Genomic DNA, 72,089 nt, shown 5'->3' with positions numbered 1-72,089 from the left:
AGGCAGTAGAGTGTGAGGAATGATAAAGGAGTTGGGTATGAGGAAACCCTAAAGACTCGTAGCAATAGAAATAGAAAAGTATGTAATCGTCAGGATGAGGGTGGTTCACCATGAGTTAAAATTGATGGTGAAAGGCATAAGAGATACATATATTTTATCCCCTGTAAGTTGGGAGGATTCGAGGAAACCTTGAGATAGTTCGAAGGATAAATAATGAGACGCGGATAGACTGAGGAAACAAGGAAGTAACAAATTAGGAAAATTGGATGAAGGAAGTGACCTTCAAGAAGGTGAAGTGTAAGACCGGTGGCTTGATACCCAGAAAGAAAGACGCCAGGTATGAAAGATATCCCAACATTGAGATGACTGTTGAGATAAACAACAAAAGTAAATAAGGAATTATTAAGAACAAGTTCACGTTGAACACGACCAATATCTTCCAGAACATCCTTGTTATCGTTACCAAATTAGGCAAGAAAAGCGGATAACCGTTGTTATCTTTTGGAGGCCATATTGATTGACCCCATTTTGAATACAGATGTTATTATGAAATTAGGCATATACTATCGAGGTGGGAATGATTGAATAAGACACCCTTATCAGGGATATATGACTTGATTATCCATGGAAGGATGCATGTACCTTTTTAAAGGTGGAATTAAGGATAGAACATCGGTAACTTAAAATGAATCCTAGGGGAATGCATAAAGGTTGGAATTTCACCCTTAATAGGGACAGTATGAGTTTTGACAGTATGATTTGGAAAGGGTTAAGGTAACAACAACCTTTAAGGATCAGTGGAGAAATTTTTCAGAAGTATATAGACAATGATTCTGGTATTAGTAAATGGTGTTTTGATATGCCCTGTATCTAGGGAATACAGGAGGAACGATTCAAGGATAACCTTAGAGGTTTTACAAGGAAAAAGGTAATATTCAAAATTCTCAAGAATAAAAATGTTGATAAAGGAAATGTGACGTAATTATAATGATGCCAAGTGGGGCACCTGTTAAACCACGAGAAAGTATGGATCGAACCAGTAAAGATCGAAATTGTTCAGGGCAATTAGTACCTAAGATAAAAGATGTCCTAAGTATGATCGAGAGTCAGTCGTGACAATGATTAACCTCTAAAGACTGAGGCAATAACTTATGGAAAAATGGTGATATTTTTTTTTTACTCATCAGATTTTAAGGAAAACATCTTCACATAAGCAGTGATTGAAATGAGGTAGAAAATTTATTTGGAGGTGGTTAAAATGACATTGACTATAAGGAAAATTTAACTATCAGGAAAGGCCAAAGAGGTGGCCGACACTTTAAAGGTAAGAGGATAATTATAGGCGCTCGTGCAAGAGGAATACAGTGATAATGGTTGAAGCCGTCAAGGTTGTATTATGGTTTGGAAGATTGACATTCCTTCTGATGACTGTGCAATACCCAACCGTAATAGTAGTTGGTAAAGGTTTAATTCGTGTGATCGCCATGAGCGGGCTATTTATCTCAGAAGGAACTACCCGGAGGATAATCCCGGACCATGTTTTAAAAAGGACTAAACGAACATTGGAGTTAAGTCTTCTATTGAAGGCATATGGTTAATAATGGTATTAACCTGCTAACGTTGTTTTCATTGAAACTCTTCTGCAATTTTATCTGCTTCATATCATGAATGTACGTCAGGATCAGGAGTGCTCTTCATGAATCATGAATGGTGATTATGTTACCTCCTTAGAAGAATTAGATACGAGATGTATGGACTCCGTATGGTTAGCTATTAAGACTTCATGGAAAATGAATGACTACAGTAGGTCAGTGGTGGACCATAGTAATTCAGCAATGATTCTGCGAGTAATGAGCTGATTACAACCGTGAGAGTTGTATTGGAATGGATGTTGAGATTGAGTACCACTAATCGGGTCGTGGTAGTGTATAAGTTATCATTGATAGACTAATTAAGTAGAGTATCTACCTATTGAATATTTATTCCCTCTAATGAAAAGAGAGTCGTATTACTATACGAGGAAGGTTGCGGTGCAAGTATAGAATTCTAGTAATGACGATGTCTAGAATGAGATCCCAGATTCGATTTTTGATATCGAGGGAGTTTCAAAGGTGATTGTGTATAAGCTCGAGGAAAAGCATGGGTCCATAGAATGATGGACGGAATAGCAAAAATATTTAGGCATGTGAAATACGATGCTATAATACTTGATGTTGATATAAACACATATATGTTTTGTTCTCCTATGACAAACCTCTATAGTTCAGAGGTAGATTCCAAGCCAGATATTTTATGGCAATAAATTTTTTTTATGTATATACAATTCTCTTCAGTTCATTCTTTTCTCTTCTTTTCATTTCATGTAAACTGAGAAGAACAACCCTTCCAGAAGGGGAGGTATTGCCGAATGACTATCTATCTGTGTGATAGAAGCCTAGTAGGATACCATCTATTGTTTAATTGCTTGTCAAGTACTAAAGGCTGGCCACCTTCTGTACTAACTATGCGATATAACAAGTGTTCATGATCATAGTGATCTCTCAATAAATTCTTTTACTTCTATATGAAGGATTAAGCTTTCGAAAATGGAAACACATTCGTGATACTAAGGTTGACGTGGTTATTAAAAGGTTAAAGAACGCTAACGAGCAAAAGTATAACCAGTATAATATTAGGAGCGGAAGGTAGTAGCGATTACGAACTGAAAAAGAATGGGTATTGAGATGCCAAAGCTATAGTGCTAGAAGCTATGATAAAATTCCATGCAATAGACTTGAAAGAATTTGGAATGATCACTTAACACAGATTGTGTTTTCTTACGACAATAGATCATATGTCAGTATTGAGATATCGCCTTATGAGATCCTTGAGGGAAGACAATGTCGATCTCCCTTATGTTAGGATGAAGTTGCAGAGCGCAAGATGCTCAGACCAGTAGTGGTCCAAAGGACCAAGGATATAATAGATCTAATCAGAGGACGGCTGGTAGTAGCCCAAGGTGCACATAAAGAGTATGTTGATTTGACACGAAAGGACAAGGAATAGGAAATAGGGGACCTAGTAATGTTAAACGTATCCCTTGAAAAGGATGGATGAGGTTCGGAAAGAAAGGAAAGCTAAGCCCACGAATTGTTGGACCCTTTGAGGTATTAAGACATATTGGGAAGTTAGCATATGAGCTAGCCCTACCCCCGAACATGTAGCAAGTCATAACGTGTTCCACGTATCAATGTTAAGGAAGTATAATTCGGATGCCAGACAAATAGGGGCATATGAGCATAGACACGCAACCCGACGTAACCTATATGGAGCAACCAGGAAGGGTTATAGAGTGAAAAGGAACAGGTGCTTAGGAGAAGGGTTATTAAACTAGGCAGAGTTGGTGGTAGGACCACAATATGGGAAAATTTACTCGAGAGTTAGAAAGTGCAATGCTAAGAGAGTATCCCTATTCATTTTCTATCTGATTCCGGGACGGAATCCTTTTAAGGAGGGGAGACTATAATAACCCCAATTTTTGGAAATTTTTGAAACCCTTATGAATAGTGTTTTTGCTGAATGAGAAAACTTTTCATGCCACACTATGTAGGGGTTCTGTTATGGATATTCTGAGATTTTATTACTACTCTATATGGTATATAAGTGTATGTAAAGATCGTCAGAATCCAATTCCGAACACTTTGATTTTTCCCGGAAATCCACTAGATACGGAAAGAATTGAGTATAAGGTAACAGGATAAAAAGGATTTAAATTAAAGGAGTATAAGAGAGGATCATAAAATGAATTTAATATATTGAGAAAGGTTAAGGAAACCTAGGTAATAAGATCCCGGGTATGATCCCTCAAACGATAAACGAAAACGAAAGTTAAGCGAACCGTATAACAGATCAGCGGTCATTAGGCAAGCAATTAGGAAGTTAATCAAAGAGATTAGAGGAGAGGATGTCATCCAACCAATGAGAAGAGGACAAAGAGGGAAAGATGACATCATAGCATGACATAAGCAATACATGGGAAGGAAGGAGATGTGGTTGAAGTAGAACCACACAAAATTCAAGGTTAATGAGGTAATTAACCAAAACAAATCAAAATTCAACCAACCAAGCAAAACATTTCATTTTTTTCATCAAACAAAACACAAAACCCTCCATTTCTTCATGAAGCTCTCGGCTTCTTTCTTAGCAAAATGAAGATCCAAGCTCCACCACTTACTATTTAGCAAGGTATTTATCTAAGCTTCCCCATGGATAGTTACATACTTCCTATAAGTTTAAGCTTCTAATTCCAAGCCAATCTTTTTTTATAAATCAAGGAAGAACATGGTGAATAGTAACCTTCAAGAAATAACTTTGGTTTTCTTGATTTTTATGAAAGTTCAAGGTAGCTTAAGCATAGATCAAGGCTTCCATAGGCATTCCAAGGATCTTTCATTGATTAAGAAGCTTCAAGGAAGGTATAACATCTCCAAACCCTAGCTTTACTTTGTATATTAGGGTGATTTTGGTTGTTTTGGTATTATAGTAGCTTAATGATGGATGGTTTAGAGTTGGGTTGAAATGGTAGAGATTGGAATGTTGAAATCTTATGATTTGATTAAAGAATGTAGTATAGTTTAAATTCAAGTTTTAGGATTAAGTAAATTGATTATAATGAGTTGATTTGGGGCTGTTGTAAAGTAATATGGATGGAGTTTTGATTGGGTTGTGAATTGGGGTTGATTGGTGGTTGTTTTGGAATGGTTTAAATTTGGGAAATCGCGTAAACATAGCCGTCGTAATGCCCGATTTATCGTAGACTGTTTTTGTTCTTAACATCAGAACCCTTGAACTCACTGCTAGGTTTTGACCATTGCCATGTTTAGATAGTTCATGTTACGAGCTTCGTTTTGATATGTGGTTCGTTGGATTCCGATGAACGGTTTAGGAGAAACGGCCGTTTTAAGTAACGACGTTTCGCGAACGAACCCTTACCCCTCGCCTTACCTTGAAACATAGGTTAAAGACCTTAAAGGACTAATTGAAGTATGAAACATTTATGTAAGGTGTAATAGGCAGTTGGTAAGACACTCGCGAAGGAATCGCCTTAAAACTCATAATGGTTAAATTATTAAAAATGGTGGAGCCGAGGGTACTTTGTATATTAGGGTGATTTTGGTTGTTTTGGTATTAGAGTAGCTTAATGATGGATGGTTTAGAGTTGGGTTGAAATGGTGGAGATTGGTTATTTTATATTCATTTCAAGTATAAGTTTTAAAACTTAAAGATAGTACTTAAATTATTATTTTATATTCATTTCAAGTATAAGTTTTAAAACTTCTACTTCAATTATTTTTATATAGATTATTCTTTATGGAAATATTATTTAAATAATATTCAGATATTTTCTAATATATTGGGACTGATTTATTTTGTTAAATCAGCATCACTCCAAACATTCTTAAAAATGTTTTGCGAGTCTTCAAAATGATTTTTAAAAGTTAAAGCGGATCCCAAAACTCATTTTTATATTTAAGATCCTCCTTTCGAAGGGGATTTAAATACTCGCTCAAAACCTGAGGGATCCGGCTCTGTGGTGTGTTTTATATTCGCAACAAGGTTGCTGTTTTGTTAAATGAATTGATTACCTACCCAACACTCGGGAAGTAAAATTCTTGGAACAAGTTAATCCATTAACAGGCATCGCCTGGGAAATATCGGTGAGTTCTCCTTTCCAACTAGATACGACTTCTTGGTGGAGCCGTATCAACAAGTTTCTACTTGGGGAAAGGGGGAACGAGCTTTACGTTTCAGAGTCATGGATTTCATCTGAACTAGGAGTGGCGTAAGTGGTCGAGTGGCGCCGGCCCAGCCTTATTATATTGGCCCAAATGGCCTGGAAGTTCTGCTAAGGCGGTCCATTCCTTAGGAGTTCATTGTTCGGTTGACAAGTAAATCCGACAGGTTCTCCTCTACATGTAGAAAATGGTGGGGTTGCACTACTACGACTGATCATCGTAAGTGGTCTTCCTGGCGCGGCAAACTCCCGTAATGAGTTCATCATCCAATTGGATATTTCTGCAACACTACCCAGAGCACTTCGATAGAAAGGCTACGGTTGGGCGATTGTTGAGTGTTGGCAGGGTCAAGTTTTCAAAATGATGTTTGCATCAAATGAAGTATCTCATAACTTCATTTTATTTTGATGATATTTTAAAGGTTGAATCTATTCAAGTATTATCTTGTAGTCTCATCTATGTGATGAACTTTTGAACTAATTATAACTTGAACGGTGGTAGTTCAAGTAGTATTTGGAAAAGATATAAGTATATTGGAGTATCTTGTAACTTCATCTTTTAAACTTATATCTAGTAAATGATTATCTTATGCATGACAAAGATTTTCAGAAAAACGTTGAGACAAGGTTAGATATATGAGATCACCTTGCAACGGTATTTTTATACAGTTATACACTGGAACTCTGTGTGTATTATGCATGGAAGAGGACTTCCAATATTTTGAAAAGTATATATATATACTGAATATTTTGCGACTTCATCGCATTAAGATATCAACTTGGTTCATTTCTTCTTAACCAAGACTTTCTTGAGTACTATGAGAATGCTCATATATTGTAAGTTATTATAAATATTATTTTGGTGGGCTTGCTGCTCACCCTTGCTTTCTTCTTTCATCACACAACATCAGATAGGCAAGATGAACAGGACCAAGCTCCCAATTCGCGAGCGGATAGGAAACGTTCCGCAGTTTCCTATAGGCGTTGATGTCGCTGTAGCTGAGGTAGGAACTACCAATAGGCTAGGCTTTCAACTTTTGATGTATCAGATTATGTATATTTATGAATTGTAATAATGGCAAAGAAATATAAATTTATTCAGAAAACCTTTTAAGGTGTATTGGCAGATAATTGTGGAATAAAATGACTTGTGATTATTTTTGGATGTTCATCTCTGAGACTATAATGTGTGGTGTGTGTGTGTGTTTATTGTGGGGTCACAGTACAGAGTAGTTGATTAATTATTAAGATTGGGTGTTATTAAGGGAAATGGAACTCGTGACAACCCGGATCCCCGACCCCGAATTTGGGGGTGTTACATGAACTATCCAAAATCATCATTAAAGAACCCTTTGGATACAGTGTATGAGACACCTAAGCCTGATGAGAAGAAACTTTTGTCAAGGTCAATTGCCCTCTACAAGGATCCAGCTGATTCAGCCTTAAAAAGGAGAATTGCTAAAGTTTTCAGGAATGGGAAAGAAATTTGTGTGGTGGCTGGACACCCTCAATTTGCTCAAGTAAAGAGAGAAGAAAAGGCAAGATTGAAGCAAGAAAAGAAGCAAGCTATTCTAGATGCTAAAAAGGCTAAAGAAAAGAAAGAGCAAGCTGTTATCTTGGCCAAGCTACAAGCTGTAAAACCAACACAACAAATTCCTGCTCAGCCATCTGAAATCACTGAATCTCAAGATCCAAAGAAGCAAGTTAAACCACAATAGAAGAAGAAATCTCAAAGATACAAGGAATTGGCCAAAAGAACCAAAAGGAAATTGGACTTTGTTGATAAGGAATTAGAGGATCAGTTTTCCAAGGAATCCACTCCAATTACAACTCAAGCATCAAAACCCTCTGTGGTATTTGAAGAAATTAAAGTGGTGGATCCACAGAACATTTATGGTGAAACTATTGTGCCTAATGATGAACCAATAGACTGGGAGAGTCTACCAATTCCTGACTTCAATCTGCCAATCCTTAGCAAGCCAAAAAGAACAGTCAAGAGCAGTCAAGAAAGTGAAGTTGTCACCTCTCAAATCCAAATCTCTAACTAAAGCTCAATCCAAAGTCAACAAGGGAGATTACATGTACTTATGTGACATCAAGGAATTCTCTGATCTAAATCTCTATCTAGATGAACTAGAAGAAGTGAGAGGAATTGATGCCTACAGTAATCTACCTGAAAGGTTGGTTTTCAGGTACAAGGGAGGAAAGGAGATTCAATGGCCACTTCACAGGATCCTTCAAGAAAGCCAAGCTGTGCTAATAAAGGTTTATTCATCCTTCAAGAAGAACTTTGGATTCAATGTAACTGCAAGAAGACTGGTTCTAAAGAAGATTGAAGAACTGAGGAATATTAGAGCTAAAGATGCACTCCCAAAGACTCTAACCATTCCCTACACAGGGAAGAGAGTGCATCTAAGGCCCTACTGGCTGATGGAGTTCATGGATGACAAATGAGTGAGAAGATTTTTCAGATTAGAAGACCAATTGAGCATCTCTAGCAATGAGACTCTTTTGGAGATGCAAGAAAAGCTAAATCTCTTAGAATCCGATGAATTGGAATTCCACAGACAGCTCCAAAATCAGATAGAAGAAAACAACAACAAGCTTGGAAAGAGATCCAGACCTTCAAGGAATTAGATAAATCTGCTCAGGCTAGAGGAGCATCTTGAAAATTATTGTGAGCTAATCTTTGTACATTTTGTTATTTGAAGCACTTTACAGTTCTATCTACTTACAAAGTTGTATTTTTAAGGTGTTTTGTTATTATCAAGTTTCTCTCAATTTATGGCTACAATTCCAGTAGACATAAATTGGGGGAGATTGTTGTGGATATGTTGTGAACTTGATGATTTCATAACAAAACACCTTGGTAGATTTTACTTAGTGATAAATGTAGCACTCGACGGATAAGGATTATAATCCCGACGGATGACTCAATATAGTCCCGACGGATGATGATTTATTATCCATCGAGTGAGTAGCTTGTGTAACAATAAGTCTGTAGCACATTTCTGCATACACATTGTTTAGATTCTGTAAGTAGTACTCAAGTCATGTTGACTTTAACTAGATATGCAGAATAGGTTGATTAATTGTACATAAATGATGTCTTGTAATTCTGCATAAATGAAATGAAGTCAAGTGCCAGATTACTGCCCGGCGGATAAATAACAATGCCATTCGACGGATGATCAACAAGACAACCCGACGGATGATCATGAACTCGACGGATGATCATGAACCCGACAGATAAAGAATTCAAACATCAGTTGATAGTGACAACACAGTCACATGTATCGAGTGTATGCAAATGGAATGTGAAAGCCTATTCAACTAGGTTTTAGAGAACAAAGAAGCATTTCCATTTCCATGCTATTATGAAGATATTAAAAGATGCTGGAATAGAGTAATGAAGCAACATAGTATTAGACTTGATAGGTTTTGTTTTATTATCTTGTCCTATTACTTTGTAATCTTGGTGATATATAAACCAAGAAGTAGCAAATAAAACAACAAGAACACTAAGCAAGAATTTCTCAGAGAAATATTTGTAAGCTGTATTCTTAGCATTTCTCTGCAAACTTAGTTGTTCATATTTGTAAGCAGCTGTGAGCTAATTGCTACGCAGAGTTCTCTTGATATAATATATATCTATGGTGGATACTTTCAAATCCACCAGAAAGTTTTTAAAGACTTATGTTTTTAATTACTTGTGTTTTGATTTATTCCAAGTTATTATTCCGCACTCTGTTAATCAATTCACACAGTTATATATTATTAAGATAGAACATTTTATATCTTTGTGAAAAAGTTTCAAAAATTCCATTCAATCCCCCTTTTGTAATTCTTGTTGCATTGTTAGGGACTAACAGTAATGAACATTGTATTAAGTGTGACAAAATTCAAGCATGCTTACACTTACCTAGAAAACAACACACTTGTTCCATACACAGACACAGATTTGAGCACCATGCTTATGTTTATGGGCTATTCTCTAAATCCTGCCAAATTAGGTGAGGTTAGGAGAATGGGCCTTAGAAAAGAGTGGAGCTTTCTCTGTGATTCTTTTGTTAAAGCATTTTCAAGATAGATTAGCAATTTTGATGCAGTTAGTTACTCTATTATCAACATGCTTTACATGCTTTTCTGTAATAAATACTTCAATTTTAGCAGTTCCGTCGTGTATAAATTAGGGTATAAGTTAGGAGACATTAAGAAGAGGTCTAAGAACATATATAATGATAGGTTTATAATAATGCTAGCTAATCATGTGTATAAGGACCTCTTTATTGAGAACCCAACAAATAAGCTTGATTGTTGGGTCCAAGAAAAGAGGGTACTTGCTGATCTTAACAGGAACAATCTCCATAGTGAGGTACCTCTCAAATACTTGCCAATCATGGAGGCATCTCAGGTAAGTGAGGTAAATGTTTCTGACTCTGCTATTTCCCAACCTCAAGTTTCTTTGCCAACTACTATGGCTATGGCATCTGTGATAGTGACCAAACAGATGCCTACCCAAGCCACAAAATCCAAAATTTCTAAACCCAATTCAAAGAAACCCCACTCTAGTTCCTCTCAAAAGAAACTAGTTTTAAAATCTACCAAAACACAAGAAGGGAATGTGCAGGATGGTGATCCAGGAGAGGAACAGTGTGAACATCAAAGAAACCCTAAGGATAAGGAGAGTGAGGTTTGTATGACCCAAACCAGCCACACTATAGTTTTCAAACAAACTGTAGTGCTTAATAAGGAAAGAAGCTCTTTACTAGTTGCATCATCCCAAAAGGATGTGACTATTGAAACAAGCTCTCAACCAAAAGCACAGGCCAACAGGGGAAGGGACACATACCAACCTCAAACTTATATTAGAAAGAAGAAGTCTAAACCTATGGGGGAGTCATAGGGTGAACAAACAGTGTCAACTGCAGTCAAAGACTCAGTTACTGCACCATCATAAGTCAGATTGATGTGGCTCCAATAAATGTGAAGTCACAGCCAAAATCTCTCACAATTGAATCACCTCACACACAAAATTCTCCCACAAACTTAGTGGATGTGGACATGATAAACACATCAATTTCCGATTCTCCGTCTCTAACTCTCACGGAGGAGCCAAAATCTCAAGCAAGTCCTCCTAAATTTATGCCTACAATTCTAGTAGACAAAAATTGGGGGAGATTGTTAGGAATGTGTTGTAGGCTTGATGATAATTTTCCAAAACACCTTATTAGATTTGATTAAGTGAATTTTGTAGCTCTCAACGGATAATCTCACTTGTCATCCGTTGAGAGAGTAGCTTATGTTTAAAATAAGTATTTGTAGCACATTCCTGTGTATGTAATTTCTTGAAGGATTAGAAGTTGTAGGACATTCTAAGTCAAGTTGAATACAAGAATGATATGTAAAATAAGTTGGCTAATTATATATATTAGATGCCTTGTAATTTTACATAAATGAAATTGAGTCAACTGCTATGGAAATACTTTAAATGGATGTTTCTACAAGGCTTCGACGGATGACCCAAGTCACATTCGGCGGATGATCCAATAAAGTCTCGACGGAAGATTCAATAGAGTTTTGACGGATGATCCAATAGAGTCTCGACGGATGCCAAATTCAAATAGAAGTTGATAGTGACATGACAGTCACATGGGTTGATTATACACAAAAGGAATGTGGTAGCCTGTAATCAGGATTATGAAGATCAAGAAGCATTTCCATTTCCATGCTAACTTGAAGAAATACAAAGATGCTGGATGGAGAAATAAAAAGCATGTGATTAGACCTGAATAGTTTTGTTTTATTAGTTTGTCTTTTTCACATGTAACTTGGTAATATATAAACCAATATTAGCAAGTAGAAAAATATCGATCGAAAGAACTAAGGAAATAGATAAAGCACAATCTGTTAAGAATTTCCAAGTTCTCTCTGTTTTGAACTTACTTGTAAGCAGCTGTGTGCATTCTTGCATCACAGAGATCTTCTACTTATATATATATCTAGTGGAAACAACAATCCACCAACAAGTTTTAAACATCTTTGTTTATATACTTTTTATTTGAATACTTGAATCTTTCTTCTCCGCACTTAGCATATTCACACACAATTATATTATATTTGAAAGAAGCTTTATGAAGATTGAATAAAAATCAAGAATTACATTCAACCCCCCTTCAGTAATTCTACTTGTTAGATTGTTTGGGAATAACATGTTGTGTCATTTTAAGAAAACAAGTGTGAGCTATAATGCCCAGCATAATTATAACGACTCGTATATTTTTGTAATATTTAAATGTGAAATTATTGCGTAATTAATTAAATAAAGAATTGTATATTGATTTTGATCTCTGTGTTTCACTTATTATTATTTGTATGTGATTGTTGGGTTGCGTGGATTGTCTGTATAATTATTGGTTGCACTATATTATTTTTGTTTCGCTTTTAGAAGTGATTTTATGGCAAACTTCTTTTTAAAAATATTTGGATTGTCTTTAAAATTGTTTTTATGATTTTATAATTTCAATAAATATTTTTTGGGATTTTATAAAATTTATAGATCAATATTTTGTTAATTATTTATTTTTAAATGATTTTCTGATTATATTTACTTTTAAAATCCATATTTAATTCCAGGATTCCTTAAAAATCACCAAACTCATATTTTATTAAGTTAGTAATATTCTAAAAATTTTAAAATGATTTTGGTAATTTCCGGGATTAGTTTCAACTGCGTATTGTTTCGTTTAATCGTTAAATACGGGTATAAGTTGGTTTCAAAAATGATTTAAAATTTTTTAAAATTTACATTTTATTAGCTTCGAGATATTTATAATATTTAAAGACTATTTTGGTGATTTTATGAATTTATTTTAACCATAACTTGGTTCGTTTAATTACGAGTTTCGGGTCGGGATTAGAATTGCAGGATACGTGTTGCATTTTTTTTATTTATTTTGTTACGTGTCCTTCTACTAGGGATACGTGGCCTTCATTCAGTAAATTAGAGTTGGGAACATCAATCTCTTTTCCTCACTCCCTCGATTCAATCTCTTTGCTCTCCTCTAGTCTCTCTCTCTCGCACAATCTTTATCTCTCTCTAATCTCTTTCTTCTCTCTCAGTTCTCTCTTCTTCCTTGATTTCTCCCTCTTCCTCTCTGTTTCATGGCTTCCCGCTGCTACTCGCCATTTTCCAGCCATCCTCTTTCCGGTTGGTCTCGTGCCTTCTCAGTCTTGCTTCGTGTGTATACTTATGTATATATATGAGTTATGGTGTGTGTAGTTGGGTGTGAATATTGTGTTGTGTGTGTTGTCTGGGTTGATTCCCGGCCGACGCCGTATTTTTGTTGTTGGCTGTGATGGTGGTGTCGCGTGCCTCACACGCGCGTGTGCCCTGTTCATTCCTAATTTTTACTTATTTTCTTTATTCGGTTTTCTGCAGGGATAGTTTGATTAATATTCGTGATATTAAAATAATTTCGTGTGGGAATTCGGAGTATATAATCGGTAGAATTTATTCGGAAACCCGAATAATTTCGGGCACCAATAAATTTTTCTGCCATCCGCGATGAATCTTTACAAGCGGACGGTGGACGGTGATGATTTTATCTGAGTCCTAAATATTTTAATAAATAAATGATCGTATAAATTATTTTCAAAACGTAAATAAATATTTGTGTGACGAGTTGTATGGAGTATGAATTGCGAATTGTGAATTGTTGGGATTGACATCGATTGATGTTTCGACGGGTAGGTCTATAAATAGAGGAGTCGCTGTCAATTTTTTTCTAAAAATTACTTTTAAATACGAATCGAGTATATATATATATAAATAAATGTAATTGAACCCTATCTGCTATGTGTATCAGTACGTGCATTATTACGTGTATATTATTACTATGCATATATATGCGAGTCGGGAATCGTATCGTTGGGTAATGTGTTTAGTGAGGATAAGTCAAGCATAACCGGTCGTTTAACCCAAGTTGTTTCGATTCTGTAGGTTCAAGTTGAAGGACCCAGTAGTTAAAGTCGGTTAGGGTTAATCCAGTGTTAATGTAAAGCTTCGCAAGGCAAGTACCCCTGAACAAATCTTTTACAGTTCAATATATATGAATGATTGTTGATTTAAATTATGTACTGGAATAGAACATTTTAAGTTACGTATTCCCTATATTTAAATATGTTGTATTAACTGATGTTTTGGGGAAAAAGTAACTTCTGAAAATGCATATCTCTAGATTGTGATTAAATTGAAAAGATTTTAGAATGTGTGCTGTGAGATAATTGTTTAAAAAGAGATAGGTGTAACTAATTTTGAAAACTGGATAAAAACGGATCATATAGTGGATGGCTGCGTAAGAGGTCCGTAACGGCCCAACATGGTTGCGTAAGAGGATAGGTCGGTTGCGTGCCCTATTTAGACCGCTTAGTCCAGCATGACAGAGACCTAGCTAGTCTCTGAGTTCCGGAACAAATTGTGGTGGGATAGACTGATCAGCTATCCCTAGGATTCATCTAATTATACATCTGATTTTGGTTTAGTGGTTCCCGTAACAGAATAAACGGTTTTGGTGGTCCCCGTAATGGGACAGATGATTTATGGTTCCTGTAATGGGACTGTGATTTTGGAAAAGACAATAGCATGCTAAAATTGGACTCTGGTATTTTTACACAACACACTACAGATGATATTGTTTTTCAGAGCATGCTAGTTTTGATATCCAGTTTGTACCTGTTTTACTTGTTTTCATAAATGAGATCTGATATTTATTCTTATACTGTTTTTATATACATTGTTTTACTTGTTATTCATATAGTGGTACTCGTTGAGCAATTGATTGCTCACCCTTGCAGCTTGTTTTGTACTTATTTATTGCAAATGTCTAGAAGACCAGGACAGAGTAGAGTGTCAGCCCCCTCCGGTTCCGGCTCCTCTGAGGTAGTTGTATCAGACCCTGAGGTCTGATGAGTTTCTATAATAAGTTTGGGTGTCGGATTATGGAATAAGTTAGTTGTTGTGCTGTAACCTAAATAATACTTGAACCTGCATCGGCTCCTGGTTTGGGGTCGTGTTTTATAATAAAGTTTAATTAGTAATTTATATTCATAGTTTGTTATATTTTGGTGACGTCAGCCCCTGACCCCGGGGTTGAGGCCGTCACAATAATAAAGTACAGTATGAAAAGACTGTATAAGAAATTCATATTAGATTTTGTATATGATATATAGGTTTGTTTAAAATAGTTTTTCTCGGTATTAAACACCTCTTTTTAAAACAACTATTTTATTGACTTATTAGTCTAAATACCTTAATGGTAAACCCAACACTATGCTTGGGTTACGGTATTGCATCTCAATTCCAATTGGAAGAATATGATATTCACCCGAAGCCCCCGAAATACGATGATCAGTCGTATAACGGTAAATTTTATTGTTCTCTACATGTAGAAGGACGACTCCCATACATCCAGTTTTCACCCTTTCCGCATTCGGGCATATTATGTGTGGCCCACAATCCAGGCTTTTCACAAGTGGCCCAAAATCCAGGATTTTCACATACTTCACATGTTTACATGTGGCGCACCAGTAGTCGCTCCAGTACACGAATTGCTAGAGTCTACCCCTCCTTGTCCTTTGAAGAAAAAAATAGAACTCGAACTATATCGAAGTTCCTCAAGCTTTTGCTTGTTGATAGGAACAACTCATCTCATATATGTATATATGTACTTCAAAGAATTTTCGGAGAAAGTACTAAGATAATGTGAATTGACCATTGTCAACAGATAAATAAATAAGGGGGATTTTTTTGACACTATGGTCGAAATATTTAATATAAGTCGAGATAATATTTTTGACGATCTGAAAGGATTAGAATGATTTTCTGAAACTCAGAAAATATTTTTAAAATAGGTTTTATAAATTTTAAATCATATTAAATCATTTAATAAATATTAAATAATAATTATTAAATAATTAAACCTCAAATGATTCTATTTTAAAAGAATATTTGAAATAATATTCCTCAACTATTTTATATTTAATAAATTAACTTACTCTTTAATAATACTTAAATAATTAAATTTAAAATAAAAGTAATCGTCGGAGAATACTTCTCCTTTTTAAATGTATATCTGAAATAATATTCATTATTCGATTAGTTAAATATAGGTGAGGGAATACGATCTTTGAAAATTATTTTTAAATAAATTTGAGGTATTTAGTACTTCACAAGAGGACATCGAGTCCCATGAAATAAAATAAGTACGGATTTTTTATCGTCCAAAATATCACCGGGATGGTTCCCGAGTTTTTACTTGTAAACTCTGACCGACTCTCGGTATCACGCTTTATTGTAGCGTTAAAAATATTCTACGATATACTCATCGTGAATTCAAATGTTATTGATACGCAAAACTCGTATTTTACTATCATGGCAAACATGGCATTTGTATGAAAGACAGTAAAACAATTTTGACAACACAACAGTATATGGAGTCGGGTTCGTAAACTTTCCTGGGTACTTCGAGGTGGAGGGTGCTCTAGGGTCCGCCCATAAATCTATATTCATGAACAATTATCGTTCTGCTAGATTCCGTTCGTATTTATCGTTGTTTCTACATATGCGATTCTTACTATTTATTTACGCGACTCACCTTAGTCTCATTATTCCATTTAGTACAAGTACTTGTCATATTCGCTTTCTTTTTATAATTCCTTATTTCCGTTAATGTTTTTCACATTTCATCCCTCGACTCCACTCTCGATTCTTAAGGGTATCTATTCGCTCAATCTCGGCTCCGACGTTTTTATAAAATTGAAAAATCCGTATTTTTACTTGAAATATTTGTGACAGTTAATAAACTCCATTTCTTACTCTCAGTAAAAATTTCATAATTTTTGAATATTTTTAAGTTGATTATTTCTATTTCCAAAGTTCGTAATTCGTAGTAGTTTTTATCGAATAAATCATTTTCACTAAAACGGACTTAACTTTTGAACCGTAAATCGAAATCAAGCGATTCAAGTGCCTAAACGATACTTACAACAAGCTCTATCATTTTTAAGTCTTCCTTTGAAGAAATTACAATTTATAAATTCTGTACATCTGAAGAAAACTTAAGCTTACGATTTTCTCGTTTTAACGATATTACGCTCGTGAGTCAGGTTTCATTTTCGCTCTAAATCATTAACCAACAATCAACAATCATGATACCATCATATTAACACTTACTCCTCTCAAGAACATCATGTTCTTGAGGCCACAACAATAACTTTAATAACTAATTAACTAAATATCAAGAAAATACTTGAAAGTTAAACCTTAAACAAAGTTTGGGTAAGGATTTATACCTTTCTTGAAAGTTTGGAATGTGTTCTTCTTGATGGTTGAATCTTTGGGAGGCTTGGTTGTGCTTAAGGATCCTAAATCATGCCATGAAAATCATGAAATCAAGAAATGTTATTATTTGACACTATTCATCATCACTTTCATGAAATTATTTGCCTATCCAAACCTTAATGAAATACTCTCAAAAATTTATCTTGCCTTAGTTTGATATGTAGAAAGCTTAGGAATTAATTGGAGGATTTATCCATGGCCAGAAGTTGAGCTTTGGAATTTGATTTCTTCTTCTTTCTTTAAGGGCCGAATGAAGCTTTTGATGAGAGAGAAGAGAGAAAAAATTTGTGCTTTCTGGGTTGCTTCTTGTAATTGTAATATAATATTTTAGTATATAATCCTGGATATGTAAATCTCATCCATATCTTCCTAGCTAAGCTATTTTCCAAGCTATATTGCTAGCTTAGTACCATGTTTACTATTCATGTCACTATTTGCTAGCTAGGTTACTGTGCTCACTAGGTAGGTTACTATTTGGTTGATAACCTTGGTTACTTTCTTACTCTAGTTAGTTTGCATGGTTTGCATGGCTTGATACGTTTTAGTTATTCACTTACGTGTTCGCTTATTCATTTTCGTAATAAATCTTCGTAAGCGGTTCGCGGGGTAAATCATTTCTTATACGTCATTTACGCTTTGAAGCCTTGTACTTGGGTTTGAATTTGTAGGATTTTAGATTCGTAATTGTATTGTGATTCTCTTATTCCTCGATGGTTCGTAGATATGGTTGTTTTATAAAGTTCGTTTTCTCCGAAAACTAATGGCATTTACACTTATTTGGTATGTATAATCACATTATCGACTCGAAAACTAAATTTTCCATGCATAACATAATGTGGGCTAAAAAGTTCTCCCCGATTTTCAGGGTTACTATTCATCAAACGTTTTACAAAGTCTCAGAAATTCGAGTTATTACATCTACTAATGTATGAGTAGTTGCATCTTGTTCTCTTTAACTTACTCAAACCCTTCACATAATGTTTGAATGGTATCCCAAACTTCTTTAGTTTTATCAAAGTTAATGAAACTTTCAAATATATCTTCATCAATACTATTGAACAAAATGTTCATGAGATAATATACGAAGTCGAATAAAAAATCTTTATCCAACATTGAAATTCTCATACCAACACCACTGTTTCCCATGGTTGAATGTTTAGTTTCAAATTTTTAAATCTCTTTATGTTAGAGGCTTGCCCTAATAGCAATTATTATTCCCTGGAAATCAATTCTAATAATTGTAGAAGGGGGGTTGAAATAACCCCAAATTATCTTGTTTTGTTGAAACTATTTTTTTTATTTTTAAATGAGAACAGAAAAATAAAAAGACCGACAAAATAAAAGAACACCGAGGTATAAAAATTTTAGGCGGTCCTGATTTCCTACTTGAGATGTAGATGAAGAAATAATCTGTAAAGTTTAAAAAATACAAACTCATAACTATTTTTACAGTGTATTGTTTTTCTAAAAATTCAACCATAACAGCTATATACAATAACTTGTCTTTCTTGCTTTAATACACTGGTATTTGATTACATATCAATTTATAAGTTTGCTAGACTACAAAATGGAACAATAATCTAGGTCCATCAAATATACTTCTTCATTCTTTTATCACACGTGACTTCACAAACGAAAATATACGTTTTGCTAAAGTATGCATTATTTATCTCTCAAAAGTGATTATATGTAAATTAAATGTTTACTCTTCTTCAAGATTTTCCAAGTCAAAGATTTTTGTCTTGGCTTTCAAGTACATCTAAGATTCCATTGATATATGTGTTGTGTCAGAATTGATATTGATAAGTTACTGTCAATTGTTGTTTGAAGTTTTAGCCGTTGATACAGTTTTTATAGCATCCATTGAGTTTGAGTTTTGCTTAGCCATTGACAGTCTTCAATATCTTGGTAATTGATGCTCACTTCAGTTAGATAAATTTACATGACATAAAATATTTACACTTCACCATCTTGTTTTACCTATCCACTGAGACAATCATAACTAAAACAAACTATACAATCAACTACTAGTTTGGATTCTCATTGACTATGTTACAAAAAAAATATATTCGATGATAAGTTTTCAAATCAATGGTTATTCTAGGATGATACTCGCTATTGAATAATTAAAAAAAATAACTTATACAAGATATATTAAGTGTTGAGTTTATAATCAAAAACACATAATTCCTAACATTCACTATAACCCATGCTTGGCTAATTCGTTTTATATTAATAACTCAAATTTCATAACCTTGTTATTGAATAACATGGTATACGTTGGTCACACTTATATAATTAATCCATATTAACATAGGTATGTATAAATTAAATCTCGGCAAGATTCTCATAACAATAGGAACTAAATAACATAGTTAAGTTTCATTAAATTCTCATAACAAGTTTATATTAAACATTAAAATCACGTAATAACACTTGAGAATATATACAAACAATATACATGATAGAGATACATATCAATTATTTAGCTTAAAAATCATCGTTACGTAAATTTAAGTTACAAACATATCACTCATATACAAAATTATCTTGTCAAATTTTATTATAATGCGAAAATCATATTAAATCAACGACAAATTAAAACATGTCAATTTGAATAATATACGTAATTACGTTAAAATAAAATTCGTTAGTTCAATTATAATACCCTTAAAATCGCATATGTACATTGGTGTTTAACAACTACGATAATAAGACATTTAAATATTACACAATCCTTTTGCTATATAAAGTCATTATTGTTGAAGCTAATTTAAAGTTTTTAGATATTACTTTTGAATTATTTTTGAATTAACTATAGAGAAAAATTCCTTTAATTACGTACTTACAGGGCTAATTACCTGAGTACATAACATATTTTTAATGACATTATTGTAATTCTTTAAATAAATTTTATAATTACAATAATATCCTCATGTATTTACATCAAAAAATACTTTGTACTCACCTAATTTATGTGAGTACATACCTAAGAGTATCAAGTCCTTACCTATATTGGTATCTTGTAGTTCATAGTACAAGTACAATTTTAGTAAAAAAATTGATCATATTTGATTTTAGTTATAAATTGTTACAAAAAAAAAGATAAATGAAGTAACACATAACATCACTACGCCATAGATGCACCTTTATAACGTTTCAAAAGTGTTGCAGGAGCAAAAAAAATGGTTGTTGTAGATGCAAAAATAGAAAGAATAACATTTTTCAGGGATTTATTTTTGTCGTATTGACCAACAGCAACACCAGTGCACCGTACTCCAACACCAGTCAATGTATCTTAAGGCCTCATCAAACATGGCCTACAACAACACTAAAAAGTGTTGCAGTGGAAACTTAAAATATTGTTAAATATTGTGGGGCCCACTTGTAGGGCCAGAGGTAAACAAGAACAATAAAAAGAGAATCGAATATTCATATTTTGACCATTTTTGCGAAAAATATTAATTTTATTTTAGCAAAAAAAAATACAATTTCACTTTATTGATATAATCTATTACATACATGTTTGTGAAGTTACAACTTTGTAACAATTACCAACCTTGCTCTGACTCATACTAGATTACATGACACTAATTATAAATTTATTTAAATTGTCGGTCTCGTACACATTGTCTTGATCATCTTGTAGTGATTCAAATCATCAAAGGAGCCCTTGTATATTCTCATAGTACCGGTATCGACCCATCCTACCCTCATTTGCTTTCACCGACAATACGGAAAAGTCACTTATCATCCTCTTGTAATATCGAAGAGCCTATAGAATAGCAAAACAAACATAGAAGTTCAAAAAATGCCTCAATATTCATCAAAAAATAAACAATAGCTTAATAAAGCCCAATTAAAAACCTAAAAAGTGTACAAATGATTTAAAACAACAAATTATGAGTTACAAGAAAGCTAATTATAATAAATTGGACTAAAATTAAAAAATTCAGAATATATACATAGACATATAACCACAATTAAACACCTGACTTTACTACCGATACTATAGAGTGCCCATTACCTACAATTATTTAGCAACAACCACATTTTACATAGAGAAAGACCGAATCATTTAGCATGTTAATTGAATCCCAAGAAACATCTTTTTAATAATGCAAATTTTCCATGAAAACCTGATGACAAGAGCTTATACCAACAACACTTTTGCTAGTTTGTTTCGTTAATAGAAGTACTCTTAAAAAATGAATAAAAATTAGATCAACAAAGTATGATGGTGTAATAAAAAAGTATATTGTCCCTCAAACAAATTTGGAATTTTGAATTAAGAGTGAGCAATGAGCATATATATACTCGTCATTTTTTTATTAAATAAGAGAATGATAATATAAATTATTTATCAATATTAATATCATGTTATAGCTTCATTTTATTTTACTCATAAATTAATTATTAAATTCCAATATTTATGCTTTTTGTCGAGTTATGAAGATATTCTTATATTTTTTCAAAATTTTTCAAGTTTTAAGAGATTAAGTTTTCAAAGAGTATATCACATCCTTTTAAATTATTTATATGTGTCTTGCGAAACTGTTCGAGAACATATTACAATAAAAACTCGATAAATTAATATTTTGGGACCATGAAGAATTATTAATTAATCGAAATATTAATATTTTGATAAATTAATAATTTATAATTTATCGATATATTAATAATTTATTAATTTATCGAGATATATTATTTAAAATTTTATAACGTATATAATTCTCATAATAATAATTTATTTTCATTTATTGAATACTTAAAATAATATTAAGAAATATTTTTATGAATTTAAGTAAATTGAAAGGGTTCACTTATTTAATTAGATTACGTAATGTCCTGAAGTTCTCAAAATGGTTGAAGCCAGTTCCCCATCTTTTCTAGACCAGCCCTCGTCTTATTTACCGCAACAATAAAAGGGACCTTATTTAACTAAGTACACAGAGTCTCACGAAAAGATGTCCTTAAAGCAACAATTACATTACGTAATTTCCTCTTGTAACATGAACATAGTACGACAGAGATCCATAATTAGGGCTGTAAACGAACCGAGTCGAGTCAAGTTTTTCCTTAACAAGTTCGAGTTCGAATTTTTTCTTAACGAGTCGAGTTCGAAAAGTTTAACGATCAGATTTTCATGTTCGAACTCGAGTTCGTTAACAACCGAGTCGAGTTCGATTTGTTCACGAACTTTTCGAGTCGAGTCGAACTCGAGTCGAGTTCGAGTTGGTCATTAATTTTTTTAATTTTTTGGTCTTTTTTCAAAATTAGAGTCCAAATAAGGCCCAACCCAAATAAAATAAAATTGAAGCTCAATCCAATTAGGAAGACACAGGTAGAGAATAGAATATGCTCATGTATATATTTAGATTTTTTTATGCATATTGCTTATCGAGTCGAGTTTGAGTAGAGTTTAACAAGTCGAGTCGATCTCGAGTCAATTTCGAGTCGAGTTTGAGTCGACCACTTGTAAAACTCGGATCGACTCGATAAGCTAAACGAGCATATTTTCTTGTTCGAACTCGAGCTCGATTACTTAACGAGTCGAGTCGAGTTAAACGAGTCGAGTCGAGTCGAGCCTAACGATCAGCTCGGTTCGTTTACAGCCCCATCCATAATGCATTAAGAAAGATTCAAGATAAAGTATAAGGCGACATCAATTTTAAAAAGAAGCAGGTTACAATCGAGGCTTATTATAAAAGTACATCTTAGAATTCTATAATTTTGATATAATATGTAATTATTAATTTATATATTATATGAGACTTATATGTATTAATAAAAAAAATTATCTTATAAATTTAGCGAATTATTAATTTAGCATAAAGAGCCTAACTCGGGGTTACAAGAAATTATTAATTTAATGAGGTTATTAATTTATGGAGTATTAATTTATCGAGGTTTAACCGTACAAGTAGGAGTAGTTTTTTTTTCGGAGTACAGGTAGGAGTAGTTGTTATATTATAATATATACATAATAATCATCTAGTTTCTGCAAAAAAATAAAAAAATCATCTAGTCGAAATGAGGCTCAAATGATATTTTAAGACCATAAAAATTGATTTTCTTAAGAGAAAAAAGAAAAGAGAGTCAATTTCTTGAAAATTGATTAAATCCTTCGTGGTTGGGTAACCCGGTCCTCGTCAATTACTATGATCATTATTATTCTTTTAAGTGTAGAGAAAAAAGAGCAAGCTATACAGCATGTGATGCCAATTGAAAATCTTTAAATATGAAGAATAAAAAATCAGAGAGAGTAGGTTCAGAATTTACCAACAACAGATCAAAAATGAAAGAGGAATCACTATTATTTTTGTGTGTATAGATTTTTATAGTAAATGAGTCAAATGTAATTGTATGGAGTAATATATAAAGCAAGGTACTTACAAAGACAAAGACAAAACAAGAAAGCTCTCTTCCTGTCTACTTGTATTGCTTATCACTCTTTGTTGAGCCCTTCCTGCATAAAGATTCTGTCTTTCTTTTAAAGCTCTCTCTCTCTGCCACAATTCACTTAATTTTGCTGGTGGGCTGGTAAGAAAGATTAATAAGTCTTTTCTTAAGAAATTCATTTTTTGATTTGTTTTACAAGATGACTTCAAATTTGATTGGTGCATTAGTTTCTTGTATGTGGGTTCCTATCGATCTTTTTTATCTTAGCCTGATTGCTTGAATTAGCTCAATTTTGGTTCAATGTTCATTGTATTTCAGATGTTTGAGATATGTTATGTAGTTCTGTTTGTTTGTGTTATTGTTCAACTTTATTAAACAAGTGATAGTTTCGAAACTATATTGTGTTGCTTGAGATATCAAGGTATTTATATTGTGGTCACTTTCTTCATGAAATTCATCATGCAGAAGCTGTTACAATGTTTGACCTCTTCTAATGATGATCGCCTCGTAATTAAGTAGAATTTTAATTGTATGTATATGTATAATTTATATTTCAGTAATGTGTATTTAATCTTTATTTGAACATAGAAGAGTTTTCTTTTAATGTAAGAGAGATGGTTGACGCAATGGTGATGCTCGTGACTTCCTCTTGCTTTTTTGGTTGATCATTTATTAGATTCACCTATATATTAGTTGTCCAGTGCTAGCGATTTTTCAACTTTTCCTGTGATTATTGTCAAATGTCATATGTTTTTGGTTATTGGCATTATATTTCTGTAACTCATTTTTGCCTTTATTCTCTTCCATATTTTAATTACAATTTTTAAGGAAATACAAATTATTTTGGTTATATTTACATGCATCGCTATTTGTTTACAGTTTAGTATTGATTAATTTTTTATTTAAACTGACAACTAGGTGTTTTCAACATGGGATGCTTTGTGTCTACCGCAAAGGACACCGGCGGAAACCGAAGACGACCAGGAAATATTGGTGAAGTAACGGTGTTTGTTCCTGGTTTACGAATTCCTAAACCTGTGGATATATCTCAGTCTCTAGGAAATCACCTATCTAAGAGTTTAGTGGAACGCCTTTCTGCTCTTAGAACCCGAATAGTTGTTATGGCTGGCCAAGAAGGTCCCACAATCACCAGGACTAGAAGGAGAGGCTCTACACAACATGGTTAGTCTTAGTCATGCCTATTATTTAATAAGTTAACCATGTGGTCTGACCGATATCTGCCACTATCTGCAGGGGGGTCAGTACTTGGAGACCTTATTCAGGCTCTTAATGATTATTTGCCAGTTCTTCTGGGATTGGTGAAAGATGGTATATTTATGCAGCACATAAATCTTCACAGAGATTTTATTTCTACAATCAGTATTCAGTACTCTCAAATTATGCTTGAACCTATCTACAGGGAGCCTACTACAACACAAGGTACAATTCATTTGGGTGAATCAGGAGGATGATGCGGAGGTGAACATTATATCTTAAATTATACATGTTACATTATACTTGTTACCTTATTATCTTCGCAGTTCCTGATTTGATTTCATATAGGAAGATCCTTGTACTAATGGATTGTGTTAAAATTTAGGAAACAGCAATGTCTAGTGCTTGGTACGAAGTATTATCGGTTTTGCATTTGATGGCAGCATTATCATTCTTGCAAGCTAACTTACTACTTCTTCCGAGAATGTCCAGTGATGGGTATCAGCCTAAGGTATCAGAAGGTGGGTAGTCAGTTGCATGCAAAGTTTCCCGATAATATATGCGAACTCATTCTTCTCGCATTAATGACAAATAGCAAACTAGAGTTTTAGAGATTGAAGAGTTAAAACACAGGTGTGTAGTGTTTTCGTACTTAAATTTTCGGTGTGGACATTGTTTCTTTAAATTATTGTTCTTAATTGGTTTCCAATGTTACATGATCCGGGTTAAATAGTTGATCCATGTAGAAGCACCATCTGTCAACTGATATTATAAAAAATTCGGATTGAATGTTTTATGAAATGCTATGATGCTGTATAGATGCTGTATAGATGCTGAATTGTTTTAGATGAGCGGATAGAGAAAGGTTAAAAAGTCTTTTACATGTTGATCACCTTTACTTAACAATACTTTGGGTTTTATGTATCTAATCTTGGGTTGTATATAAGCGGACTAGGCAAAGGTCCCAATTATAGATTTTGCATTTATGTATTCATATGCTTTTATTTGAAAGTGGAATAGTAATCACTATATGTGCAATGGGGTTTACAGTATAAATGTATGCACAATGGACTTGTGAAAACTGAAATACATCGATATGCAGAAAGTCAAGCTCAGCAAAGAAAATGCATAATACCATTTAAACAGTTTTCATTCTTGATAAAAGATCCTTCTGTTGTGTTTTTTTTCCCAAAACTACAAAAATATGATCCTATAAATTTACTCCTGTACATCTAATTTAATACTTGGAAGTTGACTTTCTAGTTAAGTGTATTCTTTATATGGTCTCTTGTGTGATTGTACAGAAGGACCAATAATAAATGGAAAATGTTACTTGTTTACTCATGTGTTAACTTTCTTTCATATGTATACCATTATGTGCTTTAAAGGTTTTCTGTTTGTTTTATTTTATTAATGCAACAGAGAGCAGGCGTTCTTCCATTGATACTTTCTTGAAGGCAGCTGGGTACCTTGACTGTGCAGTTCGACATATTCTTCCACAGTTGCCTCCCGAACTCAGGTTTTTATATAATATACAGGTCAATGCTTTCCAAAGTGCAAGGATGCTCTTGTCTTACCAATTTTAATTTCAGGAGAGATCTCCCTGTCGACCTTGCAGAAGGAGTCCTACGTGCTCTCTGCCTTCAGGCACTGGGGCAGGTAGTATCTCATCAGCCTTTACTTTTATGGTCAATTACAGGAATTTAAATATTCACGCACCCATGTTTCCACCGTGGCTTGGATTCTCGAACTCTTGTTACCAAGAGAAGTGAGGAATTCAGTATAGTCCTAGGGATTAGACCATCGATTTTACTTAACCTGTTAATGTAAAGCAATGAAAGTCGAAAGATGCTGTTGGTCAATAACTCAAGTATCGTCAGTTTAAATATCCGAAATTACAATAACATAAATTTTCTTCAATTGTTTCTAGATGTCTGATTGTGAGTATGTTAGTAAATATATTTCTGCTAAAACAGACTGATTATTCTAATATAAAAGGCTCGGATGTACTGGAAATATATATAACAGAAAAAAAGTTATGAATTATTGACTAGTGAAATATTGCATTCGCAATACGTTTTAGCCTGCCACCATCAATTATGGATTATTTACTTTGCTGCAGCCCTTTTTACTAGAGTTTATCACACTAGTCCATTGTTAGGAAAACCTTGTTACTGGTCCATGGATTATTAAATCCGAATACCAAGCATGCATGTAAGGAATGGCCGGCAGATTGTAAATTGAGCTTGATCTGAACTGACCTAATATGTATTTTGATTGCATATCTTCACAATATATTCATATTATAAGCCAAATGATTATACCATCTCTCAGAAAAATTATGTTTCACATTTACTGGTGTCTAGAGATTTCATACTTTATTTTTTATTTATTGGTATCATGTTGCACATTTTGATATCCATAGTCTTTATTCGAGTTCTTGTAAGCTTCCAGCCCTAATGCATAAAAAAGTAGGAAATTGTTGAAACCTTGCTGTGATCTTGTTTCTCTACCATATCTTTCTGTTCCTTGAAGTACTGTCATAATATGACATCCGCAATAAGGTGTTACAGTTTCTGTAAAATTATGAAGGTTTATCTTGTCCTCATATATATATATTTGAATTCTGAACCTTGATCAGAGTGTGGATATACAACTTGGACTTGCAATTGACAGTACGAAGGCCACTCTTGCAGTGAAACGTAGGCTTGCCTGTGAAATGGTGAAATACTGGCAGCAGGTATGCTACATGATTCATATCTTATGTGAACAGATTTGTACTATCTTTGTCATTGCTATATTTTTAAGCATTGTATTGCATTTTTATGGTCACTTGAAGGGTATTTGGCAAGGTCACAAGGAGAATATGATTTTCTTCTGCACATTTTGTTTTTACTTTTTCTTTAGAACTTCGCTAACCGGTAATCGAAATTGCAAAATAAAGCAAATGTAGTATTTATATATTAATGCATGTATAGAGTTGGAATATTAATGGTTTCTAGACTAAATGAACAATCTAGAATGGAACATTTGGAAACCAAACTCCTGTGCATTTACTTGACGTAATAATTCAACTTAATATTAGTCGTATGTTCTTAAGATTAGGTTGTGCAAATTATTTCCCCAACTAAGATATGTCAACTGTTGGATGATTTACAACATCCCCTCAAGTTGGTGCATGGATGTTGCTTACCACAACCTACACCATTGCTTATACACAGGGAGGACCTAATAAATGACATGTCTTACTTTGCGCTATATTTTCTCTTTCCTGTAATGTCTATAAGCTTCCGCATATTCCAACCTGATCATGTAAGGGATTTCGTCAAATGCTGATAGCTAATTTTCTATAACAAAGACGCTTCACGGGAGTCTGCTAAAACGATTTAAGTTCCTGAAGAACGTTAAACCAAGTAAAATTACAGTTTCTACACTAGAACATTTAGGCACTGCTTGTTCGTTACTTCTCCTTGATACCAAGTTTACAGTAACAATCATACAGTATCGTGTTTGATCTACTACGTTAACATTGGAATCTAGGCCACTGCATCCAACTTAACCTTTCAACCTGCAAGTGCAAGTGAGCAGATAAAATAGCAGTCTCTTCTGGTGCTAATGTCAAGTACCTAAGATTTCTCATAGCTGCTTCCATAGGAGAAGAATGATGATACTGGATTTACTGACTTGGCCATCATGTCTTGTTGCATTTTTTATCCGCTGTAGATTATCCATATAGTGCTTTGAGGTAAAATTTTGCAGCTGTTGGAGTGATAACTGGCTGGTAACCAAAAAACTCCATAACAATTAGTAAAATGAAGACCCGTCATGTTCAATATTTCTATCTCAGTGATTCGTATTTACTTCTCATTTAAGTGGTTTCTATCTGAGCCAACTCCTGCAATTCTGTTCTACTATTAATTCTATCACCAAAGGCATGTCAGTTATTACTGTTGTTTAGCATCTATTCTGTTTGTAGCATTCTCTGATGGTATCATAACCTCTTTTCTTTTAAATTACCACATTACTTCAATATTTGATTGTATTATCGCTTCGACTTCAATCCCATTGTTTGAACTTCCATTTTCTTTTCTATAGAAAATGTTACCCGGAAAATATTCTTCATGCTGCTTCTCTCTTCCTACTTTGCAGGCCCAAGATAATATCACTAATCTTCCACTAACAAACAGTTGGGGAGAAAAGCATAAACTCTTTGTTAAGTGGAAATACATTGAAGCAAGGGTAATCTTCAGAAAATATTGTAGATACAAATTCGTTTATTCACAAGTTGGTGTCCACCTGATACACTTTGTTATACTTTCTTATTTTCTTTGCTTTAACAGATTATTTGTTAACATCTGGCCACATGTTGATATATCTTTCCAGGCTGCCGCGTATTATTATCATGGGTTAATCCTTGATGAAGGGAACACAGAGAAATCACATGGAATGGCTGTAGCTGCTTTAAAGGCAGCAGATGAGTATCTCAAAGAAAGTAAAAAGACAAGTGAAGTCTTCAACATGGCTCCTCCTTTCTCACGGTAATTCGATTTGTATTGCGATTGCGAATAAATTGCTGACATCTATGCATTCATACTTGTCACTGAAAAAAACAAATAAAGGAGAATATGTATATATAGGGGGCTACTCCAATAGAAACCAATTTAGAATGGAAATAAGAAACCAAATAATTTTTTTAAAAAAAACTAATTCGAAATATAACACATATGGTATGCAAATCGATCGTTGAGAGATGTAAAAATATATAGTGAAATCGGATTTTAAAAAAAACTTACGGTTTGACGGGAAAAATCAAATTAAAAACAGAGGGGAAAAGCTGAAATTGGACGTGGGAGGGTACAGAGTAGTGGGAGGGTACAGAGTAGTTGGGTGGGGTGATTTAGGGAGGGACCATTAGATTAGGTAGATATAATGGCTTAGATTGGTTCCTAGTTTCTATTTTAATTTTATTTTGTATTTGATCATTCCCCTATATATATATGTGTGTGTATATATATATGTAATCATGCTTGCTTTACAAATGAGGGTAAACTGAACAGAATTTGAAATTTTACCCCCATAAAGTTAAACGGAGTTTCAAACAGAAAATATTTCAGATGGCATTGGCTATTTCTTCCGTACAAACATGAGTGGAAAGGCTGTTGCGGACACTTAAAGTTCTTGTTTTACTTGTAAATGTTATTTAGAGAAATTTGAGTGAAAAGAGATGATCTAGTGAGAGTTTTAGAGATAAAATTAATAATAACATTCTCCATAACTTGTCCTATACTCACTGCTTATCATTCTTACTACCTCTTCTACGAAGGCACTATTCAAATTTATGCAATCAGTCAAACATGGACTTTCAACAACCTATTTAATTCTGCAACATTGTTAAAATTTTATTTTGTTAGTTGTGTATTATTGGCCTTTACCTGTCCGATTTGATATCTCTATCATTTGATTTTTTTTCCCTGATTCAGTTGAATATAAAATGACTTACTACTACAATTTAGCCACAAAACAGTGAAATATTATGTTGAATTGTCATCGTTTCTTCTTCAACCATTGTTCTTATAATATAGTCACATATTTCACTAACTATGGTGACACTTAAAGGAGCTCGCCTTATATTTATGATATCTTCAATGTAGAAATCCCCCTCTCTGGGGAACCATGAAGTATCTCTCCGAAAAGATTCCGAAAGATACTTCTAGCAAGGTGCGAATTAATCGGGATCTCTACTCTTACGAAAAGTAAGTCTATCTCTGTTTTAAGTTTTACCAATCTATTGTTATTACTTGAGTAATGGAGGAGAGCAATATAATAGTGATGTATATCTCTAGTTCAGTAGTACACGCCTTTACAGTTTTAGCGCGGAAACAACTCCAGTAACCAGATTATTGGTGCTCACATTGTATTATTAATAATCCAATTCACTCAGTCTCGGTACTACCTCTTGATCATTTCTTGAAACAGTAACTTACTGTGCTAGTATTGGCTATAGGATCATGGAGACAGCCCCTACATTGCCGGATTTTGCTTTGGCCTTGAAGCCTGACGAATTTCAGTTACCTGTAGTGGACGCAGCTTGGCACAATGAGAAGCAAGACAAGGAACAGGGCAATGGTGATAGAACGTGAGACCTTAATGAAAGTTTTCATGCTAAAAAACAGAAAGCAAATGGACAAGTGACAACAAAACGTATACAGATCTTTAGTTTCAAAAGCGAAGGATCACTTTATCCATTCATATTCGTTCACTGATCATTGTCCCCTGTGAAATATGATGATAGCATTATACAAGTCCCCGTGATGGGATTTGCTTCTGAAAAGAGGGAAGATCTTTGCCAAAGTCCCAATAATGTGCATGCCATTTATATATAATTTTTTCTTGAATTTATAGGAAGTGAGTAAAAGTCACGATTGTTTAAAACATGGTCAGTTTGGGATTTCTTTAAAATGTATGACTTAAAGTTGAAAAGTTCGCTATAAATGATATGAGTATTGTAAATTATAAGTTATTTAGGCGGTTAAATAAATTTATGTACAAGTTAAATTTTTTTTTTTGAAAAATTTAAATTCTGACAATAATTTTGATCTATAAATATAAAATTAGAAAACTTAAACTTTTTATTTTAGGCTTTTTTTTAAAAAAAATACGATTTTTTTGCAATTTGATCAACTATATACAAATTTCAACGAGTTAGTGTAACTCCATGGAACCTCGTAAAATATCAAATGCAACGAAAAAAACTCGATTTAATTAGTTGCATGTCTGGTTGATTTTGATTAATTCCATTTTTTTGCAAAAAAATCAGATGATAGTAAATTCGCAAAAATACTTACAAAAGTTAATAATTTCCCTTTATTTTATTATGATTCCGTGACATAAAATTTAATTTTTGTGAAGTTTAATAATATATTATGATATTACACGTCTAATTATTTAACTATTTTCACATGTCTTATTATTGTAAATATTTATTTTATTAAAATATATATTCGGGAATACTTATTTAGATATACTTACTTTTTATAATACATGTAAATTATGAAATGATTGAAAATTAAATAAATAAAATAACTGAAGAAAATTGTACATATGAAGTGTTCATTGAATGTCTTATTTCGCTCAAACGAAGAAATGATAGTTGAAATGTAGACCATCCTTAACTTGCTGCGTTTCTTTTTTAAGCAAAATATATGGCCGTTTTCAGAATTCACACAAGTCTGGAAAAACGGCAAGCCGAATACGCACACAATAGCATATAACAAGCCTGAGGGGTGTGCAAGCTTTGATTGTAACATGTACAAAGAATCAGATTTGTCTTGACTTATTTTTGCTTCCTAATATAGGAATTGCATTAAACTTAGGGGTGAGTATCGGATGAAATGGGCGGGTTTAGAGCTCATAACCATCCAAACCAAATTTAGCGGTTTTACATTTTACTTAACCATTACCGTAACCATAACCGTTACTGATATAACCAAACCACCCAAACTATAACGGTTCGGGTTGGGCGGTTTCCATTTAAACCGTTAAGAAAAATATGTGCATATATTTACTAGATAAAAAATTTAATAAGTTAATAAATTATCAACTAAACAAATTCATTATGTAATAATTTGGATCTTTTAACTTCAATATGTAACATTTAAGTGCACTTAACATAACATGAATTCAACTAATTATAAATATTAATAATTTATCTAATATATGTATCCTCAAAATATATAAATAAAATATTTTAATAGATTCGGGTGGTTTGGATATAACGGGCGGTATAAAAGACAAATCCAAACCAAACCGTTATTTTTCGGGTTTTGGAAAAATGAAACCATAACCGATCCAAACCGTTACAAAACCATTAAATTTCGGTTTAGGCGGTTTGAAATGGTTAGTTTGGATGGTTATGAAATTTTTTGCTCACCCCTAATTCCTAATTAAACTGTGTAGTTTAGTACTTCATCAAAAATGATGGTCACGTGCACTACATAAAGCAGTATTCCCTCGCACTTAAAAGTTAAAATTAAGAAAAAATAGTGACTTGTACGGGAAAAATCTGCAAATCTGTCCCTTCATTTTGTTTTCTTAAATTCAATTTCATTCCTGACAAATATGATATGAATATGACAAATAGATTACACATAACTAAAAGGTCCTTCAGTTAAGACAGAATCCCCAAATCTTAATCCTCTTTTTTCTAGTCCATACTTCTCTTTAACTTCTCTAATGTTTTCATTACTCCTGCAGACCACATGCTTCTTCTTCAGCCAGTTTCTTCTGTTTCTCTTGTTCTTCTTCTGCAAGATGTCAAACTTCAGTCAGCAAGTATCTTAGCAATTAAATTGGTCTAAATTTATGTCATATCTTGTTTCTCTTGTTCTTCTTCTGCAAGATGTCAAACTTCAGTCAGCAAGTATCTTAGCAATTAAATTGGTCTAAATTTATGTCATATCTGACAGAAGGAAATAATTCTTTCTAAAGATCGTAATGGCAAAGTAAATCAAATTAACAAAATTAAGATTCTTCAAACTTTTGAAATGGATTAAACACTTATTATTGTATGAGAAATGAAACCATACTTATCCTTAAGCTCCAGATGGCCAAGATAAATGCCTATTCTCACATATACTAACCTAATCTTTATAAACTAATAATTATTCTACTAATTTAACAGAACTGTGACACTATCTCTACCCTATGATATGGAACATAACACTGAAGTAGTAAGATTATTACAACTTATAAGCCCGCAACTGCTTATTGACGAGTGTTTATCGACCCAACTTATAAGTCAAATTTATAACTTATAAGCTAATAAGTTGAATGTTAGTAACGACGTACTTTTTCTCAACTTATTTTGATTTTTCGTTTTTTTATTAACTTTAGTTTTAAAATATATGTTTTCAAATGTTAATCTAATTTAAAATTCACGAATTAAGATATTTATATTTAAAAATTAATTATTTTGGTTTGTTCAAGTGAAAAATATTATGACTTATAAGTAAAATTATCCAAACATTTAAATCATCTTGAATAGAGGTTGTCACGGGTTGTGGCATGGCAACATGCCACATTGGTTGCCAGCCTATTGAAATTCAATGGTTGCCAAGAGGTCATGGTTGTTACGTCGGCAAGTCAAGTCGAGTCGACCGGGTTGTATGGCAAGTCTAGTCATAGACTAGTCGACACTAGTCGACAAGGTATTAAATTATAAATATATAAATATAGAGATATATATATATATATATGGGAAATTATCCACGGCTGGGATGCACCAGCCGCAATATTACATTGCGGGCTGCCGCAATGTTTCATTGCGGCGGGTGAGTACACCCGCAATGAAACAATGCGGCTGCTGTATCCCATCCAACGATGGCTGGGGATCAGTTCCCTATATATATATATATAAATATATAAATATATAAATATATTATATATGTATGTTCTAACTTTTAACAAACCATTTTCTCCTTTTCCTCTTATATACATAGGAGATCTAACAAGTAACACCTACGAAGATAAAGACCACGAGAATATTGAAAGGGGACTAGAAGAGTGAAGATTATATGAAGAAAAGAGAAGAAATAAAATGTAATCTAATTTAGAAATATCCAACTATTGTACAAACACAAAGATTGCCAAATAAAAGATTCAAACTATAATTTAAAAATATTCATGATTCCTGCTTCAAAAGAAATAGAGCTACAAGTTCAAGTGCAGTTTGCACACTGCAACTGCAGTGCAGTTTGCACACTGCAGTGCAGTTTTCACACTGCAACTGCAGTGCAGTTTGCACACTGCAACTGGAGTTTGCAATCTGCAGTTCTGCACAACAGTTTATAATCTGCACAGCAGTTTTAAACAACCAAAGAAAACAACCAAAGCAGTTTTTGCACCAGCAGACTGGACAAAAAAAGAACAAGAAAAAATAAATTCTGTAGCACAAGTAAACTTAGGAGTTAGGCACTTGGGCAGAATTTAGATATCATCATCATATAAATTCAAAATATTATCTCTTGCGCGTTCTTCATCATTTCTCTCGCTATTATTGTTTGGTCTATGACCAAAATCATCTTCAACATGCTCATCATCATCCAATATTATAGGCTTATGGTCTTCCATCATCTCAACATCATCATCAACTTGAGAAGAAGATCCACTTCCACTAGCACGCCTACGACTACGACGAATCTCAAGGTTTCTTGATGCATCCAAGGCAACATCTACGGCATCCCATAATTCATCATCGACGGGATCAATAACTTGTCCATTTACCCACTCATTGTCCCATTGAAAATCTTCCAAAACCAAAGGATTAATTTTTTTTCCCTCTTCACGCCTCTTTTGGAACCTTGTCACAATCTTTCGGTTGTATTGAATATAAACCAAATCATTTAACCGTTGATGCTCTAATCTATTCCTTTTTTTGGTGTGAATCTAAAAAAACAAACAAATATGTATATTTAGTAAACTACTTCAAAAGTCACTTGCCAACTCAAAAAACCCGGTCCAAATTGTCCAATTGACTCAACCATAATTTCATAACTCCTCGAGTGTGCGGCATTAAATGGTATACCATTTTCATAAAAAAAGTTAGCTATATGCATTTTCACTCTTTCTTTTTCTTCATCACTTAGTGTACAATTTTCAAGAGTAGTTTGAGTTGCACCTTTAGTATGCCTTTCCTCAATCACTTCTTCGGGAGTTTTTCGAATCATACAAGCAATACTCTTTGATCACTTTGATGCCGGTATTGTGAAAGCCAACTTTCTTTTTGATGTTGTTTCCGAACAATGCATAGTGTTAGAAGCCGCGGTAGATGCATTATGTGATGGAATCTCACGAATATCATCATCAATATCCTCTTCATCATCTAAAATCAGCGGCTTCTTTGAATTTTTATCAATGTACTCCTTCATTTCTTTTTGAATTTCCATTGTAGTTTTTGGGCACATTGATACATCCGGATATCCACCCGTAAGATGTTGTTTCAATCTTCTAACCCCCGGACATATAGCTTTATTGCAGAGATTACATTGTACCACATTCTTGTTACTCAAATCTGGCCAAAACCCATCCATACTTCCATCCCGGATCGTTAGACTTAGCTTTTCGTTTAGGATCTTTAAAAGGATCATAGGTGGGATCGTTACTTTGATTTTCATTTGACATCTACCACAAGAATTGGGCAGCCAATTTAGAACATAAATAAGTAAAAAAGAGAAGTAAAAACCAAATATAAGTGCAAGTGAAAGTGTGTCCTGAACTACTGTGTTTGTGCAATTGTGTGTAATATGTTTATAAGTGTGTGTAAGTGTATATATATACATGTTTGTGTTTATATATACACATATACTTACATATTTGTGTGTATATATACACATATACTTACATATATATGTAATTATATGTGTGTGTATAATTGGGTGTGTATGTATATACACACGACGAAGAAGAAGAATTGAACTTACTTGGATAGATGTTGATTGCTGATGGTTGAGCACTGGAGAGCAATAGAGAGCGGCTGCTGAGCGGGAGACTAACAAAAAGGAGCTGGGCTTTATTTTTTTAGGGTATTAGGTTAAAATAAGTAGTTGGGCATGGGCTTTTTTTAACTAAATGAACTAGTAGGTCGACTGGGTCTTCTAGTCGACCCGACTAGTCGAACCAGTCGGTCGACTGGGTCTTCTAGTCGACCCGACTAGTCGACCCAGTCGACAAGTCGAGGTCGAATCAGGCGAAATATTAACAAAATGCAAGTCGACAAGTTAAGTCGACCCTCCAATAGCGACTAGTCGACTAGTCGTCGACTAATCGCGAATAGTCGAGCGACTCAACAACAATGCAAGAGGTTGCTCACCAAGGTTACCAAAACTTGGCAACTTGGTGAATTGTGTTGCTGGAACAATCCCAGGTCTCACCCCTCTTGGTGCTCAACTTTGGTCAGCCCAAATAGGTCTCAGGCGTGCATTTTCTGAAGGAGCTGTGTCAGTGATCATAGAAACTGACAACATGCAAGCTTTTGGAGCAATCCAATTTGCTTATCAGAATCAACACCCCGAATATGCTGATCTCATTCACCAGATCTTGACCAGAATCAGGGATCCAAATTGGGAGTGCTCCTTCAGGTTTGTCTACTCAGTGAGAAACACAACCGCCAACTACCTCTCTTTGCTTGGTGGAGAGCTCTTTTGCAGGCTATACTTGTTCTATGAACCTATAGGCAGGATGTCGGAGCTAATGCACTTGGACATGGGCTTGGGACCTCAAGCACCTCAATTCTTTGAGGCTCGTATGATGGATGAAGAATGGGAGGTATTTGATGATATCATGGTTGATGGTGCAGAATTTTGGCACAAGCTTTCATGGAAAACTTAGTCCTCCAAGGTCCAGGAGTGCAGCATGAGGAGCCACAGGTACAAGGTGTGGTTTTGAAGACGAGATTCTGTTGGATACAGATGAGGAAGATGAAGATCTGTTTGATCTTTTCTGAATGAAACAACTATTGTATCTGGAGTTGGTTTATGTGATGTTTAAGATGGTCTTGATTCACTTATCTCATTTAGACTTAACTATGTAGCAGGTGCTGTTGTTTTAAAGTGTTCTAGTCAAGTTAGTTGGTTTGGTTTATGCTCCTAAGTAATTTTGCTAGTGTTAGGGTTCTGAGTCCCTAGGTTTCTTATACTTGTTTTTAAGTGCAAATTTCCACAACATGACTTGTTTGGAAGAGTCCAAATACAGATACATGAACAGCAAGTGCCCAAATTTTAGTTCATATACTTTGAAAATTTCGCATATGTTCCTTTGCTCAAAATGTTGCACAACTGTCCCTACCCATGTCTCAGTCTCGGATATCGCGGTCAAGTGTCAGATGCAAGGACTCGAGGTCCCCACTTCCAGATAAAATAAAGAGGACAGGTGACATAATACTGCTTACGAGGCCTGTCAGTGTGCGATACAGGTAATTAAGCTGAAAATCATGCTTACTAGCATGTTTACTTGTGTTTGCCAGTAGGTTCAAGATTTTCAAGTAAAAAGTTGTGATTCTACGCGAGTTTCAAATTGGTGCTGAAGCACTTTTGAAATGCAGAAAGTCGTGAATTTAATTTCCAGTTCACCTTCTCATCAAAATAAAACCCTTACTCACCCCTTCTACTATATGTATCGGACTCGGCCACATACTACTACTCCTGTAATATGTTTTGCGACTCTTGTGCTTTATGTTAGTTGGTGCCTTTCACAACACTAGTCTAGGTACATATACAGAGGAACATCAAACAACGAATCCTTGATAATAACTGAATGATGCATTGAAATTGTATATCTTAGTGAATGGAAATTATATATCTGAGTAGAGGTACTTCTTGAGAAAATAACTCCCCTAGTGGCATTGACATTGGTAGCTCATATTTTGCTTAGATTAAATACAGCCAGGTAAGTGAATATAACATACCCATGAGTTGAAATATCGCTTTTTGGGTGCGCTTTTCGAGTTTGTCAAGTTTCTTCTGCACATCTCTACGGAGGTCCCAATTTGGCTTTTTGGGAGCAATATTTAGAAATGGATCCTGAAATACAATCCAAATATCAGAGTCTTGTCCGCAAGGAGCAAAAAATACAAGTGTAAAACAGGAATTAAGTGAAAGAGGTATTTGACTGGTAAAAGACCTCTTTATTGTCCTGTGTTGGAGGTTCTGTTGCTACAGGGTCTTCAAACTTTGGTAGAACTGGTGGCGCAAGCTTACCTTCTTGAAGCTGCTTATCATGAGGAAGGTAATTGCGAAATTTCATGCTGATATTGCTGTAGAAGAGATAAAGCCTGACTAATTACAAAGATAATTAACAACTCGAAACAATGACATAACAAAGTTGTTATAAAATATGCAATCTACAAGAGCATTCAAGAGAGACTAAAAGATAGGATAAAGCTTACCTGTCTTGAGCATCTTCAGGCTCATCATCACCCTGAGCTTGAACAGACTTGTGGTCAGTTTCGGAAAGTTGTCTTGCAGCTTTCAAAGCTCTCAACCTCTCACGACGCTCTGCAGCTGCTTGCTCTACGCTGATTTCTTCTTCACTACCCATCAAATTACTTGAGCACAACTTATCACCTACAACAACACAAATATATAAGTCTAATTTTTATTTTATTTAAAAAAAACAGTAATTGCTGACAACAGAAAGATCCCTAGAATCGACTTGATCTAGAATAAGAATATTATAGGCAAGTGGCGGACAAAGTAACAATTAAGAGAGCTAATAAGATATAAAAACTCAACAAAATGTTTCTGTTTGGGTGAAAATAAGTTGAATTATGCCTAACTTGCTCAGATTTCAATCTTGTATCTTTAACTTTCCCGATATTTTTCGATTTGCGACAAATGGGGCCTGCATAAGCAATTAGATGTCCTGTATGAAACCCTAAAACCAATTTTATATACATGAATAGGAGGATACACAAGTCAAATCGGAAAATGTTTGAGCCAAGGGCAGCTCAATCTGAAACAAGAGGGGCGAAGAGAACATACTAATCGACGTCGTTCGACACAAATTATAGGCTACGCCAGTAGAGCACGGACTCTAGCCTGTCGGATCGTAGTATGTACTATGTATTATATACACCTACCCACGGGCCGATTAAACGTTCAATTGTCACTTCCGTATCTCAATCAGTGTTCTGGCGGTAGGAGGATGGTAAAACGACCCGACTCGGACCTATGCGGTGAGTTAGGCGTTTTTTCAAAAAATCGAGTCAAAATCGGGATTATGCGGGCTAGACGTTCAAAAATCGGTCCTAGACGGAAAAATAATTTAATATTTTTTTCATTTTATAATTTTAATTAATTTATTTCATAATTTCACACAATATCATGTCAATTTCTAATATAAAGTATTGGTAAGAAATAACAAGTAATCTAATATATTTATTTTCTCACTTAAAATAAAAAAATAACATATTATAATAATTTAAATTGTAAATGAAAATATATTTAATATTGTAAATTCAATAGTTAGTAGATAATACATGTCAAATGTGTAGATATTGTTTAATACATTTCTAATTTCTTTTTTCAAACAAATATTTGACATATTGATCATTATATAATTATAAAAATTCAAAATAATATTTATATTATTCCGATTAATGTTCCGATTAATCGGTCCGATTAATCTCCGACTTGCCGATTAATCTCTCGAAGGTACCCTCGTCGCCCTGGCACGCCTAGCGATTTCTGAAACATTGATCTCAATTAATATACCATGTCCCACTACATTCTTTACATACTTTTTTCTCATACTTACCTGTACCCCTTCGTCCCAATTTATCTGTCTTGTTTGATTTTTGATGGTCAAACTGACTGAATTTTGACCGTAAATAAAAACTCATTCTTTCATTATTTTGAAAAATTAAAATATACATATAAAAGTAGATTAAACATACTTTCTAATGATATAAATTTTATAAGTATTTTCGATATTATACTATGTGAAATTTTCAGTCAAAGTTGAGTCAATTTAACCATAAAAAGTCAAACAAGACAGATAAATTGGGACGGAAGGAGTATTTTACTACTATAAAATATAGTTTTATAATTTATTTTTAAAATTTTCTTTTCCTGTGTAAAAGTTTAAACATTATATTTTTATTAAAAAAATATTTAAAATTATTTAGGAAACTATGTTTTACGAAAACCTTAAAATGTTTGATGATTCCCCGTCTCCCAATGCAAACATCCCAGTGAGACTGAGGGAGTATAAAATACTCCCCCTACACCTGTCAGTGAATCAGCTTTGGATCAGATCGGATTAGTCCCAAATTGTTTTTAGGTTGATCGATTTCGGAATCCATTCGGATCACGAATTTCATAATGGATACATCCTCGACTTATATATATATATTTAAATTTAAACGTAACTTATTATAAAAGCTATATATTATCAATATATTTGAAAATATTAAAATACAAGTAAAATAATAATTTAATTAAATGACGGATAATTTTAAGATTCTAAGAACAAATTGTGTTTCTATTTTCTAACGTGATTCGTTAAAAATGGATATTTTCGAAAAATGGATCTGCTATCTAAACGAACATTCAATTGTGCACTATACATTAACTACTAATGTCAAGTTGAATGTTGAGTTCTCAAGCATAATCACACTACAGCTGAAGATTCGTCGGATGACAATCAGCTTGGATTTTATTCTTGATTAGTGACGAAACTATCAGAATCACGGAGAACGATTTAAATGAACATCTTCAACTTCCTCGTGCTAATTTTGATGACTTACCAAGAAAATGGGAACCCCGGAGCTTCTTTCATGCAATCAACTGCGCAATGGAAAATGATGACCTCCCTCGCAAAATATACAAGAGTCATTTACTGAAGGAATGGATTTTTTCAACATTTTGTCGTATTGTCTGACCCCAAAGACCAGTTGATTTCATGGGATTACAAAGTTCAATCAAATAATTGAAGTAGCTGTCGCTAAGAATCTTCAAATCAATTTTGGACATTTGTTCATGGAAGAGATCTTGGAAAATCAGGCTCTACATTAGGACTACAGCTTGTATCACAGGTTCCTTCATATGGTGTTAGATGACAAGCTGACTGAAGAGAAAAAAATATTAGTACAAAGTGATAACCTAGAAGAACCCCATTTTATGTCAAACACTATAGCTGTAAATATGATCAAGAAAAGGGCACAAGTAACACTAACATACCATATCAAGGAGCACTTCGCTAGTCTTGCTCAAGAAGCAGTAAATGTTCCACACATAGAGGAAGCAGTAGTACATCAAAGTGCACCATTCCATGAAGCTCAACCAATGGATATTGATCAGGAACCAATTACCATTGAACGACAAGAAGAATCTGTGCCTAAACAAACACTAGAGGATGTCTACGGTCCAGATCTCTCAGGTATGAATGTCTCTACAAATAGTGGAACTTTTGAAATGTTTCTGACTTAATTAATATTAATTCACTACATATGGATGATTTTCACACACAGATCCTTGAGGATCAAGTTAGGTTAAAATGTAATGAATTTGTTTTCCCACAAATTCATAACCACCCTCTAGAGCCAATTATAAAATCTCAAAATCTGCTAACTAAATCTCTGGAGTATAAGGATTCTATGATGGTAGAGGGAGAAACTGCACTAGATGCAGCAGAAAAGGAAGTTACGTTGAGAGAACCCACAACTCTGTCTCCATAGAAGCAAAGTAGTATCCAAATTGAGATAACTGTAATCCCCTTGTATCTTCCCAAAAGGGTACAATGGCTGAAATGGCAATTACACAATTTCTAGGCTCATCTTCTCAACAAGGTGCTCCTATTGAAATTTGCCTGTCAGCTAGGGTATCTTGTACAAAGTCAAATATTATTTCAAATTCCCAAGCACTTGAATTATTAAATGCTTCAATCAGATGAGAAGCTTTTGGAAATGATGTATTGACGATAACAGAAGGTTCAACCATTTTACGGTTAGAATCTTCTACTAAAGGTCCTTCAATAGATCAACTTCCTTCACATGTGTTAGGAGAAAATGTTGTAGTCTCTGCCAAATCTAGCACAACATTAACTTCCCCAGGACTAATAAATTTGGATGCATCTGCGGATAGGGGATCCGACATAGGTGCGGATCGGCAACCCATTGGCCATGAACCAGATTTACCTAGTGAGCCTAAGGGCAAAATGTCCTCGTAGACACTTGAGAACACTAGAGAACATATGCTCAGTATGATGGCTTCAATGATTCTCCCAGAGATTAAAACTCTGGAACAGTCATCTCGGAATGACAGACAACTTGTCTTGTACAAGGAACGGGAATTGCGAACTCCCGTTGCACCACTGCTGATCTTCTCAAAGATGGCACCAGTGATTTATGCAGGTACATTTGGATCTCGGAGCTTTGAATGAAGTGTAATCACGAGGACTAGTGAAAAACTTAACTCTAAACCGAGTGACAGAGTGCTGAGTGAAACACTACGAGAGCTTAGTGAGTCACTCACTATCCAAAATACACTCATAGACATGTCACAGTATGTTACGAGAGCATATCTCAAAGAGCAATTGGCATTTAAGGATGACTATCTAAAAGAACAATTGGCTCCGAAAGATCAATTACTGAAAGCTGAGCTGTCTGTCAGGGATCACCAGAATGAACATCTTTCCGAACAATTTGAGCTACAACAAGCATCGTTTTCTAGTTTATGGGAATTCGTGGAGCAATCTTTATCTCACTAAAGAAAGGGAAAAATAATTGCCAACACTGAACCAAAGATCTCAATTCGCAAGCAAGCGCCAATTCTCACTTCCACTGGAATGGTTCTTTCCGGTACCGAGCCAATGACCTCAGTCACTAAGCAAGTTCCTATTTTAGGTTCATCTTCACAACCAATGCCTGACTTGTTGTTGTCTACTCAATAAACCCCAGCTCTGAAGGATAATACAACTGGGGGAAAAATGGTAGATCAAGAAAAAGTGGTTGTTGTTGTCAATATAATTCAAGATGCATTTCAAGGAGCATATTCAGTATATGATGAGTTTGGTGATGATATTGAAGCAGCTGAGAGAGAAAAGAGAGGTGATGAGAGAGAAGATAGAATAGATGAAAGGGTTCTCATAAAATCCAGAGCAAGTGAGAAGAGGTCTAAAACTCAGGGGAGCAATCAATTTCAAAGCAAGATCTTCTGAGCCAAGTTCTAAAAGCTCAAAGGAATCTTCTATTGGATGTATATGCTCCAAAGCCCTTGTTCACAGAACCGGAGGAGAAAGAATTAAAAGAAGGGGAGATTGATGAAAGTGATCTTCCTAAAAGGTTTGAGCCAGTTTTTGAGAAAGTTGAGATAGAAGAGAGACAGATTTCATAAAATGAATATCTCTCCTTAAGCTTTTGATAAACCATTCGCGATCAAAAAGTTTGTAGACGGAAGAATGCAGAACTTAACATTAACTGATAAAATCTTACGACTATTTCCATACCTTCAACTCACCTTTCTAGAGAGTCAACTTGGGAGCAAAAGAGCCAAGCTAGAAGCTATTGGAGTGAAAAGATCAGAAGAAGACTTTAAAGCTGCTGAAGTGCTATATACTTACAGGTTGAATGAAAAGATGACCAGAGATTCAGAAAAAGATATGAGAAAGTTAAATAGAGCATATCATGAGATGATGTTCATCAATGGGGTGGCTAAAATTGATATCCTGAAAGATAATGAACCTATTATCAGCGAGGATAATGAAGGGGATTTAGTATTTGAGATCAATAAAAAGAAGATTAAAATCAAAGATTTTAGAGTGACCGAGTCAGTTTTAATCAGTCAAGCTTTGCTGGATATCAAAATATCAACATGTAAAGAAGACAAGCGTGCCTTGATTCCAATCATGAAAGTACTTGAGAAAGTCTTAGAAGAAGAGAATGTCAACAACACTAAAAAAGTACAAGACTTTCCTAAAAAGATAACTGTTCATGTACTTGTAATAAAATCTTCACTATTGTTCAGTCTTCTTCACAGAGTTACCAATATCAGGTATCTTCAACCGATGCTCATCGAACTGAACAAAACCACCACCAAAGAATGCACTTGAAATTGAAGTAAGACTGGATGAACTTCTGAATCGAAAGAAAGAAAAGGAGAAGGGAACATCTCATCCTGATTCTATACATGCCTCAGATCCTAAGGAGAAAGCTACCAAAAGAAAGTATGTTAAGACTGAATCTACCCAGGAAGGAGAAGGTAGTCAAGGCAAGAAGTAGAAGAAAACGAAGACCAAGAAGACATAGTTAATTGTTCAGGCTAGAAATACACTTCTTATCTTTGTAACTTGTAATTAAGAAATATAGAATTGTTTATGTGATCCAGAATGCATTTAATATTATTCTCTATTTTTAGTACGTAATTTTTCTTATTGTCAGCTTAGTTATCCTTTGGGGATTTGCTTGTCGAACTATAACAAACAAATAGGGGAAGATTATAAAGCATAATGTAACATAATATGTAACCGAGGAATTTTAACTTACCATGAAATAACAATAGATAAATAATATTAACTGTGAAGCACAAGAACCCTGAAGATAAAGACTGGATAAATACAAATAATCAAAACATGGAATTAATGTTCCAAGTCCGTAACCAGGTCATGGAAAGAAGTTTATTAATGTGTTCAAGCCTCCGTGAAGAATAAAATATCAAAGAACTTCTAGTAGCAAGGAAATATATTGTTTTGAATTATTGAAGATCAAGGGTTTCAGTGATTGAAACAATGAATGACCAACAGGCTGTATCAGTTCAAAATTATAAAGAGGTTGAGTGAATTCAATTATGTGCTAGTTATTTGTGAACTTGAACGGTACGCTAAGCATCAACACATCAGAAAATGATCAACTTAATCATTCAGAAGAAATTAGCTGGTACAGAATAGAATGAAACAGAACAGAGAAAGAATATGTTTCATAGTAATATTCCAAGTACTGGAATTCTCCCTTGGCCCAAATGAGAGAAAAATATTCTAAGTGTGAATATCTTCCACTCTAGGCGCAAGTGGACTGAAATATTTTAAGTAGAGAACACTTTCACTCTTGGCGTAACTTGGAGAATTTTCAAAGGCATGAAACTTTCTCTTGGCGCAAGTGGCAGTAAAATTCTAAGTCATGAACTTTGTCTCACCTTTGGCGCAACATGAGAAAATTATAAGGCATTAACCAATTCTCTCTTGGCTCAAGTGATTTAAATTACTAAGGGAGGAGTGTCTCTCTTGGCGCAACCCCAAGACTTGGTCATTCTCTGAACTACAAAAGCACAAATGAATTAGTGTGGCTGTAATGAAGCCACATAATGAATTGTGAAAAGTCTACACACAAAAGCAACATAATGCATTTGATGCAATCGGTTATCTTCCTCAACAACCAACGGTTATTTACGAAGCTCAATTGAAGGCCATATTTATTAAACTTGTAAACATACCATTACGCTGTTGAATTTATTGTAGCTAATCATTTATTAATTAGACTGTAGCAACCTCAAGGTTTATATTAATAAAACAATATATTTCTTAAATTATTTTGTTTCTATTTTGATTCCGTACATTTAATGAAGAACTTGAAATGAATCGAAAAAGATTATATGTATCGTATTCAACCTCTCTTCTAAGATACTTTTGGACTAACAACTCCACTACTTTTCACATTGTTGAGTTTCAAAGTATAGAGGGTTGTCTCCTGCATAGAGATTTCCTTCCCTTGTCACATTTGCCTTTATGTGCAGCATTTCTTTTGAGTTGCATCTAGTTTAGCAGGTTCCCTGCTAGTCGTTTAAGTCAAACTGATTCCTTCTCTCCTTGCAGTCGAGCCTATTACCAACCTTGTTCATCCTTAGAATGCAAGGTTTTACTAGCGATAAGGCATGATTTCTAATATCATAAGTGTTTCTTCATAGGACCATCCACAAATTTGATCAATCACCCTTCTTGCTTTGTTAGCAGACATAGATATATGTGGACCTAAATCGTATACTTCTATTTTTATCTTCTTTAACTTTTTTTTAAAATAATAAATTAAAAATTTGCCTCCTACTAATGAATTATAAGCATATATATATACATATCATTTTGGGGCTTTTTTTTGAAAATACCCATGTTGCAGAAATTATTTTCAAAAATATGATCTGCAACATTTGCAACCTCGTATGTAACTTCAAGAAACCTCTTCTGCAATATTTTCAACCTCGTACGAAACTTCGAGCAACCTCCTTTGCAACCTCATATGCAACACTAACCATATTTTTGTAAATAAGTTCAAAATATAAGTATTTTTTTTCTAAATTCCCTATCTTTTTTTACCTTCTTTTATTAACAACGAGATTTTTTATCGCTTTTTGCCTGTCCTCATAAATTTAAAGTAGGTGCATAATCTCCCAACTTATGGCCTACCATACGAATCGTTATATAACTAAGTAAATGTTCATTTCCATTATGTATAGCAATGGTATGGCCGATCATTATTGGTATAATGGTAGATTCCCGAGACCAAGTTATTATTATTTCTTTTCCTACTTTTGTATTAAGCTTATCAATTTTCCTTAATAAATGATTTGCTACAAAAGGATTTTTTTAGTGAACGTGTCATGGCTTACTTCTATTTTGCTAGTGTTGATCCACGTTGAACTCGGGCGATAGCCCTGGATTTCTTCATTTTTAATCAAGTAAATACAGCGGAATATAAATCAAATGAACACACACAAGTTTTTGGGTAAATATTCTTTTATTCAAAGTATAAATACCCAGTTTTACAACTCCAAATACAAAAGATTCAGAGAAACAAATATAAAAAGAACCAATATAATAGGCTATCAGTCTAGGGTTCTTTTTATCACTCTAACAAGCTATAGTTCTGATCAAATAAGCTATCAAAACATAATCTAAAGTTTATGAATGCAGTTGCGTAAGACTTAATGGTATGAAAGAATTTGGGTAGCACTTCTCTCTATAATTTCAGTGAATGAAATCGAACTATCTTCGAGAAAATAATTCTGCAGAACTTCGCCTTGTAAATTGCTGAGAAGTGTTACCTTCAAATTCTAGATATGTTGTATATAAAGAGATGTGACTTGATTGAGAAGATAGGGACATGTGAATTAATCTAGTCGAAGCATTCAAATGGGAGGAGTTACAAATCGACACTAGGATGCTAGAAATCGACAATACTCATGTCGATTAGTAGAGCAAGGCTTTGCATGTGGGACCACCAGGAGAGAAGCTATGCATCTGGTCTTTGTTTGTTCTTATTTACTAATCAATAATGTAATTTAGAAATCGATAATATGAATAAGTCGATCAGTAAATTAAAGCTTTACACTTTATTCATTTGAAGCACTTGATTTTAATTCACTGAAGCAGCCCTCTAACTTGCATGCATGTGGTTTTGCAACGCCTCACGCGCGGGCTACTTAAGTCTCCTTGTACAAGATGTTGGCTGATATAGCTTTACTAGTCGAGAACGTATTATGCCGATTAGTAGAGAATGTCACTTATTTTCTTTATTTTAATTTTGAATAAAAGGAGGCAGCAGGAGATCACGTGGGACTTGAATTTGAATAACTTCATTTCCTATGATTGGGCTTCGTTGATTTCTTCACTTGAAATATTTATACAACACTCAGCCTTAAGGATGTTCATAGATTGAGTTGGTCTGAATTGTCGCTTTCTTTAAATTGCACTGATAAGAATGGTTTTTAAAAATCAAAACCAAACTAGAGAAGTTAAACGCCGAGACCAGACCAAACTAGACCATAAAATAACGGATTGGTTCGGTTTCGAATCTCGGTTGAACTTAATTATTTACTTTTATTTTGTTTTTGTTACACATAAAATAAAATAGTTATTTAAGTAAATGTAATATTATATATTACAAATAAGTACTATGATATACTTTAATTTAATTTAAATAATACTAAGTATATGAATTAGAGTATAAGTACGACATATTAACAATTATCTCAACTTTTTATTTAAAAAATAATTTGATATTTTTTATATAATATACACCTACACATACATAAAACCATAGTTTTTAATCTTAAATGGTAGGTATATACTAGAACTTTTATATATTATTATATAATGGTCCAATTTGGTTTAAACGGTTTTCATTTATTGAAAACCATAACCAAACCATTTATGCGTGAACGGTCCGGTTAACCGAACCATCAAAAATAATTTTAGCAGTTTCGATTTTTCTGGGATTGAATTGCTGTGATTCGGTGAAATTCACAGTTTATCGGATTTTTGAACACCCCTATTCGGCCAATGTGCTCACAATATTCCTAATATTCACCATGCATATACTCGAAGCTTTGATTTATTTTCAACAATTCAATGATTGCAGATTGACATTAGAAAATGTTAAAGCTTGACTTGCCTTTAATCACGTGGATCCCGAGTGCTTGCTACCTTCATGTCTTGCTGGATTTTTCCTTTTATATTTGTTTACTAAATAAACAATCAATTCCTGTAAATTCTTGAGCCAATTCTCTGTGTTTTTAAGTCTTCTAATCATCGGGTCTTCGTGCTTAAAATAACATTTGATCTTTTCGAGTACAAAAACCACTTAACAGTTTTACTAATAATAATGTTCAGTTTCCTTTCATGGATCACTAACATCTAGTGTACGAGTCTGGTTCACAGACAACTAGTTCCGCTCTCAGCCCTTCGCGTTATAACTATACAAACCACTGTTAAGTCTTCTATAATATCCATTCAGCTTCATAAAATCCTTTCGGTCTTCACACTAACCCTAATAACTATTTCGAATGACTTCGACTATATTCCTCCATTGCCTGAATATATTAATGAACTTCATACGGACTTCTGTTGACGTCTTATTCACTATAGCTACCAAGATCATTATGTATATACCAAATCAACATGCTGAACTGATTCCAGTGGAATATAGATTATTTGTAGGTCCTTTGTTCTATGTTGATTTATCCAAACCAGCATTGTTGATTTATTCATACAACTTCAATCTTGCTCAACAATAATGTTGCAGATAAATACATATCACAACCTTCCAAATTCTACCTTCAATATATAGATCTTCTCATAGAATGCATGAAAATTTTTTAGAACTCAGAACCAATAATCTCTCCCCTAAGATGAAGAACCTCCATCTTAGTACAACAAAGGTGAAAACTCTCTTCCTTAGTACAAGACAGACTATTTTTCTGTATAGTCTCTTATAATATTTCTATAATCTCTCTGCCTTAATTGAGTAATCCTTCAAAATATATTATAGAAGAGGGATAGGACCACACAACTAAGTGAAGAGACTATAGTTGGTAACCATTTTCTCACAGTGCAAGTGCGTGATTTATATTTAGTAATCTCACAATGTGTTTTACTCCACTCTACACTCAAGTGTTTGTCACTCAGTCTCACGGTGTGTCACTCACTCAAAGCTCCAAACATCCAAGTGTACCTGCAAGAAAATCCTTTTTATTAAAAAGTTTCCTCCCACCTTCAAGGATGTAAACTCCCAGTCAAGAGATTCAGAAATGTTCCTTCTGAGAGGGGAAATTAGGATTCTTTTAAGAGAAAGAATTTATGATATCCCTCAACTTCCATGAAGAAGTGTACCTTATAAACTCATTAGATAATATCTGATTCCTCATTTACAAGTTGCAATTTTGACTAAAAGTCAAAATCATTTCCCGCTTTGAATTCTGGGAAAATAATCAATGATCAATGATATGCCATTAGGGATCAGAGATTTTTTCTGAAGTCGGTGAAGCCTTATCAGAGATAATAATCTAGGAACAAGAATCGAAATTCAAAATCAGAGATAATGAATAGAGGTATAATCCAAGGATCTTATCTTTATCCGAGATCATGAACCTAGAAGTAAATCAGAGGTCCAGAATTGTGATCCAGTCCAAAGAGCAAAGTGTAAGGCTTTAGGGGCCATGATCTAAGGATTAAGATTTAATTATTGTCAGTGACCTTGATATGGTTTAACAACAATTGCTATATCAATACCTTTCTTGTGTGTGAATCTCACGTGTGCATAGAAAATAATTAGATCAAGGGATAGTGACTCTCATTCAGATGCCCTGACTGACAGGTGAATTTTAATATAAGATATTCTCTTGGGATAATGCACCTAGTAACAGTTTATATGCCTTTTCAGCTCAATATTCTTTTGAGAGAATACAGACGGGCTTACCATTTTCTCGAGGTTTAGATAATCCATTACTTTTGGAGAGACATAATTGTATCATTGACTTTTCCTTCCTTATGTGGTGATGTTTGGAACTATCTCCCTCATTCTCAACAAAACTCCAATACCAAATGGTAATTTATCTGACACCAAGTTGATATTACAAGAAAATTACATGAATTAGAACAAAATATGGTGGATATATATTAGAGCCAGGTAAAGGATACTATTTGAAAATTGTTTGGTTTTATGACTTGGGTCAGAACCTATGAGGTTTGATAGGCTCATAGTCAGTTCTTAAAACCACCGGGGATTGATGATTACAAATTTCCAAAGTACAATATCATAGAATTTAGTGATCAATATTTAGGTGATTCAGGAGTTTATAATCTTAGGATCAAAGAAGTTTAACTTACTTACCACCACAATGATTCATGAAGGATGTCTCAAATGATTATGCTTTCTGATTTTTTTGAAAATACTATCCATTCAAATCTTATAGCTTAAAATTATTCATGTTAGTCCAACATAGAGAGGATATGAACTATTCTAAAATAACAAGATTTGCATAAAGTAATCATAGTTTAGCAATACAAAATCAAATATTCATGCCAAGAGTATAATTACTAAGAATGTATCAAAGTTGATTAGTCACATCAAGACTGAATTAATTATACTATACACTTGGCATAAAAATATCACAACTATTTCTAGTTATGCTACACATTTATTCTGGCACTAATACTAATAACAAAAAATCAAAGTAACACATGCGTCTACTATCAGTGTGACTCAGGGTCTAGTACTCAAATGTCACACAAAATCTTAAATCAGAGCATGACATGGGTGATATATATGTGTGATAAAATAAACATCAATATCACAAGTGTTTGCATCATATAAAGCATATAGCATGAAAACATTAAAACTACTTATATATTGCATCAAAAACTCTAACTTACTTACCAGCTAGCATATATCATGTAAAGCATGGTAATCAGTTAGCTTCAAATAATCATGGAATAATTGAATAGGTATGTAAACTTACAAAGTCTACCATGGGTCTGTGGAATTTAAGATTTGGCGCTTTGAGGATGTGATTTCAAAATTGTTACCAGAATCTCGATCATCCCTATTATATTCAGAAAAAACTTTGGGCTTCTTTTCACAGTTGGAAAGATCTTCATTATTTAAAGATTCTGATCTATCCTTAAGTCTGGGCACAAGCTTTCATAAAATTGTCTTTGAACTGACGGAGTTCATCTTGCATTGCATAACCCAATCTGGATCTCCAAGAGCTTCCATTTGTGACACAAAACCCAGAATAGAGATAATTATTTGCAGCAGCTCTTCTAGTCTTTATTCCAGCATGTTATTCAACTTGTTTAATTTGACTAGGGGATCATTGGTCTGTTTCTTCTTCTGCTCCCCCCGAGTTATTTCCAGCATGATCTACAAAATCTGAAACTTAAGGATTAGTTCCAAAGATGCCTTCTCATTCTAAAGAGGTTTACTTGAAGTCATCTCCAAATGTGTCCATCATAATCTCAGCTGATCTACCTCCTGATAAAGAAGAATTATTTTTGAAGTTCTACAAAAGCACCAGTCAAGTAGTGGTTTGATCATGTCAAATATTCAGAATGTTATCTATTCTTTTGTTATGGGAATATGGTGTGAGGACAATGTTACACGCCCCTCTGATGAAAGAAGGAAGCTGAATCTTATTATTAAGGATATAGCTCCAAATAAGATAATTAAATGGCCATTGAGAGATGCGGTGCAGGATTTAACACTTGGGTGTAAAATTTTCAAGTAAGAAGCTTGGTACTATGTCTAGCAAAAGATGATAAAATAAAGGCGCTTATTGGGAGGCAACCCATGAATGTTGGTTCTATTTGAATCATGTGAAGATTTTGTTGTTAGAATGGAGGAACGAATTCAACATGACTATCTTGATTAAAAGCATGAGCATAAAATGTCCTGAATATTTTTGTGGTTTTTGTCAATTCGGCATGGACATGCACCCTTCTTGCATGATCATGTGGCACATGTTTGACATAAGCATTGGCAGATTCTGCCATTTTAGCATGACCATGTCATTGTTTTGCATGGTCATGCAATTCTATAACAGTGTTCCCTGCAATCTGTTGTTCCAGCCGTGTGCTTTTCTTTCACTCCATTCCAGTTGCATGTTCATGCTCCCATAGCCACGCGCGTGCCTTTATGCTGTGTTCCAATTCCACACGGGGAGCAGTGATACTTCTATTATGTGCTTGTACTCTCGTGATGTTGTTTACATGCATGCATAGAGCTGAGGCTTGCAGTCCAAACACAGGCCCGTAACATTTCAGGCCCAAATTGCAAGCGTGCTATTATAAAAAATATGTTATTATTGGGATTTGATCTCATGACCTGCCATTACTAAACTCTAAGATGACACCTGGAACCAACTGAGCTACATTTGCAATTGTGTTAATAAAAGGAGCTCCTGGTTTAAAAACGACACTTCTCATTTAGATTGGAGCAACACTTTATGCGACATTAGGGGAGTATTTTTCACCTTTCTTTGTATAATTTTTAGATTAGTTTTTATTTTTTATTTTTCTTTTTCATTTATGCATTCTTTTGGAATCGTTTTAGTTGTATATTATATATATGTTGTTCATTGGGGACAATGAACCACTTTAGTGTGGGGAGGGGTTTCCAATATTAAAAAAATAGGATTTTTTTTTCTTTCCTTTTCTTTTAGATTTTTTATGATATTAAGAAAAAATAGAAAAAAACATAAAAAATTGAAAATTAAAAAAATTGATTGTCTTGTCAATATAGCATGTTAATAAGGATAAGTACACATCATGTAGACTTATTTTTCGTGTGTCACACGTATGTCTCCTTAGCATAAAATACCTTATGCATGATGATTTCTTGTACGTGCTTGCGAAAATTGAAAACTTGAGTGTATGCCATTATCAATTTTGACGAGTATAGCATGCTATTACCTTGTGAGACTTGAGCCTAATTTATGAATGATGCATCCTTTTATCAATTTTTTTTGTGAGCTATTCGTCACTGTGTATGCTGCTCTAGAACTTGCTTTAAATCAGGTCGTGTGCATACTGATATTATGTATGTGTAAAAATGATAAAGGCACTAGGATTGACCGTATTGTCCTAAACAGTACCCTGAAAAATAATCCTTAGCTAGCCCCATTGAGCCTACAATATTTTTCTTCGTATATCACTAATTAAATATTGAGCTTGATTGTTTATTCTTTTCTTGATTGACTAGTAGAGCATGGTGATTTATGTTTGGGATTGGTAAAACTTTAAGTGTGGGATTTCTTTGTTCAAGTGGGATATTTTGGTGGGATTCGAGATGAAGCACTTACTTGATCTTTGAGAAAAAAAATGAATGAATTACAACAAAGTATCAAGTACTTCTTTGAGATCAATAGGTGGCAAGTGCAATATCATATGAAAGGAACGATCTATGTACATGTGCTGGTATTAAGTACAATTTCTTGGTGACTTTTCACTACCCTTTGGGTATTGGAGAATGACTTGACTTTGAAAAAAAAACAGAAGAACAAATTTTTGAGAAAGAAGAAGATCAAGTAAAGTTGGTGTTCGCTGGATTGTATAATGTGAAAGTAGGAAGGTACGTGATCTACTTTTCATATTTTGTGCTATAATTGAAAGTGAACATTATGCTCTGCTAGTTATTAAGTTTAGTCACTTTTAGCCTATTTCTTGATATCGTGCCCTTCACCTAAGCCTCGTTACAACCTTTAACAAAGACCTTTTGATTGATACATGCACGAAGTCTAGAGATTTTGGTGAACAAACAAGCTTATGGTAGCACATGTGCATTCGATTGAACTTGAGTGATACAGTTACACCTAAACACTTGTGTGATTTGAGTGTTAGTGAGGTTATTTTTCTATCCAAAGCATGCTATCTCTTTTTTATTGAGACTTTGATGTTGTTCATGATTATTTTAGTCTTTTTAGACTATGTGTACGTGCTTGAATAAATGTGTTCGTGTGTAAAGTTGAGGAACCGCATTGTATGACACCTATGAGCTATTATATCACTAATTTTGCATGTGTGGAGTGTTATGATATATTTCATGTTTGAGACTTGGCAGTTAAAAAAAGTTGGGAATTTTGTGGGTACATTCACTATAGGCCCTCACGAGACCTTACTCGTCTACTAGGGCTACCTTGGGGTTTAAAGGACTTGTTGCATATACCAAATACAACCGTGATCACATACGGCAGTGGTACTAGTAATTTAGGACTTCGACTTTTTCTTTTATTCTTTGCCGAGGACGTGCAAGATGCTAAATGTGGGGATGTGATGAGCGTGCAATTTATCTTAATGTTGTCCCTATATTTTGCTTACTTTGTACTGATTTAGATTTTTATTTAATAAAAATTGATGTTTTATTGTAGGTATCAAGGAGTTATAATAAAGGAAGGCTAGGAGTTTACAAAATCAGATTTGGAGTTTAATTTGGTTTAAAATCAGATTTTATGGGTCAACTGCGCAGTGTACACTGTTTGGGCCATAACTAGAGTTCTAGAAGTCCGATTTTGATGATTCAACAGCCCACCGAAAGCTTATGAGAAGAGATTTATTTCAAAATTGGTCTTAAATTAAAGTTCCCGCTGGATCATCCCAGAATCAAAGCCCAAAAGTCAATTACGAATTTTCACTTTCTCAGAATTCAATTCTGATTGGGAAATCTCCTTGTATTTGCTTTAATTCATTAAAAAGGACTTTTATTAGATATTATTAGAGGAGATCAGACCTTATACAGAGAAGAGAGGATAAAGACAAGGAGTCGCACAAGGGAGGAGGAGAAGCCATCAACGGAGAAGAATTCAGCCATGGGAGACATCTATTTGACTTTGTTTTCTCTTATCTTTTTATATCTCTTCTTATGAATATATGTTGGTTATCTTGGGATTATTTTAATACTTTGATTATGAACTAAATTTATATGAGTTATGATTTTTATGGAACCCTAGTATGGGATTTTTAGTGTTTTCATACGAAGTATATTATGAAGTTTGCAGTTTATTCATTCAAGTAGATATCATTATACATACTTGCTATTGTCAGATCAACTCTAGTAGGTGTAAGAGTTAATTATAATACTGAGAGGGTTATAGTTAATTGACACAATACTTGAATGGTGTATGCTTATATCTTTTGACTATAATATTGTTACGGTATAGATATATATTATGACCATGCATAGCTTTGTGAATTGGTACTTAAATAAATTCTGAAGAGTAAATTGGCATAGAAATATGTTAGTTTATTTTATAGGAATTATACCGTAGTGATTTCGAGAGGAACCTACGATCATTGAATTATAGCTAGTGAGCTGTGATCTTGCTGTAGTATTATACTTCTTAATTATTGACATAAACATATTTAGGGGGAAGTTATTATCTTGACTCGACTTCTCGTATTCGAACATCCAACTCTCTTTGCTAGCATATTATTAGTTAGTAATCTATTTATTAATTAGTCTAATTGGATAAATCAAAAACTTCATTGTTGTGTTTCATAACCCAATTGTTGGATATTAATTGCGATTTATACAAACATACAGTTATTGAGTGATATGGGCCTAAAATTAGCCTAGAAGTATAATTAATGTTGAATTGATTAGACCTGATACGGTCCAATAACGAAGCCCAGTTAATGTGGCCCAAAGCCCTGATTATTTATTAATTTTATAATTAATAAATAAGGGGGATTACCAGCTCATTAATGAGTCCTAACGATGATGTAATTCTATAAAAGATAGCCTCAAAGGGCACTTATACCAACTAGGAATCCGATTCCTCTATTCTAAGACTTTAAAGTTTATCCAAAGTCTGAGAACTTGATCAACAAGTCTCCTATCCCTAGTCCAATTCAAGGACTCTGAACATCTATATAAAGGGATCTACCCCTCAAATCAGAACTACGTTTTTTGGCTTGATTCTCTAATTCACAGAGATCGTAGGCATCTCGTAAAGGTGGAATTAAGCTACGAAACATGAGAGCAGCCATTAAAGGCCTTGAGCTCCCGAACCTTAGTAGTAAATACAACAATCAATATACCTTAGCTTTTAATCCATAACATTTGGCGACGTCTGTGGGAAAGCACAACAATAAACCATGGCGAGAACACGGAGAACAATCAGCGCCCTTGAAGGATGAACACCCGCGGGGATAACCCAAACGATTTCGTCACCCGTGGAGGTACCTGAAGGGTTTTTAGCACATGAACGCAGCGAAAATGTAAATTTAAATCTTAAAAAAACCAAAACCCTCCGCAGGAACCATGCGAAAAATAATATTTAATTCGTAGTTAGTATGTTTACCTTAAGAAACTTTACGTTAATGGAAAGATGGAGGTCTTTAATGGCGATCCAAAAATGATGAACGGAGATCTTTAGCAGCTGCTCCTCAAGTGTGAAGCACTCCACCGGTATCCACCAAGAAAACGATGTAATGAACGAGGAGGAGATGGAAAGAATTAGGGGTTTGTAAATCTTTTTGGTTGAGGCAAAAAATAGGGTTTATAATAGTATATTTATAGGCAAAATTTTCTGAAAATTTTGCCATAAAATATTATTATTATTAACCCTTTATTATTCTCACTAATAATTAAAACACCTTTTAGTTATTAATCCTTTTTCTAAACTCTTTAGAAATAATTCTCTCACTTGATTTAATTTCTAAAAATTAAATTCTTAATTAATAATATTAAGAACCTTTTCTTAATTAAATTATAATCAATTAAATCTCATTTGATCAATTATTAAATTTTCCAATTAATTATTTATTTCATAAATAAATAATTATCAGCCATTATTAATTAATTCCTCCACCATTAAATCATTCTCTTTTATGGTGTGACCCTGCAGGTTCAATATTAAGCCGATAGTAGAAATAAATAATAATAAAACTATTTTATCATTATTTATATAAATTCTCTAATTCATTAAATATGATTAATTAATTAATTAATCATATTTATTCTACATCGTGAGGGATACTTCTCAGCATATCGCGACTATCCGGATAACACGAATTCACTGCTTAGAATACCAAGAACCTATTCAGTGAGTAGTTACCGTACAATTAATTCCTTCTACCCTGCAATGTCACGATTAAATACAAGGCATGGAATTTGTGTCAAGCCTATCTTATTTAATCAATTGCTTTCCCATTCACTATGCTTAGTTCTATTTAATGTAAATTAGAAACTCCTTTCTAATTTCATTCACTCTGGCCAGAGATTCCTGAACTAACATAAGTGGATCAGCATTGAACATTCTCTTCCTACACTGGAAGGGGTAGATCCTTTATTGATCATACACTATCTTCGTGTACAAATTCCTATACCCAGTAGAGCCCTTATAATTGTCCCTTGAGACTAAGAACTAAACCAAAGCATAGTTCAGTGTACACAAGATGACTATGATGACCACAAGTCTAAGGATACTTGTACAACTATCACTATGTGAACAACTGCTGACACGTGAGTGAACTCCATCAGTTGTTCAGCTGTGTGAGTCATGTTCAGTGAACTTATTCTATAATAAGCACCTACATACTAGCTATAGTGTCACCACACAAATGTGTATGAGAACAGACATCCTTCATAATGAAACAAGCATAGTATGTACCGATCTTTGCGGATTATTAATTAGCAGTTAGTAATCCTACGACCAGGAACTATTTAAGTTTAGAGTTATCATCTTTTAGGTCTCATTATTATGATCTCATCACAATCCATAAAAAGCTTTACTCTAAACTGTGGTATATCTTATTTAAACATTTAAATAGATAGAGCCTGCAATAAAAACAAAACAAACCTTTTATTAATATCAATGAAATCAAAACAGATTACATAAAAGTTATTCCTAAATCCTCATACATGATTGGACTTAGAACATATCTCTTTCAATCTCCCACTTGTACTAAAGCCAATCACTCTGGTATCTAATACCCATCTTGTCTTTATGACGATCAAAATGACTCTGAGAAAGTGGCTTTATGAGTGGGCCTGCTACGTTGTTATGTGTGTCAACTCTCTCGACGTTGACATCTCCTCTTTCAACAATCTGAATTGCACCACCATTCAGAGTAAACACGTACCCTGACATGGATTTGCTATCACTTTCTGATTGAAAACTAGAGTCAGTATAACCCTCTATTTTCAACTCAGATTCACCACCAAAAACAAGAAAAATGTCCTGAGTCCTTTGCAAGTACTTAAGGATGTTTTTCACTGCTTTCCAGTGGTCTTCACCTGGATTGGACTGATATCTACTCGTCACACTAATTGAATAAGCAACATCAGGCCTTGTACACAATATCGCGTACATGATAGATCCTATTGCTGAAGCATAAGGAAACTTACTCATACGCTCTCTTTCCTCAGGTGTCTTAGGAGACATTTTTCGGAAAGGGACACTCCATGGCTCATCGGTATGAGATCTCTTTTGGAGTTTTCCATGCTAAACCTTTTAAGCACTTTCTGGATGTATGTACCCTGGGTAAGACCTATCATTCTTCTAGATCTATCTCTATAGATCTTCATACCAAGAATGTAGGATGCTTCTCCCAAGTCCTTCATGGTGAAGTTCTTTGATAGCCATACTTTGACTGATTGTAGCATCTGTATATCATTTCCTATAAGAAGTATGTCATTCACATACAATACAAGAAATGTTACCGCACTCCCACTAACCTTCTTGTAGACACATGGTTCATCTATGTTTTTGATAAAACCAAACTCTTTGATTGTCTCATCAAAACGGATGTTCCATCTACGAGAAGCTTTCCATAAACCATATATGGTTCGTAGCAGCTTACACACTAGGTGTTCATTTCCCTTGGAAAGAAAACCCTCTGGATGTGTCATATACACTTCCTCCTCAAGTTCCCCATTGAGGAAGGCCGTTTTTACGTCCATTTGCCAGATCTCATAGTCGTAGTAAGCAGCAATCGCAAGCAAAATCCGAATTGATTTTCACAGGGCTACATGCGAAAAAGTTTCATCAAAATCAATCCCTTGCATTTGTTTGAATCCTTTTGCCACGAGCCTGGCCTTATAGGTCTCCACCTGGCCATCTGCTCCAATCTTTCTTTTGTATACCCACTTGCACCCAATAGGCTTAACACCTTCAGGCGCCTCAACCAGAGTCCATACTTGGTTGGTATACATAGATTCCATTTTGGATTTCATGGCACTATGCCATTTCTCTGAGTCAACACTACTCATAGCCTTATTATAGGTCACAGGGTCGTCATCATCAATGATTGACAACTCATTGTCATTCTCAATGACAAGGCCATAATACCTCTCAGGTTGGCGAGACACTCTCCCTGTCCTATGAATGGGCTGTTCAACAGAAGGTTGTTCAGTCTGAACAGGTGTTTCCACTTAATCCGTAGTAGTTTGTGCTTCTTGAACTTCATCAAGTTCAATTTTGCTCCCACTGTTTCCTTCAAGGATAAACTCCTTTTCCAAGAAGGTAGCATGTCTGGAGACAAACACCCGATGATCGGTGTAAAAGTAATACCCCAAAGTCTCTTTAGGATATCCCATAAAATTACATTTTATGGATCGAGATTCCAGCTTATCTGGGTCAACTTTCTTGACATAAGTTGGACATCCTCAAATCTTAACGTGTTTAAGAATCGGTTTCCTTTCTTTCCATATCTCATATGGTATTTGAGGAACAGATTTGGAAGACACCTTATTCAGTAAATATGTTGAGGTTTCCAATGCATAACCCCATAGGAATACTGGAAGATTCGCATAACTCATCATGGACCGAACCATGTCTAACAAAGTTCGATTTCTCCTTTCAGATACCCCATTTAACTGTGGAGTATATGGAGGAGTCCACTGGGAGACTATACCATTTTCTTTGAGATAATCTAGAAACTCTCCATTCAAGTATTCACCACCTCGATCTGATCGAAGAGTTATAATACTGTGTTTGGTTTGTGTCTCCACTTCATGTTTATATTCTTTGAACTTTTCAAAGGCTTCAGACTTGTGTTTCATCAAATACACATATCCGAATCTAGATCTATCATCTATGAAAGTAATGAAGTACGAAAATCCACCAATGGCTTGCGTAAACATTGGTCTACATACATCTGTGTGTACCAATCCTAGCAAATCTGCAGCCCTCTCCCCATGTCCACTAAATAGAGATTTGGTAATTTTACCCAATAAACAAGACTCGCATGTAGGATATGATTCAAAATCAAAGGGGTCAAGTAACCCTTCCTTATGCAATGTCCGCAGTCTATTTTCACTAATATGACCTAGCCTACAATGCCATAAATAGGTCAGATTTTCATCATCTCGTTTTCTTTTGTGAGTTTGTTCAATCTGAAGTAAATCATGCTCTACGTCACATACATACAGACCATTATTTAAAATTCCACGTCCATAAAGAACATTATCTCTAAGAATGGAACATTCATTATTCTTAATAATAAATGAAAAACCATCCAAATCCAACATAGGAATAGAAACAATATTCCTCACAATAGAGGGAATGTAATAACAATTATTCAAAATTGCCCGTTGGCATATGTAAACTAAATGATCCTACAGATATGGCCGCAACCCTTGCTCCATTGCCCATACGTAGAATCACCTCATCTTTTTCAAGAGTCCTACTTCCCTTTAGTCCTTGCAACGAATTGCAAATATGAGAACCACAGGCGGTATCTAATACCCAAGTAGAAATTTGACCTAGTGACATATTAACTTCGATCATGAAATGCCTGAATCAGAAGCGGTAGTCTTACTACCCTTCTTCTTCTTCAATTCTGCAAGGTAAACCTTGCAGTTCCTCTTCCAGTGCCCCAACTTGTTACAGTGAAAACAGACAGCTAAATTAGGACCAGTCAACTTGTGAGCATCTAGTATGCTCCGGAGTGATAGTGCAGAAGACATGACGAATATAGTAAATCTGTAAATGATAAACACATAACAACACTTAACAAATATTCAATTTCATTTCAAAACACTATATGAATCGGGTCTTTATTCATAAGTGTCTCCCACTAGTTTATCTAATTTTTTCAACCCCCTAAGTGAAAATTAAGCATTTATAATGCTAGTTGGAATAGGGATCCTACATTCCATCACACAACCTCGGCTGTGGCACGAAACGTCATGTGATGTTCAATAGGCAGACAACTCTTGTCAATTACATCTTATGTTATTCCCTAATATAAGTTTAGCCTCTTGAATAATTGAGTCACGGCTGTGGCATGACAAACTCAATATTCTAAGTCAAGTCTAACCCAATATTTCGTACAATTGAATCAGTCTCCAATGGCCCACGGCTGTAGCACGTACCGACCTTTAGATTCTAATTCAATGTACACATCTCTATGTAATAGACAAGTATTTCTTATTTCGAAATCAAAGCCCTCGGCTGTAGCATGAAACGATAATGATTTAAAAATAAGAACCACTTTTTACCATATTGGAAGGCTATGACCGACACAATCCCGTTGTGTCATTGGCCAATTACTACTTGATATTATTTAATTTTAGAGGGATTATATTACGTTACAATCATAATCATATTATAAAGAGATTCTTCCTTTTAAATTAAATATTTCAAATCAATAATCGATAATCAAATGATTCCCAGATCGGGTGGAGCACTGTCAAGAGGCGTCACTTAATAACCCTTTCTTACAGATATAAATCTGTTGTTGACAGAATCATCCTTTCTCTCAATATTGAAAATTCATATTCAATTACGTGTTTCATAAACACAAGAATCTCATGATCTTATTCATAATATTTATTGTTAAGGCAAGAAATGATTCCTATTCTAAATTTTCTAGAGCACGCCTTATATTGATTTAAGTTCACTTAAATCTATCATCGCATGGTAAACATAGGCATATATCTCATATATAAAATTAAATAAACAAGTAAATGTAAAGTGCAATAAAGTAAATGTATTTGGTTATGGCCCCATCCTATGTGATCTTTATCAAGCTCATGATAAAGATCAAGGTCAATCTAATATGGTGATGGAAATAAATACAACTACTTATTACATAAGTCTTCTTCTTTGTTTAGACTTCTTGTATGCCTCGTCTTCTTCTTTGTATCACCTCCATTGGATAGCCTTCTTGAGTCTTCAATTACATTACATGATTGAAAGTAAAACTAATCTAATGAAATTACAAGAATAACTCGAGTTACATTCGAGATTTATGATTACAAAGATTGACGACATGTAAGTCGTATTTAAAACCAAAACCAAAACCATTACACTAAGGTCGAAAGGCCATAACCATCCACCATGCTCATACAATACATAAAAGCATGTTAAAACACATAATCTGATCCTAACATATCATATTATCCATGATCTAATCATAAAAAGAAAATATGACAAAAATCAGAAAAATCAGAAAAAAAAGAATCACTGTTTATGGGCAGTAAACGACGTCAAACGCCTTACAGATGAGTCATTAATAGCTTTAGCTAACAGTTTTCTTCAGACGCTCGGTTACCTATGGAATAGGGTATTCATTTGCATAAATCAGACACCAGACCCAGATTTCAGCAAATCTGCAGCAGCCAATTCAGAATCCGTATCTAATATGATTCTCATAATTAGAACAAATATAAATCATGTATATATCAGTATATATACAGATTACATAATCATCTTATGATTATACAACTCACATGAATATCATATATTCAAAACCATACATATATAAGCATATTATATCAATATCAAATCATGGCGAATCACGTACATGCTCATATATCAAAAACAGTTAAACACATAAACGAATTAAAAACTTTTCGCAAGTAGCTCTGATGCCATTGAAGGGTTTTTAGCACATAAACGCAGCGAAAACGTACACATAAACGCAGCGAAAACGTAAATTTAAATCTTAAAAAACCCCGAAACCCTCTACAGGATCCATGCGAAAAATAATATTTAATTCTTAGTTCAGTATGTTTACCTTAAGAAGTTTTACGTTAATGGAAAGATGGAGGTCTTTAATGGCGATCCAAAAACGATGAACAGAGATCCTTAGCAGCTGCTGCTCAAGTGTGAAGCACTCCACCGGTATCCACCAAGAAAACGATGTAATGAAGGAGGAGGAGATGGAAAGAATTAGGATTTTGTAAATCTTTTTGGTTGAGGCAAAAAATATGGTTTATAATAGTATATTTATAGGCAAAATTTTCAGCTGAAAATTTTCCCATAAAATATTATTATTATTAACCCTTTATTATTCTCACTAATAATTAAAACACCTTTTAATTATTAATCCTTTTTCTAAACTCTTTAGAAATAATTCTCTCACTTGATTTAATTTCCAAAAATTAAATTCTTAATTAATAATATTAAGAACCTTTTCTTAATTTATTTATAATCAATTAAATCTCATTTAATCAATTATTAAATTTGCAAATTAATTATTTATTTCATAAATAAATAATTATCAGCCATTATTAATTAATTCCTCCACCATTAAATCATTCTCTTTTATGGTGTGACCCTGTAGGTTCAATATTAAGCCGATAGTAGAAATAAATAATAATAAAACTATTTTATCATTATTTAAACAAATTCTCTAATTCATTAAATATGATTAATTAATTAATCATATTTATTCTACATCGTGAGGGATACTTTTCAGCATATCGCGACTATCCGGATAATACGAATTCACTGCTTAGAATACCAAGAACCTATTCAGTGAGTAGTTACCGTACAATTAATTCCTTCTACCCTGCAATGTCACGATTAAATACAAGGCATGGAATTTGTGTCAAGCCTATCTTATTTAATCAATTGCTTTCCCATTCACTATGCTTAGTTCTATTTAATGTAAATTAGAAACTCCTTTCTAATTTCATTCACTCTGGCCAGAGATTCCTGAACTAACATAAGTGGATCAGCATTGAACATTCTCTTCCTACACTAGAAGGGGTAGATCCTTTATTGATCATACACTATCTTCGTGTACAAATTCTTATACCCAGTAGAGCCCTTATAATTATCCCTTGAGACTAAGAACTAAACCAAAGCATAGTTCAGTGTACACAAGATGACTATGATGACCTCAAGTCTAAGGATACTTGTACAACTATCACTATGTGAACAACTGCTGACACGTGAGTGAACTCCATCAGTTGTTCAGCTGTGTGAGTCATGTTCAGTGAACTTATTCTATAATAAGCACCTACATACTAGCTATAGTGTCACCACACAAATGTCTATGAGAACATACATCCTTCATAATGAAGCAAGCATAGTATGTACCGATCTTTGCGGATTATTAATTACCAGTTAGTAATCCTATGACCAGGAACTATTTAAGTTTAGAGTTATCATCTTTTAGGTCTCATTATTATGATCTCATCACAATCCATAAAAAGCTTTACTCTAAACTGTGGTATATCTTATTTAAACATTTAAATAGATAGAGGCCGCAATAAAAACAAAACAAGCCTTTTATTAATATCAATAAAATCAAAACAGATTACATAAAAGTTATTCCTAAATCCTCATAAATGATTGGACTTAGGACGTATCTCTTTCAGTACCTCCGTATTCAACCTATGCCGCCACCCAAGGAGAAGCCCAGGTAGGGGCAACTGAACCTCATCCACAAGGGACAATTCCCCCGGCTACTCAAGGGACGAATTCCCAACTTCAGCATTTACATACACCTGTGAACTCTCGACCCATTGGGTATGAGTATTCAACTATTGTGACTACTAACCCCCTTATGGGATGCCCCTTTACCCCGAGGTTAGAGGAAGTGGATATGATGGACGGAGTGAAGCACGGGGTTAAACACCCCCTACATACAAGGTTTGGCTCCTATCCCGGAGGATCAAGAATTTTCTGGTCCTTATACTGAGAGAGACTCCGAATCTTCGGATGATAAAGTGGCCCCAAGAAGGAGACGTGAAAGCAAAGTGCCGATGGCTGATGGTAACCAAAGTCCTAGGAGCACCCGAGGAGTGAATCCCCAAAAAGTGCAGAAGGGGATCAAGGCCCACGAGGCTGAGATTCAAACGATGAAGCGCGACTTGGAGGCACACCAGGCTCCCAGACTCCCATTACCACCTAGGGGAGAAATCCTCCTCCAATCATAGACCTGGATGGTCTGCCACAAAGAAGGGTTGTAGTCCCAAGAGCTGATCCAAGCAATCTTCTTCCCCTTGGAGATCCCGATGATCCTACTCCACCATTCATTGAAGAGATAATGAATGCCCATATCTCAAGGAAGTTCAAGATGCCCACTATCAAAGCTTATGATGGCACGGGAGATCCCACTTATCATGTCAGGACATTCTCCAATACACTGTTGTTACAGCCCGTGAATGATGCTATTAAGTGTCGGGCCTATCCTCAAACCTTGTCGGGTATGGCTCAAAAATGGTATAGTCATTTTCCCCGAACACTATTGGGTCCTTCAGAGAATTAAGTCAGGATTTATTAAGCAGTTCATCAGCGGGAGAGTGCATGAGAAAAGTTCAGCATCCCTCATGAGCATTGTGCAGGGAGAGAAGGAATCCTTGAGAGACTACCTAAATAGTTTCACAAAAGGAAGCTTTAAAAGTTCCCGGACCTTGATGACAAGGTAGCCATGATAGCACTACAACAAGGAATTAGGGATGAGTTCTTCAAGATGTCCTTGGCCAAGCGCCCCCTAAAAGCATGTTGCAGCTCCAAGATCGAGCCGGGAAGTACATCAATATGGAGGAGAGCATGAGGAAGACAGTAGTGAGTAACGAGCCCACTGGAGGCAAGAAGCGAAAAACTGATCTGGAATATATTGCTAAGGACAAGTATCCCAGAACTGAGCAAAACCATGATTCAACCCCAAAGAAGGGAGGACCTGGACAAAAGTTCACTGAATACGCTAAGTTGAATGCTCCTAGAAGCCAGATCTTGATGGAAATCAAGAAAGATCAAGATATTCGTTGGCCTAAACCCTTGAAGGGTGATCCCGCCAAGCTAGATAAAAGCAAATATTATAGATTTCACAAAGATGTTGGTCATGACACCGATGAGTGTAGGCAACTTAAGGATGAAATAGAATTCCTTATTTGGAAAGGAAGATTGGACAAGCACACTGGGGAAGGAAGAGATAGGAATAACAATGGGAGAAAGAACTTTAAAGATCGTAGGAGGGACCAAGATGATCAGGGGCGGAATCCCCAGTCTAGGGGACGGGTTATAAATGCAATCTTTGGAGGACCGCGACCCCGAGGGCCTGTGATAAACATAATTTTTGGAGGACCAACTGCTGCTGGATTATCCAAGAACTCCAGGATAGCATATACCCGAGAAGTTATGCATATTATTGGGGAAGCCCCCGAAGAGGGCCAGGACATGAGTAACAATGGCTTTTGATGATTCTGACCTGGAGGGTGTGAAATTTCCCCATGAAGACCCGCTGGTCATAACACCGATAATAGGAAACAACCTGGTTAAGAGGGTTCTTGTGGATAATGGTGCTTCAGTGGATATCTTGCTCCATGACACCTTTTTAAGGATGGGTTATAATGATTCTCAACTAACCCCGACCGATATGCTGATATATGGATTTGCGGGACTGGAGTGCCCCGTGGAAGGGATAATCAAGTTGCCAACAACCATAGGACAGGAACCGAGGCAAGCAACACAGATGTTGGACTTTGTGGTGGTGAAGGCTAGTTCAACTTACAATGCTATCATGGGGAGAACAGGGATACATGCCTTCAAGGCAGTCCCTTCTTCCTACCATTCAGTTATGAAGTTTCCCACCCGGAATGGGATTGGAGAAGAGAGAGGAGATCAAAAAATGGCAAGGAGTTGTTACGTAGCCTCTCTAAGGGCAGATGGAGTTGGGGGGGGGGGCAAGTTCTACCTATTGAAGATCTGGATATCCGAGAGAATGATGAGAAAAGAGGGAAGCCAGCAGAAGACTTGGTTACAATTCCTTTGGCTCCCGAGGATCCTGAGAAAGTGACTTTCGTTGGAGCAACACTAGAAGAGCCCCTTAGAGGGAAGTTGGTGAAATTTTTGCAAGAAAATAGTGATGTGTTTGCATGGTCGGCAGCTGATATGCCAGGTATAGACCTGGAACTGATTACTCACAAGCTGAATGTGGATCCAAGTCGGAAGACGGTGAAGCAAAAGAAAAGAAGGTTTGCCCCAGAAAGACAAGAAGCTATAAAACAAGAAGTATAGAAGCTCTTAGAGGCTGGTTTCATTGAGGAGATATAATTTCTAGAATGTTAGCAAACCCTGTGATGGTAAAGAAGGCCAATGGAAAATGGAGGATGTGTGTGGACTTCACTGATATGAATGATGCATGCCCTATGGACTGTTTCCCATTGCCAAGGATAGATACATTGATAGATGCTACCGCTGGACATGAGATGCTGAGCTTCATGGATGGATTCAGTGGATACAATCAGATCAAAATGCACAAGGACGACATCCCAAAGGTATCATTCATCACTGACTTTGGTATTTATTGTTATCTTGTTATGACATTTGGTCTCAAGAATGCAGGATCCACCTATCAAAGGTTAGTAAATAAAATTTTTAAGGATCTTATTGACAAGACTATAGAAGTTTATGTCGATGACATGTTAGTCAAGAGTCTAGGAGGGAAGCTTTTGAAGTCCTGAGATACCACAAGATGATGTTAAATCCCACAAAGTGTGCTTTCGGAGTAGGATCTGGAAAGTTTTTGGGATTAATGGTATCCAAGAGAGGAATCGAGGCTAATCCCGATAAAATAAAGGCAATCCTGGACATGGAGCCACAAAAAACTATCAAAGATGTTCAAAAGCTCACTGGAAGGGTTGCTGCATTGGGACGATTCATCTCCAAGTCTGGGGACAAGTGCTTGTCATTCTTCAAGTCCTTAAAGAAGGTTAAGGATTTTGTATGGAGTGAGGAAAGCCAGAAGGAATTTGAGGAATTAAAGAAATATATGGCTCAGGCCCCGTTGATGGCCAAGCCAGCTTTGAACAAAGTTTTATACTTGTACTTGGCCATTTCATAGAATGCCTTGAGCGCTGTATTGGTTAAGGAGGAACTAAAAATCCAGAAACCCGTATACTATATGAGCAAAATTCTGTATGGAGCTGAGTTGAATTATTCAACTATTGAGAAGTTTGCCTTATCCTTGGTAATGGCTTCGAGAAAGTTGCGTTCTTACTTTCAGGCTCATAAGATTGAAGTGCTAACAAATCAGCCCTTGAGAAATATTATTCGTAGTCCCAAGGCTAGTGGGAGGCTGATTAAGTGGGCAATAGAGCTTGGAGAATTTGACATCAAGTATAAGCCATGAACGGCAATAAAAGCCCAGACATTGGCGGATTTCGTGGTGGAATGTACCGTGTTCAACCAAGAAGTCGGGGGGTAGGAAGATACCATGCCTCAAGATAAAGAAGTTGATAAGGGGAATAAAGAAAAGGATGAGAAGGAGAAGGAATATTGGGTTCTCTATTTTGATGGAGCATCAAAAATAAATTCAAGTGGAGCAGGGTTAGTTTTACAAAGCCCCGATGGGTTCTTGATTGAATATGTTATGAAGTTAGACTTTCCAACCACAAACAATGAGGCAGAATATGAAGCTCTGATAGCTGGCCTTGGCCTAGCAGGGACACTGAGAGTCAAGAACTTAAAGGTCTGTGGAGACTCAAAGTTGGTCATATCCCAGGTGAAGGGAGATTTTGAGGCAAGGGATGATACGATGGCTAAGTACGTCCGCCTAGTAAGAGCTGTGATGACCTAATTCGATGAATGCCATGTTGAGCACATTCCAAGGGAGGAAAATTCTAAGGCAGATGTATTATCAAAGTTTGCTTCATCTGAGATAGAGGAAAGTTCAGGAAGTGTATACTTCCGTGTTCTGAAAACACGGAGCATTGATGTTAAGCTTGTAGCTCTTATAGGTCTGGGGACGTCATGGATAGATCCCATTCCGGTTGGCTGCAAATGATGCTACTGAAGCCCGAAGATTGGTTGTTCGAGCACTGAGATACTCTTTGATAGATGGAATTTTGTATAAAAGATCTTATGTGGTTCCTTAATTAAGATGTCTCAGGCTCGATAAGGCACGCTTGGCTCTTGAGGAAGTACATGAAGGAATCTGTGGGAAATACTTGGGGGCAGAGCACTGGCTCATAAGATAACCCGTTTAGGCTTCTGTTGGCCAGAGATGATGGTCGATGCCAAAGAGTATGTGAAAAAGTGTGATCGCTGTCAGAAACATGCACCTGTTGTTCGACAACCCCCCGAAATGCTGACTTCAATCAACTCTCCCATCCCCTTTGCTATGTGGGAAATGGATATACTTGGGCCTTTCCCCATGGCCACGACAAAAAGGAAGTTCCTGATTGTAGCCATTGATTAGTTTTACTAAGTGGATTAAAGCCAAGCCATTGGCCAAAATCATAACTACGCAGGTTGCACAATTCCTGTGGGAATACATCATGTGCCGTTATGGAATTCCCCGTATCCTAGTTACCGATAATGGAACACAGTTCAACAATGAGAAATTCAAGAAGTATTGTGAGGATAATGAAATTGAATTACGATTCACCTTTGTGGCTCACCCGCAAGCCAATGGGTAAGCGAAAGTTGTGAATCGAATAATCCTGGATGGACTAAAGAAGAGGATCGAGAAGTCAAGGAATAACTAGGTGGATGAAATACTCCCAATACTATGGGCCTATAGGACTATCTGTAAAGTCACAAATGGAGCAACTCCCTTCATGTTAGCATATGGGGCAGAAGCGGTTGTTCTTGTAGAGATATCACATTCCTCTCCCAGGATTCATGCTTTCAATCTTGAGGAAAATGAAGAAGGGCAAAGGTTAGCCCTGGATCTGATTGATGAAGTACGAGATGAGGCACATGCGAAAATAGTGGAATATCAGAAAAGGCTTCGTTCTACTACAACCTAAGGGTTAAGGAAAGGTTCTTCAAGAAAGGTGACTTAGTCCTGAGGAAGGTGGAAGCCTCTGGCATTGGGCAAAAAGGTAAGCTTGCCCCGAATTGGGAAGGACCATACAAGGTCAAAAGTGTTCAGGGAAGAGGAACCTACAAGCTGGAGACTATGAATGGTTTTGAAATCCCGAGAACTTGACATGCACAAAACCTGAAGGTTTACTACGTGTAAAATGTTCGGGTATGATTCTCACTTATCAAGAAGACAAGTAGGTTGAAAAGCACCTTGAATCTTTGCTTGCTTAGGATTTACATGTTTTAGTTTGAGGATTATTAAGACTTGTGTAAGGGATGGATCCCAAGAGTTTCCATAAACTTGTTTTAGAACTGTTTGGTTCATCTTATCCTAGAACTATTTGGTTCATACCATATATGGTTGAGTTTGCTTATCTATTTTAGTACAAGTACGAGGAAAAATAAGGGAAAGCTATGAAAAGGCTAGCATACTAATAGTACAAGTACTTGAAAGAAATAGTTGGAAAAGCAAACAATCAACTTAAAATAACATAATAAACCCCGAAGGGTAATAAGTTCCAAATATGAATAAGTTAATATATAAAAAGCCATGATGGGCCAAATAAGAAAAGCAAACTTCTCAAGATCCTTGAAAAAGTCATCATCGTCGTTTCCCCCATCAGCAGCAGTAGAAGAGGGAACGCGTTCATCTCCTATAGGATCAGCATCTCGAGGAGGAGCAGCTGAGGCCTCAACGGAAGTAGTGAGAGTAGGAGAGAGGAATATCCTCAAGAAGAGGCCCTTGCCTAGGAATAGCAGGGACTGGATTGGATGCGAGAGTCACCTCAGGGATCTTCCTCCCAATCTCCTCCATAATTTGCTCCCAGCAGCTAGAAAAGGTCTCCAAAAAGTTAGCATTATACTCAGCATTCAGGACATCCTGAAAGTCCTGAGATGCCTTATACTCAGCTATCACCTCAGCCCGAGCCCTCTGAGCATCCAGCTCCAGCTTGTGAACCTTCTCCTTTTCCTCTGCCAGCTCCTTCTCCACCTCACGGAAGCGATTGAAGTTAGCCTCTGAAGCCTTGAGGTACCTATCCCTATCTCTCTCAGCAATGGTCAGGCTAGTCCTCACATCCTTCAGGTTGTAAATGACAGCCTGGAGATAGGTATTCACATGCATAAACATATCTAAATACAATAAGTAAGTGTGAAAGGGTTGAAAAATAGTCAAAAAAAGAGACAAGGGATACGCTTATAGAAGCTACGGCCTGAGCACCTAGACGCTCAATCTGTAGGTCATCAGAAGACTCTACTATCTTGGCCCTGTCATGAGGCGTAACCACGTTCTCGGACCAAATAGCAGCAGTCTCAGAGCTCCCTACTACAGTGTCCCTCCTCTGAAGGCCCCAAGTGACAGTAAAGGGAGAAGTATCCTCATCGAGGCTAAGGGGCCTCTCAGATATAAAAGTAGGGATGGCCTCCTTAACCGTGACTGAAGGACTGTCACCAATCCTAACCCACTTGTCGCGGTGAGTCTCAACAGCGGAGCCCT

At 35.0% G+C, this 72,089-nt stretch overlaps 2 protein-coding genes across 9 annotated transcripts; one reads left to right on the top strand and one right to left on the bottom strand.

Moving 5' to 3' along the window:
* The first annotated feature begins 23,400 nt into the window (after positions 1-23,400).
* Positions 23,401-31,225, top strand: LOC141717922 (uncharacterized). Of its 3 annotated transcripts, XM_074520172.1 has the most exons (13): positions 23,401-23,717; positions 24,495-24,758; positions 24,831-24,905; positions 24,997-25,055; positions 25,177-25,199; positions 25,284-25,312; positions 26,214-26,310; positions 26,384-26,450; positions 27,433-27,531; positions 28,941-29,075; positions 29,175-29,329; positions 30,443-30,544; positions 30,796-31,225. In XM_074520172.1, the coding sequence occupies exons 2-13, from the start codon at positions 24,506-24,508 to the stop codon at positions 30,929-30,931; spliced, it is 1,230 nt and encodes a 409-aa protein (XP_074376273.1). In that variant the 5' UTR covers positions 23,401-23,717; positions 24,495-24,505; the 3' UTR covers positions 30,932-31,225. The 3 variants fall into 3 exon arrangements, with proteins under 3 accessions (XP_074376273.1, XP_074376271.1, XP_074376272.1); XM_074520170.1 differs by having other exon boundaries at positions 23,405-23,717; positions 25,177-25,312; XM_074520171.1 differs by having other exon boundaries at positions 23,409-23,717; positions 25,177-25,312; positions 28,941-29,030.
* Positions 31,226-32,852: 1,627 nt separating this feature from the next.
* Positions 32,853-39,479, bottom strand: LOC141717923 (uncharacterized). Of its 6 annotated transcripts, none has more exons than XM_074520175.1 (6): positions 39,326-39,412; positions 39,121-39,185; positions 38,731-38,908; positions 38,466-38,616; positions 38,251-38,365; positions 32,853-33,094 (listed from the first exon to the last, which is right to left on the bottom strand). In XM_074520175.1, exons 3-6 carry the CDS (start codon positions 38,880-38,882, stop codon positions 33,033-33,035), a joined length of 480 nt encoding a protein of 159 aa, XP_074376276.1. In that variant the 5' UTR covers positions 38,883-38,908; positions 39,121-39,185; positions 39,326-39,412; the 3' UTR covers positions 32,853-33,032. The 6 variants fall into 6 exon arrangements, with proteins under 6 accessions (XP_074376276.1, XP_074376277.1, XP_074376274.1 ...); XM_074520176.1 differs by having other exon boundaries at positions 39,077-39,185; positions 39,326-39,343; XM_074520173.1 differs by lacking the exon at positions 39,121-39,185 and having other exon boundaries at positions 39,326-39,478.
* Between the last annotated feature and the right edge of the window lie 32,610 nt (positions 39,480-72,089).

Source organism: Apium graveolens, chromosome 4, assembly GCF_009905375.1.
Source record: "Apium graveolens cultivar Ventura chromosome 4, ASM990537v1, whole genome shotgun sequence".
NCBI classification, from domain to species: domain Eukaryota; kingdom Viridiplantae; phylum Streptophyta; class Magnoliopsida; order Apiales; family Apiaceae; genus Apium; species Apium graveolens.
The sequence above is the reverse complement of the archived record's forward strand: the minus strand, read 5'-3'. Positions and strand labels throughout refer to the sequence as shown.

Bases quoted from the DNA above. Each gene is read 5' to 3' on its own strand.
- LOC141717922 (XM_074520170.1), top strand. From the start codon at position 24,506: ATGGGATGCTTTGTGTCTACCGCAAAGGACACCGGCGGAAACCGAAGA. The intron at 24,759-24,830 runs GTTAGTCTTAGT...CACTATCTGCAG, and splicing joins GAGAGGCTCTACACAACATG to GGGGGTCAGTACTTGGAGAC. The intron at 26,311-26,383 runs GTTTTTATATAA...TTTTAATTTCAG, and splicing joins CAGTTGCCTCCCGAACTCAG to GAGAGATCTCCCTGTCGACC.
- LOC141717923 (XM_074520173.1), bottom strand. From the start codon at position 38,882: ATGGGTAGTGAAGAAGAAATCAGCGTAGAGCAAGCAGCTGCAGAGCGT. The intron at 38,617-38,730 runs GTAAGCTTTATC...GTAATTAGTCAG, and splicing joins CCTGAAGATGCTCAAGACAG to GCTTTATCTCTTCTACAGCA. The intron at 33,095-38,250 runs GTATGTTATATT...GACATCTTGCAG, and splicing joins AGCGATATTTCAACTCATGG to AAGAAGAACAAGAGAAACAG.